The 72,089-nt window shown below is 37.5% G+C and overlaps 2 protein-coding genes and 1 long non-coding RNA gene across 3 annotated transcripts; 2 read left to right on the plus strand and 1 right to left on the minus strand.

The window, feature by feature from the left end:
* Positions 1–24,158: 24,158 nt before the first annotated feature.
* Positions 24,159–42,397, plus strand: LOC130467783 (uncharacterized). The gene is made up of 2 exons (XM_056836600.1): positions 24,159–25,168; positions 41,599–42,397. The coding sequence occupies exons 1-2, from the start codon at positions 25,031–25,033 to the stop codon at positions 42,217–42,219; spliced, it is 759 nt and encodes a 252-aa protein (XP_056692578.1). The 5' UTR covers positions 24,159–25,030; the 3' UTR covers positions 42,220–42,397.
* A 17,788-nt stretch (positions 42,398–60,185) lies between these two features.
* Positions 60,186–62,404, plus strand: LOC130467785 (uncharacterized). The gene is made up of 2 exons (XR_008927588.1): positions 60,186–60,513; positions 61,284–62,404. It is a non-coding gene; the product is annotated as an uncharacterized lncRNA (long non-coding RNA).
* A 1,938-nt stretch (positions 62,405–64,342) lies between these two features.
* On the minus strand, positions 64,343–69,472 carry LOC130467784 (uncharacterized). The gene is made up of 2 exons (XM_056836601.1): positions 66,626–69,472; positions 64,343–65,247 (listed from the first exon to the last, which is right to left on the minus strand). Exon 1 carries the CDS (start codon positions 69,249–69,251, stop codon positions 68,046–68,048), a length of 1,206 nt encoding a protein of 401 aa, XP_056692579.1. The 5' UTR covers positions 69,252–69,472; the 3' UTR covers positions 64,343–65,247; positions 66,626–68,045.
* Between the last annotated feature and the right edge of the window lie 2,617 nt (positions 69,473–72,089).

The raw sequence follows: 72,089 nt of genomic DNA on the forward strand, positions 1-72,089 counted from the left end.
ACAAGTCTTTTAGGACTCCAAGTGTCGTCCCTCCGTAGAAAGTCCACAGCACGTCCGGATCCGCTTTAAGATTGACCAACTAGAATCGCCCTTAAGGTACTCAGAAAATTCGGCACTTTTGGGGCAAGATGGGTGTTTGAATTTTCTCTCAAAAAACTCACTTTTGAATACTTTGAAACTTGTGTATAAATTATGACCCCTAGGCCTTTATTTATAGAGTTATGGAAAAGGAATCGTAATCCTAGTAGGATGCGAATTAATTGGAATTAGAATTCTATATGAATTCTACTTAATCAATTTATCCAATAGGAATAGACATTTAATCATACACTGACTCTTGCAGATTCAGGAATCTCGCATGAGCTCAAACTCACACACACACGGCAGCCACAAGGGCTGCCCACGCATGCGAGCAGCAGCCCACGCAGCGCGGCCCACGCATGCGTGGCCTTGTGCGCGCTGGGCTGTGGCGTGCGTGCTTGCTGGGCGACGGCCTGGCTTCGTGCTGGGTCTTCGTCCGGCAGGCCTCGTCCGATGCTAATTCGTACGATACGCTTCCGATTAAATTTCCATTTCCGGAATCTATTTCCGATACGAACAATATTCAATATTTCCGATTCCGGAATTAATTTCCGTTTCGAACAAATATTTAATATTTCCGTTTCCGGAATTATTTTCCGATTCCGGTAATATTTCCGATTCTGACAATATTTCCGTTTCCGGCAATATTTCCGATTCTGGTAATATTTCCATTTCCAATAATATTTTCCGATACGTACCATGTTTCCGTTTCCGGCAACATCTACGACTTGGATAATATTCATATTTCCGATACGATCCATATTTCCGTTTCCGGCAATATCATCGTTTCCGGAGTATTCATTTCTTGCCTGTGACGATCTTAGCTCCCACTGAAACCAAGATCCGTCGGTTCCGAATATTCATAGATGGAGTATTTAATGCCATTAAATACTTGATCCGTTTACGTACTATTTGTGTGACCCTACGGGTTCAGTCAAGAGTAAGCTGTGGATTAATATCATTAATTCCACTTGAACTGAAGCGGCCTCTAGCTAGGCATTCAGCTCACTTGATCTCACTGAATTTATTAACTTGTTAATTAATACTGAACCGCATTTATTAGACTTATCATAGAATGCATACTTGGACCAAGGGCATTATTTCCTTCAGTCTCCCACTTGTCCTTAGGGACAAGTGTGCATTTCCTAATTCCTTTGTCGCTCGATGCTTGCTCTTGAACATAAGGTAAGAGTTGTCATCCTTATTATGTCCAGAGGTGTTCCTCGGTTTCAGAGTTCAACTGATCAAATAAACAGATAATCATAGCCTATGATTCATCCGAGCACGGCCATGCATTTCACAGTTTCTAGCTCTCCGAGTGGCCTTGTACAACTTTTAAGCATCTCATCCCGATTTATGGGAGGACAATCCCAATCTTGCGATCTTGAGATTAGACTTCGTTTGATAGGTGATTACCTGAGCGTTGCCTTTATAGCCTCCTTTTACGGTGCGACGGTTGGTCAACGTCAAAGCAACCAGTTCTCAAACAAGTAATCTCAAATCACTCAGGTATTGAGGATTTAGTGTCTAATAATTTAATGAAATTTACTTATGACAGACTTTCATCTCTTACAGTAAAGTTTCATAGGTCTTGTCCGATACTAGTCTTCCCAAAGTAAGTATCTATGCAAATGATTATGACATTGCCATGTCCACATAGTTCAAGAAACAGAACTACTAGTCATCTTGCATTCTAATCGTCTAACGTTTTCTATGCGTCCAATTTTATAGAAAACTCCGATTAGGGACCATTTTCAACCTTTGACATTCAAGTTCACTTGATAGACATTTCTTAGTCACAGGACTGGTCCTGACAGTCTATCTTGAATATATCGTCAAATTTGAAGGGACTCATCATTTAATACTAAACCAAGATTAAATGGAATATGAAAATACATTTCATATATGATAAATGTTCAACCCCAATGTTTTATAACCATGGGCCTCAAACCCATCTTCTAAAACAATTCATGGAATTCAAAGCTATGCTTGATTTCCAGTGCTACAATGTGAGTGTTGCTTCTCACTTGTTGCATAGGTTTAGTTATCACGCTTTGCCAATCTTAACAACCTTTTCATCGAATGTTCTTTGAGATATGATGATAAGATCTTTTCGAGTTTGTTTATTATGTGATCTAGTCTTTCTTACTTCGATGGTGGTTTTACTCATTTTGCAATGAAGAACCATCAAGATAGCAGACGTTTTTCTTGCTTCAAGAGTGGTTCTACGCATTTTTCAATGAAGAACCATCAAGCCAGCAGATAGGTGATCTACCCAAGTTCAGTGAAGAACTTTAAACAACCCTGTTTTATTGCTTCTTAGGCAATAATTACTTTTACTTCAACTGTATAGGTTGCTAGTGATGCTTTGTTTGGATTTACCTATCCAGGCAGTTCATAGATATGTGGAAGATTCTCCAACTATATCTTGGAACATAGAAATTATTATTTTAATTTCCCACGCAACAACTCATGGTCTCCAACCCATGTTGCCATTTCAAAACACGATGCTCTATAGCTCGTCCTTATCAATGGTTAACTCCAAAGGGTCTTGCTTGATCCTTTGCCAGTGTTTATGCGTGTAGCATCAATATTTAGCATATCTTTATTTCCTTGAATCAAGAACTATTCCTATGTACCTTTTCAAGTACCATAAGTATTCTTGATCTTGATCTAGTTGATCTTCACTTAGATCAATAGAGATTGGTATATGTTCGTCATGGCTAAAGTCATACGATACGTTTTTGGCGATCCTCATATTATATCATACATGATAAATTCTTTTGCAGAATAATTCCCAATTGAATTCTATTCATGTAACTTTAGCTTATTCAATTTCAGCAGATACTGAATCCAGCTAAATTCTTCGACATATAATATAGGTTAAGAATCTCATTTAGACTCTTTGATGTTTAACTTAGTAAATGCTTATACATAGTTCAAACATTCTTTACTTAGATTTATTCACATGGGTCGAATATCTCCAATGGAGACTTTCGTGTTTGATTTAGTAAATGCCATTACTTAATCCAAAACAATATCATAAGATTTTTGTAAATAGATCTTAATACCCAGTATGTACTAAGTTTCGCCATGGTCCATCATTGATGAATAATTTCAAAATCTAAGTCATTAGCATTTGAATGTTATTTCACAATAGAGAGATATGTGTGTAATACACATAGGACCAATTAAGTTTTAAGTACTCCCACTAAACTTCTTATATATCTATAAGAATCATGTATATTTTATGAAACTAAAATACTTATTAGCTTCACTAAAATACAGTTCTAATTCCCAATTGCTTGCTTAAATCTGGACTTAGATTTCATAAGCTAGCTTTCCTTTTCAAGCATTTATTTGGATCCACAAATCCTATGACATACCATGTACATAGTTTATTCCAACATTTGATTGAGGAATACGTTTTGTCATCCAATTGCCATATGTACCAATATGCAATCATTGCTTGAATTATAGACTTAAGCATTACGATTTTGCATGAGGTTTCAACACAATCCATGCCATGAATTTGCTTGTAACCTTTAGCAACTAATCTAGCTTTGTGTGTGAACACAATTCCATGTTTGATGGTTTTTATCCTTAAAACAAACTTGCAACCAATAGGTGTGAAACTATTCTTGCAAATCAACAAAATTTCAATTTTGTCATCAAAACATTGAGTATGTTTTATGGCCTCTAACCATTTAAAACATTTGAGTCTATATATGGCCTCTAACCATTTTAGGGAATCTAGGTTTCGTCATAGCTTTCTTACAAGTCATAAACTCATTAATCTACATGATAATAGTTTGACTGCAAGTTGTAGGTTTCTTCACTATCGAATAGAAGAATCTCATAGTTTCATTGACCAGAACTCTATGTTTCCTTACTATCTAATAGAAGAATCTCATAGTTCCAGTGACTTGAACTCTATGCCTACTTGGGTATAGAACATCAAACAATAGAATATCAACAGGCACTTTGAGAGTCCTTTGAATATTCTATTCTCCTTGAAGCACTTGTAAAGTCTTCTAAGAGATGTCTATTCTTTAAAACCACTTCTAAAGTCCTTAAAGAATAAGTTCGGATTTTCTGAAGCACTTCGAAAAACCTCCGGAATGTCCGTTTATGTTTGTTGTTCGCCTCGAAAACTTTCGAGGTCTATTTTCTCCCACTTGTCATTTTGGAAACGAATCTCCAAAAGGACATTATTTCGAGCAAACAAACATTATGTTCTCAAAAATTCGTGGTAGAAACAATACCCTTGTGTCTCATTTGAATAAATCACAATGAAACATATATCTATACTTGGACCTTAGTTTGTTGAATAACAAACACTAAGCTCCCACTGAGTTTAGCAACTCTTTAGATATATATAATTGAAAAGATATCCTGAAATTACTTTTCAATAACTTTGACGAATTTGGTTTAGTTTGGTGGTAGTAGAGCATTTTGTTTTAGAAATTATAGGAAAAGTCTTTATGATTCATCATTGATCGAATCAAGTACTAATTGACTTCGATCATTCCAACGTAGATATGCCATATCTTATGGAGCTAGATTGTGAAATTACAACACACAATCATTGATGATCATATTTGGTCTCAAGTAATCATCAACATAATCTAACCTAGATCTTTATGATTTCTTACCAAGTGGGTTTTTATACTTCTGAATCTTTGAACTAGCCAAACAGATTCAACTTATATCACATTTGAGTAAATAAACCTATATTCACTCAAATCCATGTGAAATAATAAAGTCATAAAATCTTTCTTTAGCTTTTAACTCCATTGTCTAGGCGTTCTAACAATAGTTCATATCTTTTGTTACTTTCAACAAGTAAGACTAGTTGTCTTAAAATGATCTAGAAATCAATCAACTTTCAGAAGTCCATCAAAATAGAGCTTATGAATGTTAACTTGTTGATATGGTCTAAGCAACAATGCCAAAGATTTGTGGAACTCAAATCAAGGGGTTGATTTGAACCTAGTAAAGTTCTTTAAAGAGTTGTTTGTTTTAATCAAGCATATTGACTCAACCTGTAATTGACCATTTCATTCAAATAAACAAACAAACATTGTTTTTGTTTTTCTTTGAATGTGAGTCTTTCTGTGTTTGAAGCAGAAATTTAGGTATGCTGATTATGGAACAAAATAGCCATTAAGTTCCAGCCTTTGAAAGGACTTAAAACAAACTTAGATGACCCTACAATTAATGTAGCATTGCCATGCTTCATTTCCCACTTGTAGGTCATTAGTGTATCCTAGCTTCCATTGTTTGAGTTATTACCGAAGTAAGAACCTCAAGCGGTATATGATACCAAGGAAGTTTGATTGCTAGGTCACTTCTCTTTAAACATAAATTTATAGGTAGAAACGGAATCGTAAATTCCTTTCATTTGTTCCTCGTTTTCCTATTTCTTGTACCCTTTCTTATAGTCTTAAGAATCGAATTCTTTAGTGTTGACTTTTATACTTTGTTAGACATGTCCAATGTCACCAACAAGGTTCTTTACCATTTTAATTTATGTTGAATATTTTGTTTCAACTAGATGATCTTACCAGAAGCTTCTAAAGTTCTCTAAGCATCGATCTATTCGAATGTCTAGGGACTAGACTCATTCGAGAATTAAATGGACAAAGATAATAGGTTGTTAACCATTGGTAAAGCTGAGCGTTTAAGCTCAATGCTTTATGATCTCAAAACTACATTGTATTTTGAATTCACAAGCACCAATTGGTTTGCCATTCGATTTTGATATTCGAAAACAACCATAAAAGTCGCTATAAGAAACGTACATTTTAAATTGCTCATTTTCTCTCATTTCCGTGAATCGTTTTGGATTCACTACCAATCGAGGAAATTTACTGTTACCTTTCTAAAAGGATTTATTGCAGTGCAAGATATTTAATTATAAACAATAATTAAAACATACATTGAAGCATGCAAAGTCTAAACATTTATCATGAATAATAACTTGAAATTAAAGCAACCATGCAATTCAAACAAGTTATTAGCATTTTATTCGAATTTATTGTTCCGGCAGGTGTGAATAAAATGATTCCAAGACCCTAAAACCATTGAAGAATTAAGCACAGTTTGTCGACTCAATTCTAAAACATTTTAGGTAAGCAAAAGCCTTTTGCTAATAGTCTAGAAACTACTCTTGGTTGATAGGTACGTCTAAGAACTTATTAGGTAAACCTATCGATTTTGCCACGACATAAAAGGACTCCTTACTTATATCGTTGAGTTTCACCAAAACTAACATGTACTCACAATTATTTGTGTACCTTGCCCCTTTAGGACCAATAAGTAACACCTCGCTGAGCGAAAACTATTACTAGATTGATGTAAAGGATATCCAAGCAAGTGTATATTTTGGCATGGCACCTTTTAACTCAATTTTTAAGTTTGGAACTTAAGGCTCTTACTATGTTGGTTAGATTTTAAGTGAACTAAAATCCTTAATCATGCAACATAATCAAGCTTTTGATCTCATGCATTTTAAGACATATTTAAAGCAATAAATAACTTAAAACATGCATAAGATATTTGTGATCTAGTATGGCCCGACTTCATCTTGAAGCTTTGACTTCAAAGTCCGTCTTGAAAATCTCCGTGGGAGGCACCATTTTCTTCAAATAGGATAAGTTATAACTAATTACAACTATTTGATGGTACGCAGACCATATTTGAATTGAAAAACAACTTTGGTACTTTAGACCAATTACATTCAAATTAATGGTACGCAGACCATATTTTCTATCCTATTTGGGCCATACTAGTCACTTCATAACCTGCAAAACAGTACATATACAATATATACCATTCACCCATTCATTATCATGAATGGCCCACATAGCTGGTTAGTTAAACACATTATGCATCACGTAAACATTTGCAGCAATTAATCAAGGGCACCAATAATCTACCAATTATTCAGTCCTTATTAATTCTAATCGAGTTGTTTTAACCTTAAGGATTTGTAGACCTAATCAAGAGTTTATGACTAAAAGCACTCCCACTCAAACCAATAAATTCATATGCTTTACTTATTTTAAACATAAAATTGTATTTCTAGTCTAACCGGAAACATACAAATTTAATTAAAATTTAAAGCTCATATAAATTTATAATTGAATCCAAAAATTTAATTTTAATTTCAGTCACATTTAAATTAATTTATGATTTTAATTTTAGTAAAATAATTAGAATAAATGCCATTTATTATAATTATAATATTCAAAATTAAAATCCAAGAAATTAATTCAAATTATTAATTTTAAAATCAATTAAAAATTACGTGAACTGAAATTTTCAAATTAAACATTCAAAACGATCTAATCGTAACGCAAACACCCTACGCGTTGCACGCCCATGGGCCGTACGCACACAGCCATTGCTGGCCATGTGCGCGCAGCCCATGCGCTCGTCGCATAGCTGCTGCTGTCCTATCGCAAGCCTCCGCACAGCGCCCCATCGCACGCGAGCTATCGCTCGCAGTGCGCGCGCGCGAGATCGCTCGCTGGGCGCGCTGGCTCGCTCGCTGTGCGCGCGAGCCATCGCTCGCTGGGGCGCGACATCGCTCGCTGGGCGAGCGACATCGCGCGCTGCGCGCGCGAGCAGTGCTGGGCGCAGCGCTCGTGGCACGCGAGCTTGCGCTCGCTGCGCGCGAGGCTGCGCGCACTTGTGCGAGGCAGCGCGCGTTGTGGCGCAGCTCGCTTGCTGCCCACACGCGACTGCCTTGGCTCGCCCTTCGCCCATGCCCATTCGTTCATTGCTCGTGGCACACGACACAAGGCAGGGCTGCTGCCTTGTGCTCGTGCACTACGCCCTTGCTCATTGCATTCGTGCCGCACGGGCGACGAGCTCCCTTGCTCGTCGTCGCATGCCCGCATTATACAACACCCCTTAAGGGTAACACGAAGCGTCCATTGCTTCGTGCGTGCAAGTTATTTGAACGAATCGCATAAAAATTCAAAATTTATATTTAAAATTAATGACAAATTAATAAATAATATTAATTTCATAATTTTAGGGCGAAAAATCGAAAATTTATTATCCAATTGATTTCCGATTTATATGGATTCAAGTCTAGGTCATAAAAATTTAAAATTTATCGTAAATTTACAATTTTTATGGTGGTTTTTAATCATAGGTTTCTAATTAAATTACAATTAATTATGAAAATCAAATTAATTCTAAATTATTCTAATTTTCAACAAATTAATCATAATTACAAATTAGATTGCATAATTAACAAGACTAGGCATTCAAACTTGTTAAACATATGCAGTAGGTCAATCAAAAATTCAAGATTTATCAACAGGAATCGCAAATATTTAATTTAACATCTTAAATTTACGAAATTTTGCATCCGAAAAACTAAAACCTTCGAAAAGTCATAGTTAGGCTTCGAATTTGAGAATTCTGGGTTCGGCAGAAAAATTTTAGAATGCCTTTTACATTCGGAATTGACACAAAAATCACTCAATTCGGATGAGTAATGAAGAAACTGCCGAAAAACTGCGTACATATAATTAAATAAACGCAATTTGCAATTAATTAACAATTACGAAAATTAATCACCCCTTTTAATTCTTGCAAATTTGTAATATTTAACCATGTTCATGCAATTTAGATTATGAAAATAATAAGGGGCTCGTGATACCACTGTTAGGTTATGATTCATATGACATTACATAAATCATGCGGAAACAACCATTAACCCAGGAAACATATTATTTACACATAATCATTTAGCATAGTTTAGATGCATACTCTTTGTTGCGTGCCTTCCCTAGCTGCGCCCGAACCGAACAAGAACAAGTCTTTTAGGACTCCAAGTGTCGTCCCTCCGTAGAAAGTCCACAGCACGTCCGGATCCGCTTTAAGATTGACCAACTAGAATCGCCCTTAAGGTACTCAGAAAATTCGGCACTTTTGGGGCAAGATGGGTGTTTGAATTTTCTCTCAAAAAACTCACTTTTGAATACTTTGAAACTTGTGTATAAATTATGACCCCTAGGCCTTTAATTTCGTCCCAAGAGGCCAATCACGATGTAAGCCAAGGGGGCATGCACCAATGAGAGGGACCTAGTGGGCGAGCGATTGGGTTTGGGACAGGTGTACTACTAGCGAAAGTGCCGAGTGGACAACATTCGAAGCGTATGCACCTCCCGGGTGGCGATGGGTATCCTTAGAGCAACTTCAATGGTGGGCTACAAGGTGATGCAGCTAAGTTTGCCACATCATATTTCTATGTACAATTAATTTAAGCTACAAATTTTCACATTGGTGGGCTACAATCCCTTGTAGCTCCCTATATTATTTAATTTATATCTTTCCCTTTTATTTTTTGAGCTACCTGCCCAAAATAGCTACAATGTTTTAGTAGCTGCTGATGTCATTACTGCAACAATGGTGGGCTACCTGCTCACATGTTCTTTTTTTTCATAAGCAGATCCATTTTCCAACCGTTGGAGTTGCTCTTAGTCCCAACTCCCGAGATGAAACACACCAAGGGAGCCAAGATTCGTTATACAGTTCTATCCGTTCAAATTAATATGCTGATTTTCAGGTCGTCCCAACTTGATAAGGAAATAAACGCGGAGTAGGATCGTTTCACCCTTCGGCTATTTTTATTACCTACGAGCACGAGTATTGAAGGAAATAATGCCCTTGGTCCAAGTATGCATTCTATGTTAAGTCTAATAAATGCGGTTCAGTATTAATTAACAAGTTAATAATTCAGTGAGATCAAGTGAGCTGAATGCCTAGCTAGAGGCCGCTTCAGTTCAAGTGGAATTAATGATATTAATCCACAGCTTACTCTTGACTGAACCCGTAGGGTCACACAAATAGTACGTAAACGGATCAAGTATTTAATTGCATTAAATACTCCATCTATGAATATTCGGAACCGACGGATCTTGGTTTCAGTGGGAGCTAAGATCGTCACAGGCAAGAAATGAATACTCCGGAAACGATGATATGGCCGGAAACGGAAATATGGATCGTATCGGAAATATGAATATTATCCAAGTCGTAGATGTTGCCGGAAACGGAAACATGGTACGTATCGGAAAATATTATTGGAAATGGAAATATTACCAGAATCGGAAATATTGCCGGAAACGCAAATATTGTCAGAATCGGAAATATTACCGGAATCGGAAAATAATTCCGGAAACGGAAATATTAAATATTTGTTCGAAACGGAAATTAATTCCGGAATCGGAAATATTAAATATTGTTCGTATCGGAAATAAATTCCGGAACTGGAAATTTAATCGGAAGCGTATCGTACGAATTAGCATCGGACGAGGCCTGCCGGACGAAGGCCCAGCACGAAGCCGGGCCATCGCCCAGCAAGCACGCGCGCGCCACAAGCCCAGCCAAGGCAGCGCCCAGGCCTACCACAAGGCAGGCCCAGCGCGCGCCAAGGCCACCGTTGCGTGGGCCGCGCTGCGTGGGCTGCTGCTCGCACGCGCATGGGCAGCCCTTGTGGCTGCCGTGTGTGTGTGAGTTTGTGCTCATGCGTGATTCCTAAATCTACAAGAGTCAGTGTATGATTAAATTTCTATTCCTAATTGGATAAATTAATTAAATAGAATTCATGTAGGATTCTAATTTCAATTAATTCGTATCCTACTAGGATTACGATTCCTTTTCCATAACTCTATAAATAAAGGCCTAGGGGTCATAATTTATACACAAGTTTCAAAGTATTCAAAAGTGAGTTTTTTGAGAGAAAATTAAAACACACATCTTGCTCATAAAGTGCCGAAATTTTCTAGTACCTTAAGGGCGATTCTAGTTGGTCAATCTTAAGGCGGATCCGGACGTGCTGTGGACTATCTACGGAGGGACGACACTTGGAGTCCTAAAGACTTGTTCTTGTTCGGTTCGGGCGCAGCTAGGGAGGGCACGCAACAAAGAGTATGCATCTAAATTATGCTATATGATTATGTGTAAATAATATGTTGTCCTGGGTTAATGGTTGTTTCCGCATGATCTATGTAATGTCATATGTATCATAACCTAACAGTGGTATCAGAGCCCCTTATTATTTTCATAATCTAAATTGCATGAACATGGTTAAATATTACAAATTTGCAAGAATTAAAAAGGGTGATTAATTTTCGTAATTGTTAATTAATTGCAAATTGCGTTTATTTAATTATACATACGCAGTTTTTCGGCAGTTTCTTCGTTACTCATCCGAATTGAGTGATTTTTGTGTCAATTCCGCATGTAAAAGGCATTCTAAAATTTTGACAAAAATAATATTTTTCTGCCGAACCCAGAATTCTCAAATTCGAAGCCTAACTATGACTTTTCGAAGGTTTTAGTTTTTCGAATGCAAAATTTCGTAAATTTAAGATGTTAAATTAAATATTTGCGATTCTTGTTGATAAATCTTGAATTTTTGATTGACCTACTGCATATGTTTAACAAGTTTGAATGCCTAGTCCTGTTAATTATGCAATCTAATTTGTAATTATGATTAATTTGTTGAAAATTAGAATAATTTAGAATTAATTTGATTTTCATAATTAATTGTAATTTAATTAGAAACCTATGATTAAAAACCACCATAAAAATTGTAAATTTACGATAAATTTTAAATTTTTATGACCTAGACTTGAATCCATAACAATCGGAAATCAATTGGATAATAAATTTTCGATTTTTCGCCCTAAAATTATGAAATTAATAATATTTATTAATTTGTCATTAATTTTAAATATAAATTTTAAATTTTTATGCGATTCGTTCATATAACTTGCACGCACGAAGCAATGGACGCTTCGTGTTACCCTTAAGGGGTGTTGTATAATGCGGGCATGCGACGACGAGCAAGGGAGCTCGTCGCCCGTGCGGCACGAATGCAATGAGCAAGGGCGTAGTGCACGAGCACAAGGCAGCAGCCCTGCCTTGTGTCGTGTGCCACGAGCAATGAACGAATGGGCATGGGCGAAGGGCGAGCCAAGGCAGTCGCGTGTGGGCAGCAAGCGAGCTGCGCCACAGCGCGCGCTGCCTCGCACAAGAGCGCGCAGCCTCGCGCGCAGCGAGCGCAAGCTCGCGTGCCACGAGCGCTGCGCCCAGCATCACTCGCGCGCACAGCGCGCGATGTCGCGCGCCCAGCGAGCGATGTCGCGCGCCCAGCGAGCGATGTCGCGCGCCAGCGAGCGATGGCGCGCGCCCAGCGAGCGATGGCGCGCGCCCAGCGAGCGATGGCTCGCGCGCCCAGCGAGCGATGTCGCGCGCCCAGCGAGCGATGTCGCGCGCGCGCACTGCGAGCGATAGCTCGCGTGCGATGAGCGCTGGCGCGCGCAGCGAGCACAATGTGTGCGGAGGCTTGCGATAGGGAAGCAGCAGCTATGCGACGAGCGCATGGGCTGCGCGCACATGGCCAGCAATGGCTGTATGCGTACGGTCCATGGGCGTGCAACGCGTAGGGTGTTTGCGTTACGATTAGATCGTTTTGAATGTTTAATTTGAAAATTTCAGTTCACGTAATTTTAATTAATTTTAAAATTAATAATTTGAATTATTTTCTTGGATTTTAATTTTGAATATTATAATTAAAATAAATGTTATTTATTCTAATTATTTTACTAAAATTAAAATCATGAATTAATTTAAATACGACTGAAATTAAATTAAATTTTTGGATTCAATTATAAATTGATATGAGCTTTAAATTTTAATTAAATTTGTATGTTTCCGGTTGGACTAGAAATACATTTTTATGTTTAAAATTGGTAAAGCATATGAATTTATTGGTTTAAGTGGGAGCGCTTTTTAGTCATAAACTCTTGATTAGGTCTACAAATCCTTAAGGTTAAAACAACTTGATTAGAATTAATAAGGACTGAATAATTGGTAGATTATTGGTGCCCTTGATTAATTGCTGCAAATGTTTACGTGATGCATAATGTGTTTTACTAACCAGCTATGTGGGCCATTCATGATAATGAATGGGTGAATGGTATATATTGTATATGTACTGTTTTGCAGGTTATGAAGTGACTAGTATGACCCAAATAGGATAGAAAATATGGTCTGCGTACCATTAATTTGAATGTAATTGGTCTAAAGTACCAAAGTTATTTTTCAATTCAAATATGGTCTGCGAACCATCAAATAGTTGTAATTAGTTATAGCTTATCCTATTTGAAGAAAATGGTGCCTCCCACGGAGATTTTCAAGACGGACTTTGAAGTCAAAGCTTCAAGATGAAGTCGGGCCATACTAGATCACAAATATCTTATGCATGTTTTAAGTTATTTATTGCTTTAAATATGTCTTAAAATGCATGAGATCAAAAGCTTGATTATGTTGCATGATTAAGGATTTTAGTTCACTTAAAATCTAACCAACATAGTAAGAGCCTTAAGTTCCAAACTTAAAAATTGAGTTAAAAGGTGCCATGCCAAAATATACACTTGCTTGGATATCCTTTACATCAATCTAGTAATAGTTTTCGCTCAGCGAGGTGTTACTTATTGGTCCTAAAGGGGCAAGGTACACAAATAATTGTGAGTACATGTTAGTTTTGGTGAAACTCAACGATATAAGTAAGGAGTCCTTTTATGTCGTGGCAAATTCGATAGGTTTACCTAATAAGTTCTTAGACGTACCTATCAACCAAGAATAGTTTCTAGACTATTAGCAAAAGGCTTTTGCTTACCTAAGATGTTCTAGGATTAAGTCGACAAACTGTGCTTAGTTCTTCAATGATTTTAGGATCTTGGAATCATTTTATTCACACCTGCCGGAACACATAACTTGAATAAAATGCTTAATAAACATTGAATTATGCATGTATGCTAGAATTTAAGTTTATTAAGAGAAACTGTGAATGGTTATTTATTTGTTTATTCTTTTCAATTGTAGTTTTAATATGGCAAACAACAATCAAAACATCATCATGGGTTCTGAGCTTATGGTCAAGCTGAACCTGACAAATTTTCTTGAATGGGAAGCTAAGCTAGTTGAAATAGTCAAACTCAATGGACTTGAGTATGTACTATCACATCCCATGCCAAGCTACTATGCCAGAGACATGACCCCTGAGAGATTTTACGCCTGGGATGCGGATCTCAAAAAGGTTATGAGTCTCATGCTGAACAATATCCCTGATGATTGGGCTAGAAGGTTTGTAGCCTATGAACCTTTTACGCTCATCAAGAATCTGAGGGATATCTGTCGTGGAAGTACGGAGGACAGGGACCTGAACGTCCATGAGTTGATTGAATCAATGTCTGGGCTAAAGGTTAGTTCTCCCAACAGGTGTTATAGGATGGAGGTCCAAGAAACACATGTTCAGCTCCTTCGCACTAAACAGAGGGTAGGCGTCCCACTGAGGTTCCATGTGGATCTTATGTGTTCATATTTTGATCGCCTAAGTCTACTAGGAACACCAATAAGCGAAAGGATGGCAGTCTCTGTCTTGCTCAATTCACTACACAGTGGGTTTGGTCGCTTCAAGCAACAATACCTAAGTGAACCAAGAGAAGAAACAGTTGCAGAATTTATTCACCTTGTCAGAAAGGCTGAAATAGTACTGGACTGTGAAGCCAAAGATTTACTCAAGGCTAGAAAGAGACCATTCAAGAAAGGTGGAAAGTCCAAGGGCAATGCTAAATCAAAGCAGGACAACTCCACATCAAGCTGTCTTTATTGTGATGGAATAGGCCATTACAAAAGAGAATGTCCAAAGCTAAAGGAAGATCAGAAGAACGGAACAGTCGTTCCATCTTCAGGTATTTTCGTTATAGACTGTATACTTGCTAATTCAACTTCTTGGGTATTAGATACAGGTTGTGGCTCACACTTATGTTCCAATCCACAGGGACTAAGAAGAAGTAGAAAGTTAAGCAAGGGTGAAGTCGACCTACGAGTGGGAAATGGAGCACGGATTGCTGCATTAGCCGTAGGAACTTACTATTTGTCGTTGCCCTCCGGGCTAGTTTTGGAACTGGAAGAATGTTTCCATGTTCCAAGTCTTACTAAAAACATCATTTCAGTTTCTTGCTTAGATGCTAAGGGATTTTCCTTTATAATAAGAGACAATAGTTGTTCATTTTATTTTAAAGAGATGTTTTATGGATCTGCTAGATTAGTCAATGGACTTTATTTATTAGATCACGACAAACAAGTATATAACATAAATACCAAAAAGGCCAAAAAGGATGATTCAGATCTCACCTATCTGTGGCATTGTCGATTAGGCCATATAAACTTAAAACGCTTAGAAAGACTTCAAAGGGAAGGAATTCTAGAACCATTTGACTTAGAGGATTATGGTAAATGCGAATCATGTTTACTTGGCAAAATGACAAAGCAACCTTTCTCTAAAGTTGGAGAAAGAGCAAATGAACTATTGGGTTTAATCCATACAGATGTATGTGGACCAATGAGTACAAATGCTAGAGGTGGTTTCAGCTACTTTATCACTTTCACTGATGACTTCAGTAGGTATGGTTATGTCTACCTAATGAAGCATAAGTCTGAATCCTTTGACAAATTCAAGGAATTTCAGAGTGAAGTAGAGAATCAATTAGGCAAGAAGATTAAGGCACTGCGGTCTGATAGAGGCGGTGAATATCTGAGCTATGAATTTGATGACCATCTGAAAGAATGTGGAATTCTATCAGAATTGACTTCTCCTGGAACACCACAATGGAACGGTGTGTCAGAACGGAGGAACAGAACCTTGCTAGACATGGTCAGGTCAATGATGGGTCAGGCCGAACTTCCATTAGAATTTTGGGGACATGCACTAAATACAGCTGCACTCACTATAAATAGAGCTCCGTCTAAAGCTGTCGAAAAGACTCCATACGAATTATGGTTTGGAAAGCCTCCAAATGTGTCTTTTCTTAAGATTTGGGGATGTGAAGTATACGTCAAACGATTAATTTCAGACAAACTTCATCCAAAATCTGACAAATGTATCCTTGTGGGCTATCCAAAGGAAACAAAGGGGTATTACTTCTACAATACATCTGAGAACAAAGTGTTTGTTGCTCGAGATGGTGTCTTTTTGGAGAAGGATCACATTTCCAAAATGACAAGTGGGAGAAAAGTAGACCTCGAAGAAATTCGAGTCGAACAACAAACTCTAGAGAATACTCAAGATGACATTCAAGATGAAACTCAGAGATCTTTAGAAGAATCTGGTGAGAATCATGGTCAATCTAGAAATGTTACCCCGCGTAGATCGCAAAGATATAGATCTCAACCGGAAAGGTACTTAGGTATTTTGACGAACGAGAGCTATGACGTTCTATTACTTGAAAGTGATGAACCTGCGACTTACAAGCAAGCTATGACGAGCCCTAGCTCCAAGCAATGGCAAGAAGCCATGCAATCTGATTTAGACTCCATGTCTGAAAACCAAGTATGGGATTTGGTCGATTTGCCAGATGGCTACCAAGCCATTGGAAGCAAATGGGTTTTCAAACTGAAAAAGGACAAGGATGGGAAACTTGAAGTTTTCAAAGCTAGATTGGTTGCAAAAGGTTACAGGCAAGTCCACGGTGTGGATTACGATGAAACCTTTTCACCAGTTGCAATGCTAAAGTCTATTCGAATAATGTTAGCAATCGCTGCATATTACGATTACGAAATATGGCAGATGGATGTCAAAACTGCTTTCTTAAACGGCGTTTTAACAGAAACTGTGTTTATGACACAGCCTGAAGGTTTTGAGGATCCAAAGAATGCTAAAAAGGTATGCAAGCTAAAGAAGTCAATCTACGGGTTGAAGCAGGCATCCAGGAGCTGGAATATACGTTTTGATGAAGCAGTCAGTGACTTTGGTTTCATCAAGAACGCGGACGAATCTTGTGTATACAAGAAGGTCAGTGGGAGCAAAATTGCTTTCCTAGTATTATATGTCGACGACATATTGCTTATCGGAATGACATTCCTATGTTGAACTCTGTCAAGATTTGGCTTGGGAAATGTTTTTCGATGAAGGATCTAGGAGAAGCACAGTACATATTGGGCATCAAGATTTACAGAGATAGATCTAAAAAGATGATTGGACTTAGTCAAAGCACTTATATCAATAAGGTGCTTGATAGGTTCAAGATGGCGGACTCCAAGCGAGGCTACCTACCCATGTCTCATGGAATGACTCTAAGCAAGACTCAGTGCCCAAAAACACTTGATGAGCGTAGACGAATGAATGGGATTCCATATGCATCATTGATTGGTTCAATAATGTATGCTATGATATGTACACGCCCGGATGTTGCGTACGCACTCAGTGCTACGAGCAGATACCAGTCAGACCCAGGAGAGGCGCATTGGACTGCTGCCAAGAACATTCTGAAGTACCTGAAAAGGCACAAAGATGACTTCCTGGTCTATGGTGGAGATGATGAATTAATTGTTAAAGGCTATACGGACGCAAGTTTCCAAACCGACAAAGATGATTTCAGATCACAGTCTGGGTTTGTCTTCTGCCTCAACGGAGGAGCAGTAAGCTGGAAAAGTGCTAAGCAAAGCACCATTGCGGATTCTACAACTGAAGCGGAGTACATTGCTGCACATGAAGCAGCAAAGGAAGCTATATGGCTAAGGAAGTTCATAGGAGAACTTGGTGTAGTCCCCTCCATTAAAGGACCAATAGCCCTGTATTGTGATAATAACGGAGCTATTGCACAGGCAAAAGAGCCTAGACACCACCAGAGAGTCAAGCATGTACTTCGTAGATTTCACCTTCTACGAGAGTTCGTTGAAAGAAAAGAAGTCGAGATAAGCAAAATTGGAACTGATGACAACATATCAGATCCATTAACTAAACCTCTGCCGCAAGCGAAGCACAACTCGCACACTGCAGCTATGGGAATCAAGCATATTGGAGAATGGCTTTGATGTCTCTGTTTAATGTTTTAAAGTTTTAGAGTTTAAATCTTTGTAAAACATTATTGGTTAATCATTCACAATAAATGAAAGGAATTCATTTTTCCATTTAATTTGTGGTTTATTAAATGATGAGTCCCTTCAACTTGACGATATATTCAAGATAGACTGTCAGGACCAGTCCTGTGACTAAGAAATGTCTATCAAGTGAACTTGAATGTCAAAGGTTGAAAATGGTCCCTAATCGGAGTTTTCTATAAAATTGGACGCATAGAAAACGTTAGACGATTAGAATGCAAGATGACTAGTAGTTCTGTTTCTTGAACTATGTGGACATGGCAATGTCATAATCATTTGCATAAATACTTACTTTGGGAAGACTAGTATCGGACAAGACCTATGAAACTTTACTGTAAGAGATGAAAGTCTGTCATAAGTAAATTTCATTAAATTATTAGACACTAAATCCTCAATACCTGAGTGATTTGAGATTACTTGTTTGAGAACTGGTTGCTTTGACGTTGACCAACCGTCGCACCGTAAAAGGAGGCTATAAAGGCAACGTAATCTCAAGATCGCAAGATTGGGATTGTCCTCCCATAAATCGGGATGAGATGCTTAAAAGTTGTACAAGGCCACTCGGAGAGCTAGAAACTGTGAAATGCATGGCCGTGCTCGGATGAATCATAGGCTATGATTATCTGTTTATTTGATCAGTTGAACTCTGAAACCGAGGAACACCTCTGGACATAATAAGGATGACAACTCTTACCTTATGTTCAAGAGCAAGCATCGAGCGACAAAGGAATTAGGAAATGCACACTTGTCCCTAAGGACAAGTGGGAGACTGAAGGAAATAATGCCCTTGGTCCAAGTATGCATTCTATGTTAAGTCTAATAAATGCGGTTCAGTATTAATTAACAAGTTAATAATTCAGTGAGATCAAGTGAGCTGAATGCCTAGCTAGAGGCCGCTTCAGTTCAAGTGGAATTAATGATATTAATCCACAGCTTACTCTTGACTGAACCCGTAGGGTCACACAAATAGTACGTAAACGGATCAAGTATTTAATGGCATTAAATACTCCATCTATGAATATTCGGAACCGACGGATCTTGGTTTCAGTGGGAGCTAAGATCGTCACAGGCAAGAAATGAATACTCCGGAAACGATGATATGGCCGGAAACGGAAATATGGATCGTATCGGAAATATGAATATTATCCAAGTCGTAGATGTTGCCGGAAACGGAAACATGGTACGTATCGGAAAATATTATTGGAAATGGAAATATTACCAGAATCGGAAATATTGCCGGAAACGGAAATATTGTCAGAATCGGAAATATTACCGGAATCGGAAAATAATTCCGGAAACGGAAATATTAAATATTTGTTCGAAACGGAAATTAATTCCGGAATCGGAAATATTAAATATTGTTCGTATCGGAAATAAATTCCGGAACTGGAAATTTAATCGGAAGCGTATCGTACGAATTAGCATCGGACGAGGCCTGCCGGACGAAGGCCCAGCACGAAGCCGGGCCATCGCCCAGCAAGCACGCGCGCGCCACAAGCCCAGCCAAGGCAGCGCCCAGGCCTACCACAAGGCAGGCCCAGCGCGCGCCAAGGCCACCGTTGCGTGGGCCGCGCTGCGTGGGCTGCTGCTCGCACGCGCATGGGCAGCCCTTGTGGCTGCCGTGTGTGTGTGAGTTTGTGCTCATGCGTGATTCCTAAATCTACAAGAGTCAGTGTATGATTAAATTTCTATTCCTAATTGGATAAATTAATTAAATAGAATTCATGTAGGATTCTAATTTCAATTAATTCGTATCCTACTAGGATTACGATTCCTTTTCCATAACTCTATAAATAAAGGCCTAGGGGTCATAATTTATACACAAGTTTCAAAGTATTCAAAAGTGAGTTTTTTGAGAGAAAATTAAAACACACATCTTGCTCAAAAAGTGCCGAAATTTTCTAGTACCTTAAGGGCGATTCTAGTTGGTCAATCTTAAGGCGGATCCGGACGTGCTGTGGACTATCTACGGAGGGACGACACTTGGAGTCCTAAAGACTTGTTCTTGTTCGGTTCGGGCGCAGCTAGGGAGGGCACGCAACAAAGAGTATGCATCTAAATTATGCTATATGATTATGTGTAAATAATATGTTGTCCTGGGTTAATGGTTGTTTCCGCATGATCTATGTAATGTCATATGTATCATAACCTAACAAGTATTTCATTAACGAAGATTTCGGCGCCCAGATCCAGGTGTTGAAAATGGGATCCGGGCCGAGTTTTTTGTCAGATCTGGACTCTTAGAACGCGGAGCTTTTGAGACTTATCTGAGTTTTTTAGTGCGTATTAACTTTATGACGGAATGCGTCTGGGCCCGTTACGAACTCTAGGTTCGTTAGGATTTTAATTAATACGTAACTCTTACTTTTGAATTATACCAGGAATAGAATTCCTTTTGCAAATTCTATCTCTTTTAGGATTTATGTTGGAGTGCAACACCTCATTCTGACAGGTTTCTATCTTTTATGACTTTGCCACTTTTAACAACTACCTTTTATGGCAGTTACCATTCTTAGCAGGTTTCCATAAATAGCAGTTTTGGCTGAAATGAAAAGGTGATTGAGATTCGTTATTTTATATGAGATGCGTTGCCAAGTGGAGATTTATGTTCTCATCATCGAACCTTCCCTTTCGGGAATGGGGATAAAAGTAGATGTCTATAGCTACCTTCTGGATATACTGTAGATCCTAAGAAACCGATTGCTGGGTAGTTCACCCTTTGAAGCTCTTCCTCTGGTATGTGCAATTGCTTGAATGCCTCCCAGAATATGATGTTTGCTGAGCTACCTCCGTCTACCAGTACTCGGTTCACATCGGCATTTGCTATATCAATTGTTAGAACTAATGGGTCATCATGTGGGAAAATGATGCCTCTACAATCCGATTCCGAGAAGGTCATCACTGGTATGCTGGGTGGGCTCGGCCACGCCCTTGTGTTGTGATAGTTTACCATGTGCCTGTGTTCCTCCAAACTCCTACTGGCGCCGCTTATCGTCCCTCCGTGGACTGGGCCGCCAGAGATCACATATACGGGTGGTTTTTTTCCGTTATCCCTTTGTTCTGCTTTGGCACTGGTTTCCGGTGGTCTTTGCTCAATTCTAGGAGGCTGATATTGTTGTTCGATTCTGGGATATTGTTGTTGATTTTGCTGTTGTTGTGGCCGGTATGAATTGGCAGGGTTTCCTCCTGCCGAGTTGTTGTTACCGTTTCCTTGTCTTGCCCTATACTGCGAAAAATACCCCTTTCTAACCATGTCCTCAATGTTATCTTTGAGGTCTCTGCAGTCCTCTGTGAGGTGGCCGTGCTCATTATGGAAGTCGCAAATTTTTTTGACATTTCTTTCCCTACTCTGCATTGGTGGCGGCCTTCTCCAACCGTCCATCTTGTTGTTTATGTTGTAAATTGTCGTCCGTGGTGTGTTCAACGGAGTGTAATTATCAAAGAGTCCTCGGGACTCCCTTCTATCTTGCCTGGGTCTCTGCCCCTGGGGATTGACATTTCTATTGTTCTGGTTTTTCTGGCTTCCCCCTTGTTGATTATTATTCTGGTGAAAGTTGTTTCCTCCTCTTCCCGCCTGAGAGTTGTTATAGTTTGGATTGTATCCGGAATTTCCGCCGGTTGCCATGGCTACATTGGAGATCTTCATCATCTCATCCCCCCTGATGTACTCATTTGCCTTGTGTAGGACATCGCCCAGATTAGTGTATGATTTCCGGCTGAGGTACTTCTTGAACTCACACTCTTGCATTCCCCTCATCAAAGCCAGAACCGCAACCTCCTGCTGTAGGTTGGGGATAGTGATTGACTCATTATTGAAGCGGGTGAGATAGTCTCTTAACGGCTCTCTATCTCTTTGAGCAAACGACATTAATTCTCCTGACGATTTCTTTCTCTTTTGCTTGCTCACAAAGCGTGACAAAAATGCCGCCTGCAGTTGTCTAAAGCTGTAAATGGACTGAGCCTCTATGCCCTTGTACCAGCTCGCTGCGACTCCTAAGAGTGTGGACGGGAACACTTTGCACCACATGGCGTCAGAATCTGTGTACAGCATCATGTGTTGTTCAAAGGTGGTGCAGTGATCCTCCGGATCCGTCCTTCCATCGTATTTCCCTGACGGGATTTTTATCTTTTCCATCCTTTCTTCCAGGATTTCTCAGCACAGGGGAGAGTCTTTTGGCTGGATTTTCTGCCGCCTGGGTATCTGTAGTACCGACGCTCTACGCTCATACTCTGAGATGGTGTGTTTTTCTATTTCAGGCCGTTCGTTTTCTTGTGGGTCCGGGCGTTTTCTTTTTTCTGTTGTGTTTTCTTGGTTGAGGGAGGATAAGAGATCTCTAACAGGCAGGTGGGGATTTGCCGACTTGGTCTTTCTAAGACTGCCGACTGAACCTGGTTGCTGGGTGGCGGGTAATTCTGATAAAGCGGTCATTACTGCCGACAATGTTTTTAACTGTTCTCCCGTGAATATCTCCGACAGGGGAGACAGGCGCTCCTACAGCGTCTGCTCTAGGGGTGTTGCTGGTTGCTCCCTGATAGGGCATTCCATTTCTAATTTGTCATCATCTTCTACTGTGAAATCCTTTTTGTGCCGGTATAGGTATGTTTCTTATCACTGGGTTTATGATTGGTTGTGCTTGTAAAGGGTTCACTAGGCTTACTGGTGATAGCTGAGATTTGGTGATTCCCGCTGACTGAGAAGTTGTCGCTTTTTCCTGATTTTTCTTTGATTTTTTACTATCTTTGAGTGAGAGATCCATGCTAACTGTTTTACCGTTGCTAGGGATGAGGTCCCCTCCTTCTAGCGCCAATTGTTCCGGGTGTGGGTTGAGAACAACTGACTGTGGGATGTTGGATTCCTGTTGAGAGTGCCGGTTGGTATCTGCACAACAGAATGGATTAACTAGCCTCGGGGGTGGTTCGAGGATCCCCCCTCCGATGCCTAAGTAAGATTACAGAGGGATTAAGAAGTGATTAAGAGATAATCAAAGAGTAAGAAAGAAGTGTGTTTAAGTGTTTGTGTACCTCATAGCAATAAATGAGGTGCTCCTTATATAGACCAATCCAAGGGTACGGTCAAGTGGGTCCCTTGTGGTGGGATAGCGACCTGTTGATAGTGACCCTTGGTTGATCGTTGGTTGGCCGTCCTCTTGATAATGCCGGTAAGGTATTTCAAATATGCCGGTAGGTGTTGTTTACCTAAGACAACTAGATTACCTGCAGGTTAAACTTTACCTACGGGGAGTTCTGCCGGTATCCAGTGGTGCCGGTTGGACACCCCGTACAGTTAGTACATGTGAAAATTGTAGCAATACTATTGTATGAATAACATGAAATTTTGAGGATCACTCATAATTGTGTTGTTCTAACAAATTTATTTTAGAAAAAACTCAAAGACAATAACATAAAGTTTGCGATTAACGAACGAAGTAACTGGAAAGGAAAAACTATTTTACATTTGAAATACTACAAAAGGGTTAAATGGAGATATATTTAACCAAAGTTTGAAGCTGGTAAGTATAAGAGCAAGATTAGCGGTAGTCTGAGCAATAGTCTGAGCAATAGTCTTATTGAGTATTAACTTAAGATCTCCCATTTAAGTGGAAGAGTATGACAAAAGTCTGAGCAAGAGTCTTAGAATTCCAAAACTCTACTTAAGACGTTTATACAGTACATTTAATCTTAACTATTATTATTTATTTATTTTTATTTTATTATTTTCACAAGTTTGATGAGTCTTGAATGAGTATGAGGGGTGAAGTGGAAAAATTAAGTAAGTCTGAAAGGGTCTCAACAAGAATCTGATTAATTAAAAATAAATAAAAATAATTAAAAAGATGACGTGAAAGTCTTAGCTTATACTAGCGCTAATCTTGCTCTAATAGTCGTTATACATTATCAAGTTGTAGTTTCAAAATCATTAGGAATTTAGGATTGTAATTTACTTATCTATACCTATATTAAAAAGCCCCAACAAGCTTTTTTTGCGTAGCTTTTTTTGCGTAACTTTTTATTCCCAATTTACCCCTTACATCCGTTACTTATTACTGTCATCATACCTTCCGAATTCTTTTACTTTTTGGTTTTTGACAGTTGTAAGAAAAAAACCACGTGTATCTCTTCCAAATTAACACCCTCTTCATTTCTTCAGAACTCAATGAGTCTCGTTGCACTCTTTTCCTCTCTTCTATCATGTGTACTATCACTTAGAAATCCTCGCAGTTTCTGGAAATATCATTCCATTAGGTACCTTAATTTATTTATTTTCCTTATTTTCTTTCAATTTCAGTTCAGGTTGTTATGATTATGTTTTCCGAAAAAATTGAAATGCAAAGAAAATTTGAACTTATCTTGTTTAGACATCAATTTGAGTTTGATTTTGCCAGTTTCAAAAAAAAAAAAATTGAGTTTGATTTCCAAGAACGACTTATTTTTGTAATATTGCAGAATTTTAATTTTTTTGGGATTTTTTTTCGTATATATTGTTCCGTTTCAAACTCGTTTCTCATAGAAAGTAAAAGGAGACAGATCTCATTATTTAAAATTGTTAATGTGTTACTGCTATAATATTCTATCACCCCAATATCACATAGACATAGAGGAAGTCCAAATACATGCCTGGCATATATTTGCAAAAACATGTCAACCCCAAATAAAAAGATAAATGTAATTGTGAAATAATTTTGGGGGGAAATGTAAAACGGAATAGTAAAATTGTATAACGGGTGATGATTTGGCATTATTGAGTTGGCAATCATTTAACCCCTATCCCTTAGTTCTTCTTTCTTACTGAGTGTTGGGTTCCAAATCTTCCTCCACCATTTTCGAACACCACCAAATCTTCGAACTCCAATTTCTAACACCACCATATTCATCCAAAAAAAAAAAATTCAAACTCATTTTTATCTTCTTGTTCTCCTCTTCTTCTTCATCCACGTTTGTTGAGATATTATTTTGGGGTTAGTTTAGTTGCTCCATAATGTTAATTTCGGAAATGGAGGGCAGTGGGGCTGAAATTGGTGACGAAAATGGTGAAGGTAGTCGCGAGGTTGAAGGAGAAGAGGAAGAAGAAGACTTCATATGGAAGTACGAACCACAATCCTCCTCCGACGAAGAGGTATGAATCTAGATCTGTTCTATTAATTAACCAATTGATTTTTCTTGGAAATGGCACTCATATGTTTCTGGAAATGGCATTCAATGGCACTTCACTCCAATTTTTGATGTTTTATGGATTTTGTAGCAATCATGTTTTAGGGATTTGTAAAATCTGGTTGTTTTTCGTTATTTGAAATCTCGATTGATTGAGATTGGTGAATTAAGTGATTTGTTAATGTGTTGATTGGTATTAATCTATTGGTTTGTTGGTATGAATTTATTGATTTACTGAATTTGTTGATTGGTGAATTAATCATTAAAATGAATGATTGAATGCATTAATTAATCATTAAAATTAATACTGAACTTGGAAATGATGCTAATTAAAGATGTAAGATTATAAATTTGATGGTGATTAATAATAATGTAAGATTATGAAAAAGATTATAAAGGATGATTTTTTTTAGCATGATATTGGTGTGTGTTCTGGTTTGGAATTGTTTGGAATTGGTTGAGATTGGTAATTGTGATGGGGTTGGCTTTGAATGTAATTGTAGGAGGGTGGTGAGGATTGTTTCACAACCTTAAAAAAGCGAATGGCTTGACTGCCTACGGGGAAGAAGAGGAAGTTCTTGAATTGAAGGTTGGTATGGTGTTTCCTTGTTGGGAGGAGATTGAAGAACAGTTTAGGGGGTATGCCAAACAAAAGGGTTTTGGTATTTCCCGTCGTTGTGATACGGTGAAATCTTCGGTTGGTTCTGATAAAGAGAAAGGAATCGGGAAAGAGAAGCGTAATTGTTTGTGGACTTGTGAGTGCTATGGTGTGCCGGAAAGAAGGCGCAAGGCATTGAAGGAAATAATGCCCTTGGTCCAAGTATGCATTCTATGTTAAGTCTAATAAGTGCGGTTCATTATTAATTAACAAGTTAATAATTCAGTGAGATCAACTGAGCTGAATGCCTAGCTAGAGGCCGCTTCAGTTCAAGTGGAATTAATGATATTAATCCACAGCTTACTCTTGACTGAACCCGTAGGGTCACACAAATAGTACGTAAACGGATCAAGTATTTAATGGCATTAAATACTCTATCTATGGATATTCGGAATCGACGGATCTTGGTTTCAGTGGGAGCTGAGATCGTCACAAGCAAGAAATGAATACTCCGGAAACGATGATATTGCCGGAAACGGAAATATGGATCGTATCGGAAATATAAATATTATCCAAGTCGTAGATGTTGCCGGAAACGGAAACATGGTACGTATCGGAAAATATTATCGGAAATGGAAATATTGCCGGAATCGGAAATATTGCCGGAAACGGAAATATTGTCAGAATCGGAAATATTATCGGAATCGGAAAATAATTCCGGAAACGGAAGTATTAAATATTTGTTCGAAACGGAAATTAATTCCGGAATCGGAAATATAAAATATTGTTCGTATCGGAAATGAATTCCGGAACCGGGAATTTAATCGGAAGCGTATCGTACGAATAAGCATCGGACGAGGCCTGCCGGACGAGGGCCCAGCACGAAGCCAGGCCATCGCCCAGCAAGCCAAGTGCGCCACACGAATAGCCAAGGCCACGCCAGGCCCAGCGCAAGGCCAGTCCCAGCAGACCATGGCAGCGCGCGCAGCGCGCGCAGCAATGGGCTGCGAGCTGTGCTGCTGCTCGCGTGGGCTTGCGGCTCGCGTGGGCCGAGCAGCCGTGTGGGCTGTGCGCGGGCATGGCCTGCACGCTCGTGGGTCATGCTCGTGTAGAGTTTGTGTTCACATACAAAACCTAAATTGTATAGGATTTGTTTGATGATTAAATTCCTAATCCTAAAAGGATAAAATTAATTAGTTAGAGTCCTACTAGGATTCTAGTTTAACTAATTAGTATCCTAATAGGATTCCAGTTCCTTTTCCATACCTCTATAAATAAGGGCCTAGGGTCATTATTTGCAGGTACGATTGAAGTATTCAAAGGGTAAGTTTTTGAAAGAAAAATCAGCCATACACTTGCAAACACATAGCCGAAATTCCTAGTAACCTTAAGGGCGATTCTAGTTGGTCTAACTTGAGGCGGATCCGGGCGTACTGGGGACTATCTACGGAGGGACGACATTTGGAGTCCTAAAGACTTGTTCTTGTTCGGTTCGGGCGCAGCTAGGGAAGGCACGCTACAACATGTATGCATCAATTCTATGCTAAATGATTATGTGTAAATGCTTTCCTGGCTTTATGGTTTTTCCGCATGATTTATGAACTGTCATATGTATCATAACCTAACAGTGGTATCACGAGCCTCTTATTATTTTCATAATCTAAATTGCATGAACATGGTTAAATATTACAAATTTGCAAGAATTAAAAGGGGTGATTAATTTTCGTAATTGTTAATTAATTGCAAATTGCGTTTATTTAATTATACGTACGCAGTTTTTCGGCAGTTTCTTCGTTACTCATCCAAATCGAGTGATTTTTGTGTCAATTCCGCATGTAAAAGGCATTCTAAAATTTTGACAAAACGAGTATTTTTTGGCCGAACCCAGAATTCTCAAATTCGAAGCTTAACTATGACTTTTCGGAGGTTTTAGTTTTTCGAATGCAAAATTTCGTAAATTTAAGATGTTAAATTAAATATTTGCGATTCTTGTTGATAAATCTTGAATTTTTGATTGACCTACTGTATATGTTTAACAAGTTTGAATGCCTAGCCTTGTTAATTATGCAATCTAATTTGTAATTATGATTAATTTGTTGAAAATTGGAATAATTTAGAATTAATTTGATTTTCATAATTAGTTATAATTTAATTAGATACCTATGATTAAAAACCACCATAAAAATTGTAAATTTATGATAAATTTTAAATTTTTATGACCTAGACTTGAATCCATGTTAAGCGAAAATCAATTAAATAATAAATTTTCGATTTTTCGCCCTAAAATTATTAAATTAATATTATTTATTAATTTGTCATTAATTTTGAATATAAATTTTTAATTTTATGCGATTCGCTCATATAACTTGCACGCACAAAGCAATGGACGCTACGTGTTACCCTTAAGGGGTGTTGTATAGTGCGGGCATGCGACGACGAGCAAGGGAGCTCGTCGCCCATGCGGTACGAATGCAGCGAGCAAGGGCATGGTGCACGAGCACAAGGCAGCATCCCTGCCTTGTGTCGTGGGCTGTGAGCAATGGGCGCATGGGCAAGGGCGAGAGCAAGGAGCGAGCAGTCGCGTGTGGGCAGCAAGCGTTCTGCGCCACAGCGCGCACTGCCTCGCGCAAGCGTGCGGAGCCTCGCGCGCAGCGAGCGCTAGTGTGCGTGCGACGAGCGCTGCGCCCAGCGATGGCGAGCAGCGTGCTTGTTGCGACGTGGGACGAGCGCTGCGCCCAGCGATGGTCAGCAGCATGCTTGTTGCGACGAGCGCTGGCGCACACCTTGCGATGGGGAGCAGCAGCGATGCGACGCAGCGCATGGGCTGCGCGCACATGGCCAGCGATGGCTGTGTGCGTGTGGCCCATGGGCGTGCGTTGCGTGGGGTTGTTGCGATGCGATTAGATCGTTTTGAAATTTTAATTTGAAATTTCAGTTTACGTAGTTTTAATTAATTTTAAAATTAATAATTTAAATTATTTTCTTGGATTTATTTTTGAATATTGTAATTATAATAAATTTTATTTATTCTAATTATTTTACCAAAAATTAAAATCATGAATTAATTTAAATACGACTGAAATTAAATTAAATTTATGGATTCAATTATAAATTTATATGAGCTTTAAATTTTAATTAAATTTGTATGTTTCCGGTTAGACTAGAAATACATTTTTATGTTTAAAATTAGTAAAGCATATGAATTTATTGGTTTAAGTGGGAGCCCTTTTAGTCATATACTCTTGATTAGGTCTACAAATCCTTAAGGTTAAAACAACTTGATTAGAATTAATAAGGACTGAATAATTTGTAGATTATTGGTGCCCTTGATTAATTGCTGCAAATGTTTATGTGATGCATAATGTGTTTTACTAACCAGCTATGTGGGCCATTCATGATAATGAATGGGTGAATGGTATATATTGTATATGTACTGTTTTGCAGGTTATGAAGTGACTAGTATGGCCCAAATAGGATAGAAAATATGGTCTGCGTACCATTAATTTGAATGTAATTGGTCTAAAGTACCAAAGTTGTTTTTCAATTCAAATATGGTCTGCGTACCATCAAATAGTTGTAATTAGTTTTAATTACAACTATTTGAAGAAAATGGTGCCTCCCACGGAGATTTTCAAGACGGACTTTGAAGTTAAAGCTTCAAGATGAAGTCGGGCCATACTAGATCACATTTATCTTATGCATGTTTTAAGTTATTTATTGCTTTTAAATATGTCTTAAAATGCATGAGATCAAAGCTTGATTATGTTGCATGATTAAGGATTTTAGTTCACTTAAAATCTAACCAACATAGTAAGAGCCTTAAGTTCCAAACTTAAAAATTGAGTTAAAAGGTGTCATGCCAAAATATACACTTGCTTGGATATCCTTTACATCAATCTAGTAATAGTTTTCGCTCAGCGAGGTGTTACTTATTGGTCCTAAAGGGGCAAGGTACACAAATAATTGTGAGTACATGTTAGTTTTGGTGAAACTCAACGATATAAGTAAGGAGTCCTTTTATGTCGTGGCAAAATCGATAGGTTTACCTAATAAGTTCTTAGACGTACCTATCAACCAAGAATAGTTTCTAGACTATTAGCAAAAGGCTTTTGCTTACCTAAGATGTTTTAGGATTAAGTCGACAAACTATGCTTAGTTCTTCAATGATTTTAGGATCTTGGAATCATTTTATTCACACCTGCCGGAACACACAACTTGAATAAAATGCTTAATGAACATTGAATTATGCATGTATGCTGGAATTTAAAGTTTATTAAGAGAAACTATGAATGGTTATTTATTTGTTTATTCTTTTCAATTGTAGTTTTAACTATGGCAAACAACAATTCATTCAACATTCGATCAATTCTCGAAAAGGAGAAGTTGAACGGGAAAAACTTCCTTGACTGGCAAAGGAACTTGCAAATAGTTCTTATGCAGGAAGAAAAGGAGTATGTCCTGGAAGAGGCGACGCCCGAAGTTGCAGGCGACGGGGTCACTCAGGCAGCCCTCAATCGTTGGATTGATGCCAACAAGGATGTGAAATGTCTAATGCTCGCCACCATGAGTGCAGATCTGCAGAAAACGTTCATCAACTCAGATGCTTTCACAATCATCAGTGAGTTGAAGAACATGTTCCAAGATCTGGCTCGAGTCGAAAGATTCGAGACTCATAGGCAAATTCTTGAGACCAAGCTTAAGAAAGGCGAGCCCGTAAGTCCACATGTTCTCAAAATGATTGGACTCATTGAGAATATGAGTCGGCTGGATCAGCAATTCTCTCAAGAAATGGCTGTAGACACCATCCTCCATTCTCTTCATAGCGGGTATGATCAGTTCAAACTGAACTACAGTATGAATAGTCTGGACAAAACGCTCACTGAGCTTCACGGTATGCTGAAAACCGCTGAAAAGACGCTCAAAAGTGATAAGCAAGATGTGCTTATGGTGCGTGGCGGCAAGTTCAAGAAATCTGGAAAGAAGAGGAATGCTAAGAAAGGTGGCAACAAGGCCAGCCCAACTAAGAAAACTGGCGCCAAATCTGTAAAGAGGAAGGTCAGTCAACCCACTTCTGAATCTAAATGCTTCTACTGCAAGAAAAAGGGGCATTGGAAGAGAGATTGCTTGAAGCTAAAGGAAGATCAGAAGAACGGAACAGTCGTTCCATCTTCAAGTATTTTCGTTATAGACTGTATACTTGCTAATTCAACTTCTTGGGTATTAGATACAGGTTGTGGCTCACACTTATGTTCCAATCCACAGGGACTAAGAAGAAGTAGAAAGTTAAGCAAGGGTGAAGTCGACCTACGAGTGGGAAATGGAGCACGGATTGCTGCATTAGCTGTAGGAACTTATTATTTGTCGTTGCCCTCTGGACTAGTTTTGGAACTGGAAGAATGTTTCCATGTTCCAAGTCTTACTAAAAACATCATTTCAGTTTCTTGCTTAGATGCTAAGGGATTTTCCTTTTTAATAAAAGACAATAGTTGTTCGTTTTATTTTAAAGAGATGTTTTATGGATCTGCTAGATTAGTCAATGGACTTTATTTATTAGATCACGACAAACAAGTTTATAACATAAATACCAAAAGGGCCAAAAAGGATGATTCAGATCTCACCTATCTGTGGCATTGTCGATTAGGCCATATAAACTTGAAACGCTTAGAAAGACTTCAAAAGGAAGGAATTCTAGAACCATTTGACTTAGAGGATTATGGTAAATGCGAATCATGTTTACTTGGCAAAATGACAAAGCAACCTTTCTCTAAAGTTGGAGAAAGAGAAAATGAACTATTGGGTTTAATCCATACAGATGTATGTGGACCAATGAGTACAAATGCTAGAGGTGGTTTCAGCTACTTTATCACTTTCACTAATAACTTCAGTAGATATGGTTATGTCTACCTAATGAAGCATAAGTCTGAATCCTTTGACAAATTCAAGGAATTTCAGAGTGAAGTAGAGAATCAATTAGGCAAGAAGATCAAGGCACTGCGGTCTGATCGAGGCGGTGAATATCTGAGCTATGAATTTGATGACCATCTGAAAGAATGTGGAATTCTATCAGAATTGACTCCTCCTGGAACACCACAATGGAACAGTGTGTCGGAACGGAGGAACAGAACCTTGCTAGACATGGTCAGGTCAATGATGGGTCAGGCCGAACTTCCATTAGAATTTTGGGGACATGCACTAAATACAGCTGCACTCACTATAAATAGAGCTCCGTCTAAAGCTGTCGAAAAGACTCCATATGAGTTATGGTTTGGAAAGCCTCCAAAAAGTGTCTTTTCTTAAGATTTGGGGATGTGAAGTATACGTCAAACGATTAATTTTAGACAAACTTCATCCAAAATCTGACAAATGTATCCTTGTGGGCTATCCAAAGGAAACAAAGGGGTATTACTTCTACAATACATCTGAGAACTAGGTGTTTGTTGCTCGAGATGGTGTCTTTTTGGAGAAAGATCACATTTCCAAAATGACAAGTGGGAGAAAAGTAGACCTCGAAGAAATTCGAGTCGAACAACTAACTCTAGAGAATGCTCAAGATGACATTCAGGATGAAACTCAGAGATCTTTAGAAGAATCTGGTGAGAATCATGGTCAATCTAGAAATGTTACCCCGCGTAGATCGCAAAGATATAGATCTCAACCGGAAAGGTACTTAGGTATTTTGACGAACGAGAGCTATGACGTTCTATTACTTGAAAGTGATGAACCTGCGACTTACAAACAAGCTATGACGAGCCCTAGCTCCAAGCAATGGCAAGAAGCCATGCAATCTGAATTAGACTCCATGTCTGAAAACCAAGTATGGGATTTGGTCGATTTGCCGGATGGCTACCAAGCCATTGGAAGCAAATGGGTTTCCAAACTGAAAAAGGACAAGGATGGGAAACTTGAAGTTTTCAAAGCTAGATTGGTTGCAAAAGGTTACAGGCAAGTCCACGGCGTGGATTACGATGAAACTTTTTCACCAGTTGCAATGCTAAAGTCTATTCGGATAATGTTGGCAATCGCTGCATATTACGATTACGAAATATGGCAGATGGATGTCAAAACTGCTTTCTTAAACGGCGTTTTAACAGAAACTGTGTTTATGACACAGCCTGAAGGTTTTGAGGATCCAAAGAATGCTAAAAAGGTATGCAAGCTAAAGAAATCAATCTACAGATTGAAGCAGGCATCCAGGAGCTGGAATATACATTTTGATGAAGCAGTCAGTGATTTTGGTTTCATCAAGAACACAGACGAATCTTGTGTATACAAGAAGGTCAGTGGGAGCAAAATTGCTTTCCTAGTATTATATGTCGACGACATATTACTTATCGGAAATGACATTCCTATGTTGAACTCTGTCAAGATTTGGCTTGGGAAATGTTTTTCGATGAAGGATCTAGGAGAAGCACAGTACATATTGGGCATCAAGATTTACAGAGATAGATCTAAAAAGATGATTGGACTTAGTCAAAGCACTTATATCAATAAGGTGCTTGATAGGTTCAAAATGGCAGACTCCAAGCGAGGCTACCTACCCATGTCTCATGGAATAACTCTAAGCAAGACTCAGTGCCCAAAAACACTTGATGAGAGTAGACGAATGAATGGGATTCCATATGCATCATTGATTGGTTCAATAATGTATGCTATGATATGTACACGCCCGGATGTTGCGTACGCACTCAGTGCTACGAGCAGATACCAGTCAGATCCAGGAGAGGCGGATTGGACTGCTGCCAAGAATATTCTGAAGTACCTGAAAAGGCACAAAGATGACTTCCTGGTCTATGGTGGAGATGATGAATTAATTGTTAAAGGCTATACGGACGCAAGTTTCCAAACCGACAAAGATGATTTCAGATCACAGTCTGGGTTTGTCTTCTGCCTCAACGGAGGAGCAGTAAGCTGGAAAAGTGCTAAGCAAAGCACCATTGCGGATTCTACAACTGAAGCGGAGTACATTGCTGCACATGAAGCAGCAAAGGAAGCTATATGGCTAAGGAAGTTGATAGGTGAACTTGGTGTAGTCCCCTCCATTAAAGGACCAATAGCCCTGTATTGTGATAATAACGGAGCTATTGCACAGGCAAAGGAGCCTAGACACCACCAGAGATTCAAGCATGTACTTCGTAGATTTCACCTTCTACGAGAGTTCGTTGAAAGAAAAGAAGTCGAGATAAGCAAGATTGGAACTGATGACAACATATCAGATCCATTGACTAAACCTCTGCCGCAGGCGAAGCACAACTCGCACACTGCAGCTATGGGAATCAAGCATATTGGAGAATGGCTTTGATATCCTTGTTTAATGTTTTAAAGTTTTAGAGTTTAAATCTTTGTAAAACATTATTGGTTAATCATTCACAATAAATGAAGAGAATTCGTTTTTCCATTTAATTTGTGGTTTATTAAATGATGAGTCCCTTCAATTTGACGATATATTCAAGATAGACTGTCAGGACCAGTCCTGTGACTAAGAAATGTCTATCAAGTGAACTTGAATGTCAAAGGTTGAAAATGGTCCCTAGTCGGAGTTTTCTATAAAATTGGACGCATAGAAAACGTTAGACGATTAGAATGCAAGATGACTAGTAGTTCTGTTTCTTGAACTATGTGGACATGGCAATGTCATAATCATTTGCATAGATACTTACTTTGGGAAGACTAGTATCGGACAAGACCTATGAAACTTTACTGTAAGAGATGAAAATCTGTCATAAGTAAATTTCATTAAAATTATTAGACACTAAATCCTCAATACCTAAGTGATTTGAGATTACTTGTTTGAGAACTGGTTGCTTTGACGTTGACCAACCGTCGCACCGTAAAAGGAGGCTATAAAGGCAACGCTCAGGTAATCACCTATCAAACGAAGTCTAATCTCAAGATCGTAAGATTGGGATTGTCCTCCCATAAATCGGGATGAGATGCTTAAAAGTTGTACAAGGCCACTCGGAGAGCTAGAAACTGTGAAATGCATGGCCGTGCTCGGATGAATCATAGGCTATGATTATCTGTTTATTTGATCAGTTGAACTCTGAAACCGAGAAACACCTCTGGACATAATAAGGATGACAACTCTTACCTTATGTTCAAGAGCAAGCATCGAGCAACTAAGGAATTAGGAAATGCAAACTTGTCCTTAAGGACAAGTGGGAGACTGAAGGTAATAATGCCCTTGGTCCAAATATGCATTCTATGTTAAGTCTAATAAGTGCGGTTCAGTATTAATTAACAAGTTAATAATTCAGTGAGATCAAGTGAGCTGAATGCCTAGCTAGAGGCCGCTTCAGTTCAAGTGGAATTAATGATATTAATCCACAGCTTACTCTTGACTGAACCCGTAGGGTCACACAAATAGTACGTAAACGGATCAAGTATTTAATGGCATTAAATACTCTATCTATGGATATTCGGAATCGACGGATCTTGGTTTCAGTGGGAGCTGAGATCGTCACAAGCAAGAAATGAATACTCCGGAAACCATGATATTGCCGGAAACGGAAATATGGATCGTATCGGAAATATAAATATTATCCAAGTCGTAGATGTTGCCGGAAACGGAAACATGGTACGTATCGGAAAATATTATCGGAAATGGAAATATTGCCGGAATCGGAAATATTGCCGGAAACGGAAATATTGTCAGAATCGGAAATATTATCGGAATCGGAAAATAATTCCGGAAACGGAAGTATTAAATATTTGTTCGAAACGGAAATTAATTCCGGAATCGGAAATATTAAATATTGTTCGTATCGGAAATGAATTCCGGAACCGGGAATTTAATCGGAAGCGTATCGTACGAATAAGCATCGGACGAGGCCTGCCGGACGAGGGCCCAGCACGAAGCCAGGCCATCGCCCAGCAAGCCAAGCGCGCCACACAAACAGCCAAGGCCACGCCAGGCCCAGCGCAAGGCCAGGCCCAGCAGACCATGGCAGCGCGCGCAGCGCGCGCAGCAATGGGCTGCGAGCTGTGCTGCTGCTCGCGTGGGCTTGCGGCTCGCGTGGGCCGAGCAGCAGTGTGGGCTGTGCGCGGGCATGGCCTGCACGCTCGTGGGTCATGCTCGTGTAGAGTTTGTGTTCACATACGAAACCTGAATTGTATAGGATTTGTTTGATGATTAAATTCCTAATCCTAAAAGGATAAAATTAATTAGTTAGAGTCCTACTAGGATTCTAGTTTAACTAATTAGTATCCTAATAGGATTCCAGTTCCTTTTCCATACCTCTATAAATAAGGGCCTAGGGTCATTATTTGCAGGTACGATTGAAGTATTCAAAGGGTAAGTTTTTGAAAGAAAAATCAGCCATACACTTGCAAACACATAGCCGAAATTCCTAGTAACCTTAAGGGCGATTCTAGTTGGTCTAACTTGAGGCGGATCCGGACGTACTGTGGACTATCTACGGAGGGACGACATTTGGAGTCCTAAAGACTTGTTCTTGTTCGGTTCGGGCGCAGCTAGGGAAGGCACGCTACAACATGTATGCATCAATTCTATGCTAAATGATTATGTGTAAATAATATGCTTTCCTGGCTTTATGGTTTTTCCGCATGATTTATGAACTGTCATATGTATCATAACCTAACAGGCATCCGATTCACTCCATGAAGTAATTGGGAGTGGGGTACGCAAGTCTAAGAAATGTCAATGTCCCGTACATGTATTTGCTAGTGTAAATAAGTTAGGAGAGTGGGTGATACGTAGAGCAGTAATGGTTCATGAAAATCATCACCCCAGCCCTAGTAAGTCTAGGATTATTGCTTATAACCGGAAGAATTTTTTAAGGGAAAATCCTCATTTGTTGCAACAAGCGAAAGTATGTTCGCAATCTGGTATGTCCGTGGCTCAAACTTAGAACTTAATGGTGGTGCAACGGAATGGTAGAGGTAGAATGCCTTTCCTACGGAAGGATCTTAATGAAGTGGTTGCGAAGGAGAGGAAGGCTAGGACTGGTGGCGGTGATGCGAAGGCAATGTTTGACTATTTTATGAAGATGAAAGCAGATAATTCTGATTTTTTTTCACGTGTACCGGCAAGGTGCAAAAGGGATGTTGCAGGATGTTTTATGGGTTGATGCTCGTAGTAGAGCTGCTTATGAGGAGTTTGGTGATGTTGTCTGCTTTGATAGTACGTACTTGACCAATAAATATAAAATGTCGTTTGCGAACTTTGTTGGTGTAAATCATCATGGTCAGAACATATTACTTGGTTGTGCGCTTGTTTCGCATGAAAATAGTGACACATTCGAGTGGATTTTCGGTAATTGGTTAAAATGTATGGGTGGTAAAGCCCCAATTGGGATCTTGACTGATCAAGATCCCGCGATGAGGAGGGCTTTGAGAACAACCATGAGCAATACATGTCATAGGTGGTGCATATGGCACATCCTTCAGAAGTTTAGTAGGAAGCTTGGAACGCATTTAGAGTACCCCGATTTAAAGGTAGACTTGGAGCGGGCAATATATGATAGTCTAACATGTGATGAGTTCGAATTAAATTGGGCAACATTTATGGAGAGGTACCAGGTTGATGATGATTGGCTTGAAGGTACATTCTCCGTCTTTGTATTGTTTATTTATTTTGGAGATATTTAAATGTGAACGAGTGAAAAAAATAATCTAGAAAAAAAAAGGATGTACATGTGCATGATTTTTTATCAGTGCACCAGATCAGTGCACCTGATCTGTGCAAACCAGCAGAATAATGCACATTTAACCTGAGTGCACCTGATTTGTTCACACCAGCAGATCAGTGCACCTGATTTGTGCACAACACCACCAGCAGATCAGTGTACCTGATCAGTGCAACTGATCATTGCACCTGATCAGTGCACCAGATCAGTGCACCTGATCTGTGCAAACCAGCAGAATAGTGCACATTTAACCTGAGTGCACCTGATTTGTGCACCTGATCTGTTCACACCAGCAGATCAGTGCACCTGATTTGTGCACAACACCACCAGCAGATCAGTGTACCTGATCAGTCCAACTGATCAGGCACCTGATATGTGCTTTTGATCTGTGCAACTGATCATTTAACCTGAGATGTTTTTTAAATTCATCTGTTCTAGGGTTGTATGCGGAAAGGAACATGTGGGTTCCTGCGTATGTGAAGCATTTATTTTGGGCTGGCATGAAGACGACCCAACGAGTTGAAAGTATAAACAGCTTTTTTGATCAATTTGTACACAAGCATACTCATTTGTATGAGTTTGTTGAGGGTTACTGTGAAGCAATGGAGGCAAGGGCAAATGAAGAAAGTATGGCAGATACGAGTACTGCAAGAAATTTGAGGCAAATTGTCACCTGTTTCCCAACCGAGGAAATTTTCCAGAAAATATACACGGACGCCAAATTTCATGAGGTCCAGAGAGAGTGTAGTAGAGTACTGTATGTGTGGTGTTTGAGTAAGAAAATGTTGGATGAGTCTGTTGAAGAGTACGAGCTTTAGGATAGGGTTTGGATGAAGCCTAAACACGCAAGGAAGGAGATTGTTACGAAGCATAAGACGAAGTTTGTTGCAACGTATAATTACGTTACCAAGGAAACATCGTGTGATTGTAAGCACTTTGAATGTCACGGTATAATGTGTAGGCATATGATATTGGTTATGACTTGAATAACCAGACTGAAGTTCCTGGCAAGTACATACTTCGTCGTTGGCGGAAAGATGTGGTACATCACCTTGATCCCGCGATGAGGTGATGTACCACGACCCGTTGAAGACAGAAGTTGTTTGTAGGTAAGAATGCATATTATATTAAACTGATTTACCTTATAAATGTGTACATGTTGTCAATGTGTATATGTTGTTCACATATAATGTTAAATATTGATATGTACGATAAGCTAATGGTGTTGTTTGAGCTTCTACTTTCAAGGGCAGCTACCTACAAAGAGTCAATGGATGTTGTTGTTGAAATATCTCACTTGTTGGCAATGCGTTTGGATGAGAAGATTGCGATGCTTGACAGGCAAAGGCAAAATGAGGATATTGGAGTTGGTACCCCGTCATCTGTGTGTTTGGAGAAATGTGGTACGGAATTGACCCCCTCGTCCGTTGGCCAGTTACAACCTATTGGGGTACGACGTACGATGGTGTTTGATTCCCCACAAACAAATGAACATGAAGGAAGTTGTGCCGATGGTGGTGGTGGTGTATCGGGAAGCGTTGGGGGTTTATCTGGCAGCTTTGCTCGGGGTTTATCAGGAAGCTTAAATGATAGAATAAGTGCAATGGATGCAATTGCAGCTGGTTTAACAAGTAGCTTTGATGATGTTGATGATGATGTTGGTGGCAGTGAAAGCATAGATGTGGGCCTAGATGGGGTCCAAGAAAATGGCAATGAGGTTATTCCTTTGTTAGATCCTCCAATACCTCCAAGACCGGCCCACAAGACTACTAGTTACCGGTATAGGTCATGTACCGAGCGTCTGAAGCGGCCAATTACCCAAGAACAACTAATGAACAGAGAGACTCTAACTCCTAGCTCAACCAATGATGTTGGTCCTTCTTCTCCTTGTCCTCCATGCCCTCCTCCTTGTCCTCCTCCATGTCCCCCTCCTTGTCCTCCATGTCCTCCTCCTTGTCCTCCAGCTCAACCAAAGGCTGCACCGAGGAAGGCAGCGGCAGCGAGGAAGACAGCGGCGCCAAGGAAGCCTGCGGCACCGAGGAAGCCAGCAGCACCGAGGAAGCCACGGAAGAGCAAGAAGGTTGATGAGCAACAACTTATAGTGCATCCGCAGCAACAACAACTGCAACAAAACATCGTGCATCCCCAGCCACCGCAACAGGTAATTTACAAAGCGGTTTTTTCATGAAATGCCCCTGAGGTTTGCAATAATGCACCAAATACCCCTGCGCGTTTCAAAATTCATAGAATACCCCTATTTAAACTTAAAGTGCACCAAATACCCTTGGATTTAACGGCCGTTAGTACTCCGTTAGCGTTAATTTACGTTTATGCCCTTATTCACCCAATATTCTACATTTTAACTTTTAAAAAAAATCTAATGTCTTCTCTCTCATCTCATCTCCTCTGTTCTTCTTAATTACTCGCCCCTCTTCTTCTTCTTCTTCTTCTTCTTCTTCTTCTTCTTCTTCTTCTTCTTCTTCATCGTTTCTCTTCTCTCGCCACCGTCTTCTCCTTCCTTTGCTGCTGCCGCGCTTAGTCCTCTCCTTTCGTCGCCAACCTTCAACCTTCGTCGGCGGAAATGGCAAAAATGGTGGATTCGCAGAACTACCGAGCTTGTATTTCTGAGTAATTTGAGGTGAATTAATGCCAATCCTAATTAACACTTAATGAACCCTAATTAACTCTAAATCCCCTCTCTCCTCTCACCCTCCTCTCTCCTCTCAATCTCACATCTCTTTTTCCTGGGTATCAAAATGGTGAACCCAACCACAATTTTCCCTTCTCAAACCATCTTCATCAAAAATCAATTGCTAACTCAAATCCAAATAATCGAACCCAAATTTTCTAGTGAATTGAAATCGTGAATTGAAGTTTGATGAACAAGGGGAGGTTTCTGTTAGGTATGGTGATGATGAATATTATGAACAAAGATGAAATTGAAGATGAAATTGTGGATATGTGGGTTAGGCATGTGCCCATGAACATGAATTCAGTTAGGGTAAGGTGATGATGAAGACAGCAGGACATGAATTCATATTTCTGTTGAAATTGAAGATGCTGAATTCAGATTTCATGTTGCCCCTATTTTCTGGGCTGATTTTTTTTGGAATTTGGGGGTTGGATTCGAAGGACGGAGAACAAAAATTGATAGTGTAGAGAGAACAGAGGGTAGCGCAATAATTAAGAGAGAATACAGAACTAGATTTTCGTTTTTTTTTTTTTTTTTTGCAGATTTTCGTTCTCGAATTCGTTCTTCAGCATTTATGTTCTTCTCTTTGGTTCGAGGGAGCATATGAAATTAGAGGAGATTTTGGAGCAACATTTGTTTGTGTTTTTCAGATTTTTTGATTTTCGTTGGTTTTCCAATTTTAGATTTTGGAGCTGAGTTCTTCGTGAGCATAGAATAGCAGCGGCAGCAGCAAGGGGCGAAAAACAACAGAATTTAGGTAGATTAGAGAGAGATTATAGACACTGGAATTCGAATTTGTAGTTTAGATTTTCGATTTTAGGAATTAAACTCTCAAAATTTAATATTCTCTTCTTCAATATTATGGGTTTTGTTCTTCAATTTTCAGATGTATTGTTCTTCAAATTCAATTATTAATGGTATAAGTTGTTTGGGTATTTGGTGCAAAAAACATTGTAAATAGGTGTATACTATGCAAAAAGTTTATAAATAGGTGTGTTTGGTGAATTATAAACATGACTTAACGGAGGACTAACGGAAAGTCATAATAGGGGTATTTGGTGAACAATACGGAAAAAATAGGGGTATTCAATGAATTTTGAAACGCGCAGGGGTATTTGGTGCATTATTGCAAACCTCAGGGGTATTTCATGAAAAAACCGTTTACAAAGCTTTCATTATACAAGTTTATCTTTCGTCTATCTTTTTGCACTATATGTGACTGAATTATACTGAGTGAGTGAGATAGAGTTTAAGGGGAAGAAGAAGAATAAGAAATAGAAATAGAACCAGAAGAATTAAACAATTAAGCTAGTGAATTAAGTAAAATAGAACCAGTTGCAAAATATTTCAACAACACCATTAGTCTGACTCATTTCATTGGAAAATAAGCTTTCTGAATTGGTTTTGGCAGTTGGATTATAATTGGACAAGTTGGATTTTATTTTCACTGTTTTTTTCAGGAATTTGTACAAAGTGTTGGTGGTATACAAATGTTGGATGGTTCCTTTAGGTACTATGCCCGGCCTGTTTCAGCTTCCGGATGTGTATATCAACAACAACGAGCATATGTTGGCGATGGATATATTGATGGCTACATAGACCCGTCTGGGGGCCATGTCACGTTTGCATCTCCTCAAATGGGGCATCCTCAAATGGGGTATGCTCCTCAAATGGGCCATCCTTGTCAAATGGGCCATCCTACTCAAATAGTCCATCCCTCTGAAATGGGCCATCCTACTCAAATAGGCCATCCTTCTGAAATGGGCCATCCTACTCAAATAGTCCATCCTTCTGAAATGGTCCATCCTACTCAAATGGGCCATCCGATCCCTGTTATGAACTCGTACCATCATGGGTCGTCATCTTGTCATCAAGGGTGTTCTTCTGTAGGTCAGTTTCGTCCACTAAACAACATCAACAACAACACTGCTATTGTTTATAATAACCATTTTCCTTCGTTTACGCAAAATGGTAGTGTTTCTATGCAACCTGTTTCAGGCAACGATGGTGGTTCAACGGCAACGATGGTGGTTCCTAGATTTATACAAAATATCTTGTTGGGAGGAAATGGCGAAGGTTAAGACTTGTAAATTATTCGATTGGAATAGTAGTTGTCTTTGTGATTTACTTTTCCTTTGGTTTGTTTGTTTGTGGAGTGAAAATAGTTCAAACTAGTACTGGACTGTAAACATTTGATTTGGTAACATTTTTGCATTATCCTAGTGCATAGGCCCATATTCAAAATAGGCCCATATTCAAAATTGCCATATTATCCTAGTGCATATTCAAAAATTTACAAGTCCTAGTGCATATCCAAAAATTTACAAGTCCTAGTGCATATTCAAAAATTGGCTCTCATTGTAAACATTTACTTTGATACTCAGTTTTCCAAATTGGCTCTCATTTATCCAAAAAGTCCATTCAATATTTTCAATTTTATGTATATTTAAGTACTTAACCAATATGGCACTCTATTATCCAAAATGGCACTCCATTTTGGAGAAATGGCACTCCATTTATATTAAAATGGTATTCATTTAGCCAACATTGCAATTATTTAGACAAAATGGTACTATTTTATCCAAAATGGCACTCATTTATATTAAAAGGTATTCGTAAATATATCAAAGGGGACTTAGTCACCCAAATTTGGCTCTCATTTATCCAAAAAGTCCATTCAATATTTTCAATTTTTTAAGTACCTTAAATTTTAACCAAAATGGTACTCTATTATCTAAAATGGCACTCCATTTTAACCAAATGGTACTCTTTTAGTCAAAAATGGTTCATAATTAAATCAAAATGGCACTCATTTTGCCAAAATGATGGCACTCATTATTTGATTCTATAACCTTAAATGGCTAATGTGGGCCAACCATTAATTTAAAAAGTATTAAATATTGTTTTCACTAGAACACTTGAACTAATGGGCCTATCAATTGAACTAAAAAATTAAAAATATAAAACAAACAAAAAAGGAATAAACCCTAACCCTAAACCCTAACCCCAAACCCCAAACCCTAAACCCTAAGCCCTATACAAAGATTAACCATGATTGTTATGTCGAATCATAAATCATATCAATCAAATGAATCAATAAAATCAGTAACCATATTTGATTGATTAAACTATGATTCCTAAGTCCAATTGTTCCATCAAATCGAGTATCGAATCGTATATCGAATCATCATAAGGAATCGTTAGAATGATTCGTAAGCCGAATATTCTTAAGTGGAATCATAAATCGAATAATCAATCATCCTTATTCAAATGATTAACCATGAAACTTATGTGAATCATAATCTAATGTTAAATCGAATCATTAAATCGAATCATTAACCATGATATAACTATCACCTATAATTACACACCCTAAATTTAAAATTAACCATATATCACTCTTAAGCATTTTCCAAAATGGTATTCAATATATAATTATTGGCACTTTGTTGTCCAAAATGACGTTAAGTTTATTAAAAGTGGTAGTTACTATAATAATATTGGTACTAAATTATCTAAAATGGTATTAATTTTACAATAAGTGGTGTTCAGTTTTTCAATATGGTATTATTTAATACTCTTTGAAAAGTTAGGTTTGTTATCATGATTAAAATCATAATCCAATTACAATTTGTAATTGGATTGATTATTATATCATTAACCATATGTTATTGATTAACCTATGATTCCTAATTAAGTCCAATTATTCCATCAAATCGAGTCATTAATCATGTTTGATTGACTAACCATGATTCTTAAGTCGATTCATCAAATGGAATCATATGCCGAATCATAAATTGAATCACCCTTATTGAAATGATTTAAAGGGACCATGTTCGCTTGAGTAACCATGAGTCTAATGTGAATCTTAAATTGAATCGATAAAACGTATCGTGAAATTGAACACTTAACCCTAGTTCGTTGTTGAATCGAAAGATGAATCATTCACCTTAATTCACCATTAAATTGAATCATTAACTCCAATTCGTCGTAGAATCGATTCATAATCGAATCATGAATTTGAATCGAACCATAATGGTATCATAACCATTTTCAAAAATGCTATCATAAATCGAATCATGAAACTTTTGTGAATCATAAATCGAATCATGGAATGGAATCATATATCGAATCATGGAATGGAATCATAAGAATGATTAACCCATCCAAGATTATAAGACGAATAGTAAATCGAATCATCATCCTTATTCAAATAAGTGACCATGAATCATAAATCGAATCGTTATATCATATCCTTAATTTCAACCAATATTTACACTCAAAGTTAAACCATACTTCACTCTAACCATTTTCTAAAATATTTCATATGACATTGGTATTTATAAATGGTATTGTTTTATGAAAAATGGTCTCCCTAACTATAAAAATGGCACCCGATTATTTTGAAACTGGTGTTGGTTAAATAAAAATGGAATTAATATATAAATAGAATGGCACTATTTACGCAAAAATGGTACATAGTCATCCAAAAATGGCATTAATAAAATATGATTCCTAAGTCCAATTGTTCCATGTATCATATTTGAATAAACCCCTAAACCCTAAACCTTAGATCAATTCATTTACCATATTTGATTGATTAAACTATGATTCCTAAGTCCAATTGTTCCATCAAATCGAGTCATTAACTAACATATTTGGTTAACCATGATTCTTAAGTTGAATTGTGTATCGAATCATCAAATCGAATCACTACAATATTTACTCGAATCGTTAAATCTTATGTGAATCATAAATCGAATCGTTAAATATTCTATGGCGAATCATAAATCGAATCGAATCATCCTTATTCAAATGATTATCTTTGAATCATTAATTTCAATTCATCGTAGAATCGAATGGTTATACATTCTAGCATTCTAGTGAATCATTCACCTTATTTCAATCTAACTTTGAATCATTAATTTCAATTCATCGTAGAATCGAATCATAAATCATAATTCATCGAATGGATTTTGTTCAAATCGAATCGTGAATCATTCAACTTATTTCAATCTTAATTTGATCATTAAATGCTCGAATCATGAATCATAATCCATCTAACCATTATTTACTCTTAATTATAATTATACTTTGTATTTTAGCCAAAATGGTATTCAAAATTATCAAATGGTAATATTTGTTAGAACAATGGTGTTGTTTGTATGAATATGACAAAAATGGTGTTGTTTGTGACAAAAATGATACTCAATTTTATGGAAATGCAACTCATTTTCATTGAATGGTACTCAATATTTAAAAGTGGTATTCGTGTTATATAAATTGGTATTTAAATCACAAAAATGTTGCTAAGTGTATGATTATGGTGTTAAGGGTACCAAATTGGTACTGTTTTTTGATAAAAATGGTGTGAATATGGTCAAATCTTGCATATAATTTGGGGCATATTTTGCATATAATTTGCGTCCTATAATTTAACATAAACTTGGAAATATTCATCCTGCAAAATATATACATCCTGGAAATATTCAACAAGCCTGGAAATATTCATCCTGCAATATTCAACTAAGTCTTCCAACATACATCCTAAATATTCAGCAACTACCAAATTCATCCTGCAATATTCAACAAAGTCTTCCAACTACCAAATTATCAGCAACTAACCAAATCTATCCAACACCCAAATTATAAATACTTATCCTGCAAATTATAAATACTTTATCCTGCAAATACCTATCCAACTACCAAATTATCCAACACCCAAATTATCCAAGAACCAGTTTAGGGCAACCCACTACTACCCCCCCCCCCCCCCCCCTTGTCCTCACTCTTCCTTGAGGCAGCATGGCTTCAAGCATGGCATAACTGACGTCATTGTATTTCGACAGCAAGTCATCAATCATTAACGTCGTTCTTAATTTCACCAAATCAGTCTACATAAATCAAATCAGGAAAAATGTTAGTCCTACTACTATGTTGGACACATACTCTTGAAGTTGAAGTTGAGAAAATTATACTTACCCCTTCATAATGTGACACGAACCGAGCCGCACATGCCTTCATGCAGCACAACATTATAACCCCGCACGCCTTACTACAAAACATTTTTAAGTCAAACAAATAATACTATTTACGGGGACGATTAAGAATAAAAAAAAGTTCCACACATATACTTACTTGTCCACATTGCCTACTATGTTGATGACCTCAGTACGCCAAGTACTTAATGTCCCTGGCTGGTATCCAGCAACATTCACCTCTAACATGGTGTCTACTGCATTTACCTGGTACGAGTATACCACTACAAGTCAAGTCTCGAACATTTACCAGATTTATGAAAATCACTACAAGTCAAGTCCCGAACATTTACCAGATCATTAAGGGTATCAACATGTTTTTCCGCTGGGTTTTTGAAAATCGAATCAATCAATCTAATTGCCTTCCCCTTAATATCAAAACAAACACCACGCCAATGTTCTTTGACCAGTACAGGGACAAAAATCTGTTAAAGGTGTCCCGTTAGTTTTGAAATAACTGCATCACTTTTTTTGTAGCACTACCACTCGCTAACCATTCCCTCTCGGACACAGCATTCACAATCATACGCTCCAACTCGGATTTGAACAACTGAAGTACCCGCACAAACATGGTGCACCAAAACAACTCAACATTGCACACATCCAAAACAATCATACGCTCCAAAACAACTCGGCTTTGCACATAAATTTCAACCACCAACACCAAACAACAATGATAAAATTAAGCTAACCCTAACCAACAATAACAAAAAAATTCAAGCTAAGTAGAAATACCTGATGCGCCAGTTCTTGTACCGCGGCACTATCAATATTTAAATTTGCTAAGGGGGAAACAACAGTGTTTCCCCCTATGTTGCCAACATCTGCCCTAGGCACGAGGTTAAGATCAGTTTCCGTGCCCTTGCCGGTCAACGGCTCATCTACAATATCAATCCTCCGGTCACTTTCCTTGTTTGTCATCCCACTGACACTGTTTCTCACTTCACCATCATACACCACTTTCTTTGACTGCAAAGACATAAATACCTTGTTAATTAAACAACGTAACTAAATATTTTTCAATCAAACACCATCAATTTTGTATTACCTTGGATCTACCGTAGTCGTATCCTTTTCTCCTGTCTCTCTTGATTGCTTTTTTCACTTCCAGGTTCCCCCAAACCTTCACTCTAGGCAAAGGTTCTACATCAACGGGGGTTCCCGCCAAGCGATCAAGGTAAAAAATCTGCATATTTCAAACAAGTATTAGAACTAGATTTGAAGTTATATAAAATCAAATAAATAAATGAAAATGTGACACAAATCTTACCATTAAGGCCACAACACAGCCTCCGCATCCACCGGCATAACCATTTTCGTAAAAACTCTTCAAAAACACTTCCACACGTTCCATCAGCCTATTATAAGTCCACGTGCACCAATCGTACTCCTCTGCCGCACCACCCAAAGAAACAACAGCCATTAATTTGTGTGACAGGTTGGTGCACATGGCTGTAGGGCAAAGTAAGTGGCCCACTACCACAGCCAAGAACGCATTCCTAAATGCTAGCTTCTCACCAGGGGTACTTAGAGGTATAACCTCCCCCGCTGAATCTTTCTCCCCCTCCACAACTTTGGCTACCTTCGCCAACAACACCATATCCTTCGAAGGATCACCAACTCCAGTACCGTACATCTTAAACAGCTCAATTGCAGGACCTACCATTTGCTGATCCTTCCAATCAATTGCCACAGGTGCAGGAACATCCTTCGTTCCCATTGGCATCCCAAAAATCCTTTCAACATGTTGCGGGGTAAACCGGAACACATTCCCATCCCCAAACTCTACATGCCCCTCAGCATCTACCCTGGTCATCAACCAGTAACAGAATCTCCTGTCCAACTTCCCCAACTTCATTTCCAACAACCCCCCGAAACCCATTTTCCCTACTTCTTCCCGTCTTGAATCATCCAGTTTCTTGATTAACTTGACAAACGACTCGACCCGGCAAATAATTTTAGGGGCCTGATTAAGAAATATTTATAAAAAAATACATTATAAATTTTATAATATAATACTAAAGAAAACATTCAAAATTTAATAATATAATACTAATAAAAACATTCAAAATAAATACTATAAAATTCTAATACTCAAATGTTAAATCTAACATAAATAACACAATTTACCTTTTCACAACTTCGTAAGTGCGTCAAGACAACACGATTACGTGCCTTGACAATCTCCCCGGCACTCTTGCTCTTTTTCTTCGAAACCTGATAATATATTACACAAACCTGTTAAAACTTATTTAACATAATACTAAATTGATTTAAATTTATATTTTATTGCAAATAATACTTATTTAATTTAAAACAAAAATTTATCTTGAATACTTTAAATACTAAAATTTACCTTCTTCTTGCCCTTCTTCGAGGCCTTCTTCGAGGACTTCTTCCTCTTTCTCTTTCTTCGCTCTTCCTCCTCCTCCGAAGAAGATGAAGACGAGGATTCACCTTCTGACCCTTCCGTGGATGACGCAGAAGATGAAGCAGAAAACTCCTCAGGGGAGGACTCCTTGAAGGAGGACTCCTCTTCACTACTTTCCTCCTCATTGCATTGTACGCCATCTAGATCTTCACATGCCTCCTCGTACACCAGCTTCTGCCTCTTCAACCCCTTCTTCTTCCTACTACCACTTGCACTAGGTTTCACAGCTTGCTTCTTCGGAGGGGTTCTCCCATCTTTCTTTGAACCACCCCCTTTCTTCGTCATCTTTAATTTCCCCATACTAACTTCTACACAAAATAAAACCAGGAATGAATGTCAAACTACACAACTAAAACCAGGATAGTCAAACTACACAAACTCGATTAACATCGATTAACCTTCAACTAACAACATACAACTGACAAACAAGAAGCGGGGGTAGAGGTCCCTAACACTTTCACAACAACGCCAACAAGCCTTACAAGCCTTACAAGCTTGTTGCAAATACCATGCATTCAATCAACATACTACTCTTTTTATAGAACCGATTTCCGACTACCCAAACACCAATCAAAAAACAATATAAAAAGCCATGAATTGCAAATACCATACATCGATACCATACATCACAACTAGCAGACCCATCCACCACCACCACCACCACCACCACCACCTCCATCATCACAACAAGGCATGCCACCACCACAATCAAAATTTCATTATAAACAAAATTATGACCAATATCTATTTCTATGAATTGCAAATACCAATTCCAAATTATTGGACAAAAAACCTAACACTATTTCCCATTTAACCAAGAAATTGAAACTACTTCAACCATTTAAACAGAATTATGAAACCAACTCAAACAATTAATTTAATCAAGGGTAATTAATTTAAGATAGGGGGGGTTTATCCAGCAATTTATCACATTCACTTTATCATCATTATCACATGAAAGCAATTCACAGCTGAAATAAACAATTCCATTCTCGCATGAAATACGGAAAATTAGTGCGAATTTATGCAAACATTTGCTCAAGGATTTATGCAAAAATCGTATCATGTCCAAATCTATAAACAATTGACAATAATTTTAAATTTATAAACAAAAACCCTAATTAATTTCAATTTTAGGGTTTATACCTCGAAAATTTGGGGCTTTTTCACGAACAGAATTTCGTCCAACTTCTGAGTGCTTCTTGCGAGAACTTGAGTGACTAGAACTTCAGTGCTACTTGCGAGAAAAAACCCAACAAATCTTGAGTGATTGTTTTTGGAAATTCGAATTTGATTTTTTGGTTTACCACAAAACTCGACCAAGGAGAGAGAGAGAGAGTGAGATTGGAAGATGAGAGGAAACAAGTGAGGAGTGAGGAGTCAGCAGTTGAAGCCCGTTACGGAGTCCACGCAGGCAAACGGATTTAATTTCAAATGGCGCGCGAAAGTACCAAATTGCCCCTAGCATGTATTTGCAAATACATGCACGGCTGCGATTTTGACACCCTCCAGAGACATGCCCCTCCATTGGTAAATTGACACAAGCACTTGATGTTTTCCTCATTTGTGTCATCCGATAAAATTTAAAACGTCCAATTGTGTTGTCTCCTTGTTTGTTTTATGGATAGCATGGGGGTGAGAACTTAATATCATTTACTTGTGATTTGTGGCTAGCAGTCTAAATTGTTTGTGGGTTGTTACTATTTATAATGCCAAATTTAACTCATAATTTTACTATCAAGTTGAATGTGGAATATATAAGTTGCTTTTTCGTACCTGCAAATGCTACAATTTGGTTTATACACTTTTTCAGTATAATTGTGTAATTTCATCATTCTTCAATTATCTTTGGCTAGAGACTGACATTTAATGAGTTTTTTTTACTACGGATTTGGTGGCACCTTAGGTTTTGAGTGAATTGGGCTACTTAAATCATAGTTGTCGTTTTTGTAATCATAGTTGTCGTATTTTGTAAGTCGTATGTTTATCCTAATTTTCCGACTGTTATATTTATCGGTTCAAAATTGATCACCTATATGTGAGCTAATTAGCAAAGACAACTTCTTCCAATTTTTAAAATAATATTTTTAATTCTATTTTTTTCCAGGTCACTTTTAATAGCACTGTCTTTAGAAAAAATGCATAGGAGATATTGAAGATAACTACCACTATTATGTAACAATTGTAAATGGTAAAATCCATTACCGGCATACCATGGCACTTAGGCATTTTTTGTACTAGAATGTGCCCGTGCAAAAGCACGGGATATATAAGTGTTGCAAATAAAAAAAGAACATATTTAGTCAAATTTATTTAAACAATAACACAGTTATTGATTAGAACAACAAATCAATTTTAAACAAAACACGTGATTTATAGAATGTTGGAAATAAAAAAAGTAATATACAGAATAGTCAATTTTGAAAAGATAATAATTACAAATAAAACCTCATAAAACCATATACTTTTATTTCAATAATTCAACATTTTTGTCGTTTTGTTTCCTTAAATAGTAGAATTCTTCTTCCCATCTTACTCGCAAAACCGATGCAACTACGATATTACCACTGTTTAGCTTGGGAACATGTAGTATGAAAGTGAAGGAGTTCATCACCCACTCTTTCAAGTGGTCCTACAAAATGATATCTCCAAATTTTTAATTATGAATAAATATTTCGGTTGGTATTTGTTGTAATCCAAATACAATGTATTTGTAGAAATTTATAATTGTACTTACATGATTTTCAAATTCTTTAATATCTGAAACTTTAAGATCAATGATCATCTCGACATGTTTTCCTAAAAAGAAGTGTAACGCGTTTTGCACTTGTATGCTCAATAATTATTATGTTTACTCTTAATATGTTATTATGAATATAATATACATATTACATTGTTTGTAATTTCTTACAAAGTTTATGTGGAAAAAAGTATAATTACCTTGGCTTACTAAAGGAGGGGTCATATTGTGAGCATAGACCGACTCTCTTTTAGTGTCTAGCACATGATTCATACCAAAGAAGCTCTGAAGAATCAATATCTAGTATCTTTGCTAGTACTCGAAAGTATTTCACCTGATAAGAAATGTAATTTTTAAATTCTAAACAGTAACCATTTATTTTCTTAAAAGGATATATGTAGTAGCATACATTGCTGCTTCGGGTAAGAAACGAAAAACAAATTAATTTAATTCACTTTTAGGAGTCACTTTACTACCATGATCCCATCTTATAATAATTTAAACAAACATATGTTTTGTTTATCATTTTCTCAATTAAGGAACAATCTTGTAGGCCTTCATCTTATCAATCCAAGAAACGAAAGAGTTGTTGGTATTCCTAAACCCCAAAAAGCCATGCTCCTTGCTCTTATTCATAGTATCCAAATACCATTTCACAACAAAAGCTTTATCCAAAAACCACCAAGTGACCACCTCCTCCAACTTTGTAGGCACCAAACTGTTCTCCCTCATAATCCCCTCCCACACGTACCCCTTCGGCCCTTCCTTCCCTTTCATCCTCTCTTGAATACTAAACCTCTCTCCATCCTCATCAAAATCCGCGACCTCCACATGGAACGCCACCTCTAATGCATGGGACTCATAAAGTATTAGAAGGTTAAATAATTATGTTTTAAAAAATTCAAACTAATCATAAAAGAAAATTGGATTATCTTAATGTAAAATAAAAGAAATACGGAGTATTGTATTAAGATAATGAACGAAAATTGCATTATTGATGATTTTAATTAGGAGCTCCAAAGTATACAATTTCATATAAAAAACCCACAAATTGAGAAAGTGGATGGAAAGTCAAAACAATTACTCCCTCCGTCTCGGAATACTTGACCTGTTTTCCTTATCGGGCCATCCCTTAATACTTGACCTGTTTCTAAAAATGGAAATATTCTAACAATATTATATTATTTCTCACTCCACCCCTATTAACCCACCTACCCCTACTCCATACAAAAAATAATTAAAAATTCAATCCCTACTCTCCCTCAACCCCACCCCTTTACACATTTCCCACTAATTACATTAAAATAATACCCCACTATCAACTACTACCTATTAAATTAAATAAGTCAATTCAAGTCCCTTAAACTCTGTGCCGATCAAACCGGGTCGAGTATTCCGGGACGGAGGGAGTATTGTTTATCTCTAAGGAGATGTTTGGTATGGCTTTTTTCTGGACCGGAAACGGATTCAAGTAACCATTACCGTTACTGAATGTTTGGTCAGAGTTATGGAGTAACGATTACCGTTATTTAGGGGTAACCTATTCCTCCCCTTTGTTACTGGTCCAACCCTAGAGGTAACAGTTTCCATTCCTTTCTCTTAACAACACAGCCGCTCAACTCCTCTCTCTCTTCTCTCCTTCCCTTCTCCTTCCCCTCTCCATCTCTTACTATTTTGGTTTGAATATCTGACGTCTCTTCAGTGGTGTTCTTCTTCGTCTTCTTAGGCAATGATTGCAGCCTCCTTCTGTATCTTTGGTCCGATTTCTCGTCATCTCTTTGGTTCGAATTTCCTCCGTCATCTTTTTGCTAACTCCTTCTCCTCGTCGTCGTCGAATTTTATTTTGTCTATGTCACACTCATTCAATCACTCTTTTCCGACCATTGTTTTCTTGAAATTGGAACAATGAATTTTAATTGAGCATGTAATCAATTAAATTTATATGTTAATTTTTTTAGAATTTAATTGTTTATGAGTTGTTGGGAAATTGAAATTATTGATTACAAATTGGTAATCCAAAAATTGGCAGGCTTTTGATTGGTGATTATTTGGGAAAATGCATTTTTATGTAAACTACTGATTCCAATTGGAAAAATGAAATTACTGATAATTAAAAATTAGTAGTTTGATTAGTGTTCTGTTCTAAGTTGGGTGTTTTTATTCGTTAGTGTCAAATTCCGCTGTTGATGTTTGGCAGGCTGATTAAAAATTGGCAGGCTGATGCTTGCTTCCTGTACTTCTGCTGTTTGTCTACAAGTGAGAGAAACATAAATAAGTGATTCCTTTCCTAGAATATACCAAACAACCAATAACAGTAATAGTTAACATTACCTTTTCCCCTGCTTATTCGTTTCCATTCCACTCCCTTTCCAACATTCATACCAAACACCCCCTAAATATTTATATGAAATGAGGATGGTTTATCCATGACTGCAAGTATGCAACTCCTCTACTTCCTACGTGATTAATTAGCTAGCCTAATGAGGAATTCATTATTATTTTTTGAGTAGTTTTAACTAAAACATACTAAGTATGCATCATTAATTCATGCAGTAGTCTTTAACAATTCTCTAGAAAAACCATCGGTGAAACAAAATATATCATGCAAGCTAAACTTATGGAAATTAGAAACAATAGAAAATGCTTTAGACTTTATGATCAATTTTTAAATTGTTATAACACTACTAAATTAGGAAATAGCCCCCTCAAAAAAAACTCTGGAAATAGGCCAAGAAATTTTAGCAATCGCGTGCAATTTGAACTGGAATGTCACTGTTAAATAATAATTGAATATTTGATCAGTTTAACGATAAAATTCATTTACTTGAGGCAGAATACTAATACAAAGTACGTTGTAAGATTTATTAGTGTAATTTAACTAATTATCAGGGTTAGAAATAACCATAGGACACCCATTATGGTGAGCAAACCACTATTGCATTTCATTGGTGTGAAATAAACACCAATAGGCAAATATCTTCAACAACTAAAAACAACCACTCTTATTCTAACTATCACAATGAATATGAAATTACCTAAGATACTAAGATGATACACAATATAATTTTTTTACATAGATATAGAACGAGGATGATAGAGAAATTAATTAAGATAGTAGAAGGATGATTAGTGGAGTATGTTCAACAACATCAAAAATGAGCAACATACGAATATACGATACCATGGTGGATGATAGGCAATAAATCTGATTGTCTAGGTCAAAATGCATCTCCATTCTCCAGCAAAGTCCCTTCTCTTGTAAGATCAAGGAATCTGATTTAACGAAGATAGTGTTAGCATAATGAACTAATACATTATAGAAAAGTTTTAAAAGAACAAAATAAACTATAGGAGGGAGTTTGATGACTTTCCTTTTTCAAACATACAAAGGAACTAAACTACTTGTAACATGATTCTCAACCGGAAGACTATAACATTGATGGTGATTAAAGGATGATGATGTTGGTGTTGGGCTTCATTGTTGGCGTTGGGCTTCATTGTTGTTTGGCGATCGTCATTTTTGCCTTGAATGAAAACAGCAGCATACAATGGATAATTTAAGTTAGATTTATTTCATTAGAAATTTTGATTGAGCAAGATATCTATATAAAGCATAGAAAATTAGAACAAATTGCAAAAAATGACGTACTTAATAGATGATAGATGCAAAAAATCTGAAAAATGTAGTGGACAGAGGTTTTTTTTTTTCTCTTGATGGGGTGGTTTTAAGGATCCCGTAGGATTAGGGGTACGGTGGTGGAGGTTAATTTATCAATTTTATGGAATGTGTGTTTTTTTCTTTTTTTTTTTGTTTTTCTTACGTAGGTTTTTTTTTGGGAGTTAACCTATGGGTTTTGGGAGTTAACAAATGGGTGTTTTTTAGTGCAATGAAGGAGAGGATAGCTAGGAATAGCATTGATATCTTATATGATGATTCTGGAAAGAAGCTAAGCACTACTCAGGAAATTCAGGAGGAAGTTAGCTCTTTCTATAACACGATTGCTATACGTAACCTTCAATTACTTTGGCGCACCCCTGTAAAAAACCAGAAATACCCTTTTTAATTCTTTGGTTTCTGTATGAAATAGTTAACTATATTTTGTTCAACCTGTATGAAATAGTTAACTCTATTTTGTTCAATCTGTACGAAATAGTTAGTTCCACTATGTTCAATTTATACGAAATATCTAATTCTGTTTTGTTCAATCTGTACAAAATGGAAGTGTATATTTCATATAAGTTACATGAAGTGACTCGAAAAAAACAGAAAAAAACGGATATTACCTCAATTCCAAGGTCTTCCAAGTCAAAAAAATCGTCCATGTCAATCCAAATACGTATTCTAATTTTATCACGTACACGTTACACTAAAAAAAATCAAGTTTACGTGAACAAAAATAATAGGGGAAAAGGTTAAGAGAAAACAATAAAAGTGGGGGTTAGGTTTTTTTTCAGAATGAAACAAATGAAAGAAAAAAGGGTTGCGTCAAGTAAAATCATGCTGCATTTAGCAACCCCCTTCTATAAGCAATTGATTGGTACTGCAGCTAGTTCCTTGATGGGTGTGGATGTTGGGGTGGTTAGGAAAGGGAAACAGCTTTCTGCTGCTGATGCAGAAATGTTGGTGGTTCCTATCTCAGATGCAGAAATTGATGTAGCTATCAAAGGTATTGATATTAATAAAGCTCCTGGGCTTGATGGTTTCAATAGTCTGTTTTTCCTTAAAGCTTGGGGGATTGTGAAAGCAGATGTTTATGAAGCAGTGAAAGAGTTTTTCAGAACTGGAGTGATGTTGAAGCAAGTGAACAACACTTCAGTCACTCTTGTGCCTAAGATACAGAATGCTTCATGTGTGAAGGATTTTAGGCCAATAGCTTGCTGTTCAGTTGTTTACAAAATTATCTCCAAAATACTTACTGCTAGAATGCAAAGTGTTATTGGGACTGTTGTAAGTTGTTCTCAATCTGGCTTCATTCCTGGTAGATCTATTTATGATATTTTGCTAGCTTGTGAGTTGGTGAAGTGCTATTCTAGAAAACATATTTCTCCTAGGTGTATGATTAAGGTGGATCTGAAAAAAGCTTATGATTCCTTGGAGTGGCCTTTCTTGAAAACCATGCTGTCAGAGTTAGGATTCCCTGTGAAGTTTGTGAATTGGGTGATGCAGTGTCTTTATTCTGTTTCTTATTCTATTTTGATAAATGGTTGCCCCACAAAACCAATTCCTGCAAAGAAGGGTTTGAGACAAGGTGATCCTATCTCACCTTACTTGTTTGCTTTGGGTATATCTGTCAAGGTGTCTTGCTGCACTTGCTGATAATGCTGAGTTCTCTTATCACCCTAGATGCAAAAAGCTGGATCTCACCCATATGATGTTTGCTGATGATTTATTGATGTTCTCAAGAGCGGATGAGAGTGCTGTGAAAGCTCTTTTTGATGCTTTTACCAAGTTTTCCTTGGCTTCTGGATTGGAGGCTAATTTGCATAAAAGTGAAGTTTACTTGGCTGGAGTTTCTGACCATGTTGCTTCCAATATTGTTAGCTCAATTGGGGTTCCTTAGGGGTCTTTTCCATTCAGATACTTGGGTGTACCTCTCACAACTAGGAAGCTATCCTTTACAGACTGCAAGCCTCTCATTGATAGAACTGTTGCTAGAATCAAGAGCTGGACTTCTAAATTTCTATCCTATGCAGGCAGATTACAACTGGTGAAATATGTTCTTTTTGGTATCCAACTTTACTGGTGCCAGATTTTTGTTATGCCTAAAAAGGTGATGAAAGAAATTCAGAGAATTTGTAGATATTTCTTGTGGTCAGGTACTGATGCAGAATCTAGGAAAGCTTCAATCTCTTGGGAGCAATTATGTTTTCCTAAGAGTTGTGGAGGGTGGAATCTTAAAGACCTAACTGCATGTGTGGAATAAAGCAGCAGTTTTGAAGCACTGTTGGGCTTTAGCTTTGAAGCAGGATAGGCTATGGGTGAGGTGGATCCATGCTTATTACATTCAGCATAGAGACTTCTGGACTATGCCAATTCCTAATGGCTTAACTTGGTCTTTAAGGAAAATTTGGCATAATAGAGAAGTGTTTCTGCATGCTAATGGAGTTGATCAGTTTGTGCAGGCTGGGAAATTTAGAATTCAGAAAATGTATAAGTTTCTTCATCCAGTTGGAGCTCAGGTGGGATGGAAGAGATTGATTTGTAATAGCCATGCTAGTCCAAAGAGTACTTTCATTATGTGGCTAGCAGTGCAGAACATGCTAGCTACAAAAGACAGATTGATAAGATGGCAGCTGAATATTGATGGTACTTGTGGCCTATGTCAGTTGGAAAGTGAAATCTTGGAGCATTTGTTCTTCTCTTGTTCTTATTCTAAGGAGATTTGGAGACAGGTTGTGCTTTATCTAGGTGTGATTAGAGCTGTGTTGCCTTGACATGAAGAAGTACAGATTGCAGTGAAGAGAAGCAGAAGTAAACAGAAGAAGGCTTGCAAGTATAGTATAGCTTTCATTGAGTAAATTTACTATATCTGGTTGCAAAGGAATTCTAAGGTGTTTAGGGATCATGTTGATCCAGTCAAAACTGTTGTTAGCAACATTATGTTTAATGTTGAGTGTAGATGTCAGTAGTGGCTGTTGTTAGCCTTAGCTAGCTTGTGTTGGTTAGCTTGTTGCTGCTGTTGTGTCTGGTGGACAGTTGGTGTTTTCAGAGTTTGTTAATACTCTGATTACTTGGTAAATAAATCTTGTTATTATTTGCCAAAAAAAATAAAAATGGGTGTTTGTTTCTTCAATTTTCAAATACTTTGTGATTGTATTTTGGCGGGAGTGAACATAATTGCTACATTGGGGATTTGGAGGCCTCACGTAAGCCAATGATTTTTTTATTATTGTATAGGATAGAATAGGATAGGATAGGATAGGATATGCATGTAGAAATTATCAAATATGCCATTCGATTCAGTAAATTATAATACTTCTCCTTTTGTAAGTGATGACATACATGTTAAGAAATTGTGACAAACAATTTCATAAATATGTGCTATTACGATTACGTGCAACGCACGTACCTCTGGCTAGTATCTCATAAACTAGCTTAAAGACTAGAATGGTAGAATAATACAAACTTAACACAATTATATCCTACGTGGTATGCGAGTAATGTAGCTACATTCCAATTTGTTGAAAGGATCACAAAAGATCTCTTAAAATTGCAAATTGCGTCTAGCTAATTAACGGTTGATACCATATGATTTATTTTTGACTTTTATCATATTGGTAATTGTATTAATTAATTATAAACTTTTATATAAGGCAGTATTACACAAACGACCACCTTGGTGTGATATAAGTTAAGCAATTAAACCAATTATAAGTTAAGCAATTAAACTAATTAGTTAAACATTATAACTAAGTAGTTAAGCAATGTAACCAATTAGTTAAGAAATGAAACCAATTAGTTAAGCAATGGAACCAATTAGTTAAGAAATCAAAATGGTTTTTTCGGTAAGGCGGTCTTACACAAAAGTTGTCATTAATTAATATATACTTCGTAATGATTATAATACACAGTATGAGAATAATTTAAGATGTAGATTATACACTTTATATATAAAGTTTTCAATTAATCTGATAAATATTTAATTCTTTATGGACCGAATGACTGAAGAAAAAGTAGATATAAATTCATTAATCAAATATTATTGACAGAATATTAACTTTGATCTGTATATCATACGGGCTTTAACTCTAGTCAACAATAATGAAAAATTCTATTGATTACGTATTAATCTTCCTATTGAATAATAAGATATGACAAGTTTAAAACTCAAGTTGAACTTCTTAGACAACTTATCAAAATAAAAGGTACATGTGCTTATTACAAAATTAATTGATGATAATCTTATCACAAAAAAAGTGAATGATAATGTTGTACACATTTTAAAACCTACCCTTAATAAGGATATATTGTAGGTCAAAGGCCCTAAAATAATAAAGGGTCAATGGTTAAGTCAAGCCCAGTCAAGATCCAAGTCCAAGAGAAAGAGACAGAGCAGCCTAACAAAGGATAAGCCTAAATAGGAACTTGAAGCCCAGAATGATCAAATTTCCAGCGCCAGTTACAAGGAAGTTAGGAAATACGGAATAAGTCAAGGATGACGTGGCCACGATCACCCGATTTCTCTCTCTCGTCCAAGCAGTTATAGGACCAAACTAGTTAGTGACCCGTGCGATGCCCCGGATTTTATTATTTTTGTTATTTCTTCTTTGTCTGGTAATCATTGTGTACCTTGCAAAACCTTATGTATTTGTTTTATTTAACTTGTTGTCATATTACGTACATAATGTCCTATGAAATATGAGGATTTTCAGAATAGTTCCTAAGTTCAGACACTTTATTTTATCAAGTCCTAATTGATTTGTACTCCATATAAAACTCTATTTTTCTAATTCACTTATAAACATAAGAAATTTCTTAAAATATCAATTATTATAATTTGCATAACAAAAAATATATATTTTTGAAAAAACACACAATTGATTAGCTAAAGAAGTTGTGCAACAGTTAACTTTTTTTTTACGTATGATCTGAATAATTAAGAAAGATTAAATAAAAAATTATAATAAGTTATTATTCAAATATATGTTGCACACTAAAATTTTAATATTTTTAAGAATAACTTTTTTCTTTTTTCATTACTTTGGAAATATACATTACTCCCTCTGTATTTATTTAGGGGGTTTTTATTCGACGTCCTATTCCGCTAAAAACGCCCTCATTCCTAAAGTGAAAGTACACTACTACCCCTATACCCAATCACCCCCCTCCCTCCCTATACCCAATCACCCCCCTCCCTCCCTATTTCCCAACTGTAAATCACCACCACAGCCACGAGTCACCGCACCAAACCACAACCACCACACGAAACCGCAGCACACCACCACCACCACCGCAAACCGCACTACACCACCACCACTCTCACCGCACACACTGCACTTAAACCCACGAGGACCGCGCCGCTGCTCTGCTCGAGTTCTTGGTGTTGCGTCCCAAATCAATTCACCACCCACCACGTCGGTTTCTTGCTGCCTCCCGGAGTTGCCGCCAAAGAGAGGTACAATGGGCCCGCCGTGCAATCCTCCGCCTTCTTCGCGGCCGCGACTGGTTAGTTTTCAATTTTTTTTTTTATTTTTCCCCTGTGCCGCCCAGAAAAGGCGGCCGGAGCCATGGTTGTACCGGCCCGGAATAGCGGCCACGACCATGGTATAAACGCAGATCTAGGGCGGATGTACCATGGTCGGAACCGCTAATCCATGGCGGCACAACCATGATTTCATCCGCCATTTTTGGGCGGCCCTCTGTGTTTTATTTAAAAAAAAATTGAAATATTTATTGGAATTATTATTTTCAACTACCAATGTTGAATTTAAAAAAAAAAAAATGATTTATTTTAGCATATTCGAATTACAATTAATAATTTTTTTTGATATTTCTAAATTTATGAATATGTATTTGAATTTTTTTTGTTACTTGTAATTATTTTGTAATGTTATTTAATAAAATGTTAGATTAATGTTATAACAAATTTTTTCTAACAGATTTTTACAAAAAAAATTTAACAGAATTTCAGAATTATATAAAATGGAATTTAAATTTTTAAGAAATAATTTCCTAAAATGAGAAATCAGATTTTTTAAAAAAAAAAAAAATTGAAAATGCCGCCCGGAAATGGCGGTTGGCTACCTTGGTAGCTCGCCCAGAAATGGCGGAAGCAACCATGGTTTAGCCGCCCCAGATCTGCGACTGAGCCATGGTTGGTTCCGCCATTTCTGGGCGAGCCACCATGGTACTCTACCGCCAAATCTGGGCGGCATTAAGGTTAAAGTTTAATTAAAAAAAAAATCTGAATGGGTCCATGTGGTGGTTCGTTCAAGGCAGTGGTGGTTCGTTCAAGGCAGTGGTGGAGGTGCGTTGGTGAAGGAGCGTGAGTGAGTGATTGAGTGAAGATGATGGTGGTACGGTGGTGAAGGACCGTGAGAGGGTGAAGATGATGGTGGTGTTGACGAAGATGATGGTGGTGTTGACGGGAAGGGTGGCGGTTGTGGGGATGGTGGTGACAGGGAGGGTGGTAGAGATGTTTGGGGGCTGTCGGCTACTCAACAGTGGTGGTGGAGAGGGTGGGGGCTGTCGGAATATAGTTAGGGGCACAATTGTCCTTTCATGTAAAATACGCGGGCGTTTTTAACGAACGAGGACGTCGAATAGCGATACACTTTATTTAAGGGATACACTTGCCTTTTCCGGCCGTATTTATTTAAGAGATACACTTGCCATTTTTAGTAACTTATCAACCCCACCATCTAATTAAATAATACATCTAATGTACTCTGTGACCCACTATCCTAATAAACAAATAATTTCATAAACTCACCCCACCTTCCACCCCCTAAAATGGCATGGTCCCCACTTATTTACTTATTAAAATATCTACCTAACCCCACTTGCTTTATTATTTTATTTAATTCAATTATTTTTCTTAATACCCGTGTCCGCCCAAGTGTATCTCTTAAATAAATACGGAGGTAGTATATCATTGTAGAGATGGTTAGAACCTTCATTGTGATTAAGAGGTCATGGGTTCGAATATTAATACCAACATTTTTTGTGATAAAAATTGAGTAATGCATGTGTGCGCGCCCATGACATAACACATCTTCATTTCACTTGCCAAATCACAGTGACACATGGCAACGTAACATTCATTGCATTGGAGATTTAATAATAGTATAGATTCCACTCTCCTGCAAACCGCTCTTCAACCGTCTTTCACTAGGAGTATATATACATTCAGAACCGACATGCAGAAGGACATATCCACACACAAACAAAGCATTTCTTATTTTCGGAGTTTTAGCCCTAGCGCTTAGTGTAGTTCTACGCTTAGAGTCTATCAGTGGCGTAGCAATAGTTCGTAGCGTTTCCCTCATGTATTGAAGCACTTCCGGCAGTTTATGTTGCAAAAGTGATTAATAAATTAATAATTCTTCGTGTTCAACTTTTGGGAGTTGATTTAAAATCAGTACTACTGTTATATTCAGCTGAAGATTGTACTTCAACTAACGAAGGCAATAGTAGAAAAACAAAAATCACAAAATAATTCCAATCAATAAACAAAAATCACTTAAAGAAATTCAATTACTGACAATCTAACAAACGAACAACTCTTGTATTCTTGATATCTAACAACATTAATTATTCTTGATATCTAACAACATTAATTGTGTAGTCAAGGCGGCTGCAATAAATTTGTATCGATCATTCAAAGGAGTTGCTTAAGAATATACTTCGTAGTTAAGAGTAATATGAGTAATTATTGATATTCTTCCGGTTAATTTGTTACTTCTAAAGTGGGATGTCATTAAAATTCTCTTTATATTAGGCGTCCACTTAAGCTTACACCTGTTCTTTCCTTGCTTAGAGAAACCTAGTTGAGTCAACACATCCTTGAGCTCCTTGATTCTAAAATATTACAATTTCTCCTACAAAATATTAAAGATACAGATGACTTATCCAAATCATACTAAGAGAAAGATATGTAAGGTTCTTATGCCAAAAACACTGAATAATGAACACATTTGAGTAAGAGCCTAAGAGGTGATCCAGACTTGGAATGTCAGATCGTAGTAAAAAGTCAATCTTCTAGTCCAAACGCTGGTCAACCAGATTCTGAAATTTGTTGGGGCACTTGTAATGGATTTGGGACTTCCGATCTTCTTCCAAGTGCAACACAAAAATCAAATCCAGCGGACTTGAAGGGCCTTAATTTGGAGATTCATGTCGCATCAGATGTTTCGAGAGACTTTGATGCTACTTGAACAACATCTAGTCCAACCAAGGCAGATAATAAACAAAAAATTGGTTGCTAATTCAGCTGGCTATGAGCAGGAATCGGGTACAGGTACAGGTACAGATGCAGATGCAGTTTCTGGCGGAATTTGTCTCTCTATGCTGCCAACAAGTGCTGCTGTAAAAGTGGAGAAAAATGACGGCCTAAAACCACAAACTATAGAAAATAGGCAATCCATCTCGTTAAATGTTCCTGGCCGAGATAAAGAAGCAATCTGGAGTACTATTTCTTCTGAAACTGACCTCTCTTTACTGGCAAAAAATCATTTAAACACAGAGTTCATGAAAGCACATGCTATTGAAAATAACAAACATTATAATAACACTTCTAGTGTTCCTGAGCTAGATTCTGATACCAGTTGGAATCCAATTTCTGGTCCTTCAAAGTTGGAGAGCAACACTGCTGCAGAATATAAAGTTTATGCAGGTCCGAATATTCCCGGGCATGATTCAGGAACTACCTGAACTTCTTCTATATCAGGTGGAATGAGATTTCCTGATCTTCCTACTACCTCACTGAGACTGGGAAATAAAAGTTCTGCAATCACGGATATCCATGAACAAGATTCATGTAATAATTGGAGCACTTCTTCAAGCCTAGTAGGTGAGGAAGTACACCTCCCTGATGATGTTGCACAATTACTATATGACACGCTAGAATGTTCCCAATAATGAACACATTTATGAGTAAGAGCCTAAGAGGTGACAGATAAGAAATAGAGAAGATACATATCAACTTACAGGAGATGGTCACATGAATTTCTCTAAAAGTTAATCACCTTGTTTACTCTCCTTCTCACCTCTTCAAGTTTAAAATCCATTATTAGATATAAGAACTGATCAACTAGATACTAGCAAAGGCAGGAATGAAGAAAGACTAAATAGCAACTATGATCTTTACTGAGATCAATATGAGCAAAGTTAAAATGCATACCTCTTTAAGGCAACCAGGGGAACGACTTTCTGCTGGTAAAGGCTTCTTAATCCCCCAGCGAGTTATCTCAGCCTGCATTAAGTCAATTTTATCCCTAATCTCCTTCAATACTCTCAATTCTTCTTCTTCAGCTTTTTCAGAGTTTCATGGCCTCTTGTTACAAACCTCTGATCCTCAAGTTGCTTAAGTCTTCTATTAAACTGCTGAAGTTCAAAATCAGCAACGCCGCCTAGTGTTGGGTGTTCGAAAAGCAATGGTTTATCTGTCTTGCGATCTTTTAATTTAGGGGATTCATTACTGCTACCTGGTGACAGCAATGGCTTCTTTTCCCAATCAATTTTATCTTTAGAATCGTTTGTCTTAGAACTTTTGGCACTCTCTGGGGATATCAACAGTTCCTTCACATCAGACTTCCAAATCTCACCCCAAGCCAAATCTAGTTTACCATTCCTAGTTTCACAAATTTACATACAAATTCATTCCAATTGACATTATTTATGGTCGGCTACCAAACGGTCTGTTAACACTTTTGTTCTTGCAACCAACAAAAAGTTGGATAAATTTTTAGGAAAATGAAGTTAAGATATGTTGTTTTCTCTGGTGAAAGGAGCGAAATCGAACTGTCACAAATACAAGATTATAGGGCTAAATCCTCTCCAAAATCGAACTGTCACAAATACAAGATTATAGTGTTGTTACAAACTTACAATCATTAACACATGTATATCCAAATCTGTTTGAGATGGAAAAACAATACCAAGGAGCGGGCTATATATGTGGTCGTACGCACAAAAGAAACACGCCTGAATGGGGGAACTATACATAATATATGTACTTAGGAACTCGATCAACTCATCACACATTCACTCTACAGAAATTATGCAGCCTCATCTTAGGAAGAAAACAGAAGACTGAAGACACCTTTCATTAATCTTCTATGACTTGTTTTGCATTCTGTTCCCGGTACCAATTCTATAGAAGAAGAAAAAATGGAACAGAAATAACTGTACCATGATTGTCTGAGGATTTCTTTATGAAGGCCAGAAGCACAGGGTCACCTGTTAGAAGGAAAAAGAAACTGTCATAAAACGCCTCTTTCGATGCCTAATAACATTGGGGAAACACTGTCAGGAATATAGTCTGTATTACAAATAGGAAAATCAATCATTCATATCACCATCTTGTAAGAAAGATGATGTGCAATATTCTAAAGAAATAACAGCATTTGGATTTATGGTTTAGTACTGTTTTCATCTTAAACAATACACAAGTGAAACTCGCTTTACCACCCAAAGCATACTACTACAAAGTATTTGATTTACCAACAAGGCCAGCAGTATTATCCGTAGACCAACAACATATAAACGAAGACAGAACGAGTTTAATCAATATATTTTGATGCAAATTCTAAACATCACTTAGAGCACATATGCTATAAATAATTTTTACTAATTCAAAGCCATATTCCATCTTTGATGTCAGGAATATGCCTAATTACAAACTTACAAATAGTCAAGAACTGAACTGTCTAAAAGTTTGGCTTGATTTAAGCTGGTGATCCTGCCAGGATTTGCTTATAAATTTTCCAACCAGGAGAAGATAGGCATAATTAGGTCGTGGTTACTATAAGGTCATCTCCTAAGGTACGGTCCCCAAAAGAATTCCAATTATTTAGTCCTATAAAAATAGATTATAAAGCAAAAGAACATAGAAGGGGAAATTAGAGATGGTTAGGAGGAGAGAAAAGAAAGGTAAAGGATTAGAGAGGAAAACTTAGCATTCTTTCTTTTCAAAATGAAAGTTCTATTTCCCTTAAGGAAAGTTGTTTTCCACCCTTAACAAAAACAAACAAAAGAAATGGGAAAATCATTTTCTGGGAAAGTGTTTTCGGTCAATACAAACGGAGTCATAATGTCAATAATGAGAAAGTCCTATTACTCTTTCAACGAAAAAAGGGTAACTTGGTGTTTGCTTTCATCCTTCCAAATACTTGATAGCTTGATATCTTGTGTTCCATAGCCGTTCATTCATATACAAGAGTTATCATTGGTATTCGACTATTTTTATTTAATGAATGGCACAATGTTTATTTCTGATTGAAGTAAAAGCTATGCAACCCAAGCATAGGTTAGGTCTCCTTGAAATTTTGGCTAGGGACCCTTATTCTCAAACACGGACATGTAAGAAATTATACTCGATTTTACAAATACAAGAATAAGATAACAAGGATGATTAATGTGCACAGACACCCTAGAATACTTCAATCTCACACAACCAAACTCAAGCTTCAAAGAGGATACTAACAGCCAGTGGCCAGTTCTTAACAACCAATATCTATCAACTAGATACTAGCAAAGGCAGGCATGGAGAAGAACACAGCAACTATGATCTTTAGTTCTTTAGTGAGTTCAACATGAGCAAAGTTAAAATGCATACCTCTTTAAGGCAACCAGGGGAACGACTTTCTGCTGGCAAAGGCTTCTTAACCCCCCAGCGAGTTATCTCAGCCTGCATACTCTCAATTCTTCTTCTTCAGCTTTTTCAGAGTTCATTTCATGGCCTCTTGTTACAAACCTCTGATCCTCAAGTTGCTTAAGTCTTCTATTAAACTGCTGAAGTTCAAAATCAGCAACGCCGCCTAGTGTTGGGTGTTTGAAAAGCAATGGTTTATCGGTCTTGCGATCTTTTAATTTAGGTGATTCATTACTGCTACCTGGTGACAGCAATGGCTTCTTTTCCCAATCAATTTTATCTTTAGAATCGCTTTTCTTAGAACTTTTGGCACTCTCTGGTGATAGCAACGGTTCCTTGACATCAGACTTTCAAATCTCACCCCAAACCAAATCTAGTTTACCATTCCTAGTTTCACTTCCAAAGTTACATTGTAGCTTTCTTTCTTAATATTAGAACTGTCAATGTAAGAGCATATAGGGACTTCATAGATATCCTGAGCAGTATTCGAGCAAGCAGAACTTTCACATGGTTGAACACTCACTACTTTTTCAAGGGATTCAACAACATTTGTTTTTCCAGGAAAATTCTCTGGGGAGGGATGCGACATTATTGCACATTTCTTCGTAGCCTCAGTTGAAGGGGCACTATTAGAAGAGACCTTGAGACTATCCAACTCTTTCACCCGATCATCTAACTTCCTAATCTTATCCCAATATGGCAATATGAATGGAAGTCTCCATGCTCCTTTCGGACAGAAGGTTCTGCACTTTTGCTTTCCCTCCATGGAATAGGAGAAGAAGTTGAGGACCTTGTTGTTCCCTCATTAGAAGTTCTTCTGCTCAATGCACCATTATTTGGCTGAGGTGGCAGTGAACTAAGCCGTCTAAGAGAACGAGTACTTGATTCTTCTAAAACAACATTTTTTCTTGACAACATGTTATCAGGAAACTGCAACTCACCAGCACCTAAATCTTCACACCCATGCTTAAAAGTTAATCACCTTGTTTACTCTCCTCCTCACCTCTTACCATATTAAGTGGTTTGTCTCCGACAAATTTTATTATCAGTTTCTAAAATACAGTAGGACTCTGCGACAGAATTCTAATATTATATATGTTCACAATTATTATACTACGTATTTGACTAATTATGTATATTTAGATTCTCAAGTCATTGTGTCCGTTTTGCCACAAAACTTGCAATATTGATAGATTCTCTGTCTATGACTCTATGTTGTTAGTAACACGATGAAAAAGAGATATTTAGTAGACAACCATGGTTTCCATAACAATGTAAAACAAATCAAGTGTAATCGTTGTGATGATGTATAAAAATATAAAGGGAAAGTTACATTACAGTTGTGACCTAGCTAGCTATAAAAAGAAATCAACATTGTTACGTTCTAAGCAAAAAGACTTTCATAGGGAACCAAGGTAGGCAATGGCCAACGAAACGCTGGAGACATTGAGAAAGAAGTAGTTTTTGCAGTCTTAACATCCAAAACAACATACTTCCTTTCCTCCAAAGAACCAAAAATCAATAAGTTACCATGCTTGAACCATGCTAACGGTTCAACATCACAAGGTTGGCGTAGACTAGTAGCATTTTCCAAGTTAATATTGCAAAGCATGGTCCAACTCCAGGTTGCTGAGTCGTGTCGAGTAGTTTTACTGAGAGTCCACACATTAAGCTCATTCATGGTATTATGGTAATGGAGGGCAGTAAGGTGTCTCCCTTTGGGAAAAAATGGTCTTACTCCTTGACGATAGCAAGGAGGATTAGGAATCTTGTTAACCACTTGAGTCTCTAAATCAATTTCAACAAGATAATAAAGTGGCTCAAGGTTGCACATCAAAACATGTACAACCCCTGCCCCAATATTTACTATCTCATAATGAAGGACACTCCTCTCACCGCCAATTTCTAGGGGTAGTATTCGCCAAGTAGAACTGGTAAAATCATTCCCAATATCGAGTATATGGAGTATAGCAACACTATTATTATCAATTTTCTCGTACTTGTTCTGGTAGATTAATTTATACTTTCTTGACAAAGAACGAGCTAATCTCAGATCATAAGGATCACCTCCAGAATATGGTGGCGGGTGGGAATAACTTTTGTATTGATTTGTGGTGGGATAGAAAACATGGAAGTTATCTCTATATCTACTATTACTAATAAGGCCCCCGTTGTAAATAAGACATAGGCCATCATAACTGTCCCATACATCTAAGGATGATCCCCATGGAAAACTTATATTGCTTACCTTAACTGCACCAGACGTCGAGATCGGTTGCACAAAGCTGACATATGAACTACGAACATTTTGTTGGACGAATAAGAAGCCGGGACTAGTACCTTTATGTGTAGAGTGCTCAAAGTGTGCTCTCCGGAAATCAGGACTCGAGATTATATCATACCATGTTCGGCAAATATACCTCATCACATTATTAAGAACTGAAGCCGGCAGCCGAAGCAGGAGGTTAAAGATCACTTCTTCAGGTAAATAAACAACCACATCCTGATCCTCAACTTGTTGTGCTTCTTCTTCCTTGCTTTTTATCTTCCTTGCCCTTTGATACAGAGATGTAATTTTTACGGCATCCATTCAACTAATGGGAAAAAGTAAAAACCAAACGAATTTTACATGTAAAGCTCTTTGATATGTGTCGTATTTATAGCCACCAATCAATCATGTTGTCTCTAAATTGATTTGAATTAGGAAAATACCAACAAATTAATTAATCTTATATATTCCTTTTATATATTATACTAGACTTTAGCCCGTGCAATGCACGGTTTCTATTAAATTGTTACGTTAAAATAAAACTTCTACATATATCAACTGCTATATTTCATATATTAGATTAAATTAATTTTTTTTTATTTTGGATTGAATTTCATTTTAGATTTATTTTTTAATTATTATAGTGTTTGATTTTGGATGAAATTGTATATAAGAAATATTAATAATTATTTAATAAAAATATTTACGTGGCACCTAATTATTTATTTACGTGGTATTCGACTTTGTAATTCAAAAATAATTTTGAAGTCTTATTTTTCATTGGCTGAAACCATTAGATTTCCTACGTGGCGCTCTAATATTGGATTAATGTTTGATTTTGGATTGAATTTTATTTTAGATTAGTGTTTGATTTTGGATAAATTTTATTTTAGATTTATTTTTTAATTATTAGAGCGTTTGATTTTGGATGGAATTGTATATATTAGTAATTAATTAATTAATTTAAATATCTACGTGGCACCTAATTAATTATCTACGTGGCACTCGGTTTTTTTAATTCAAAAATAAATTAGAAATCTAATTTTTCATTGGCCGAAACCATTAGTAATCGTAGGTGGCGCTCTAATAGTTCAGCAAATGTGCCTCCTTTATATATGTATATTAGATTCCTAATTAATAGCTTATTACTATTAGATTTATGAATCCTAAAACGAACAATACTTGTACAAGAAGAAAATAATAAAAATAAAAACTTTCTAAAAATTATGTCTGTTTCTATATACTAAATGTGGATGGATTTTATACCTTTGCAGTTTGCAGTGCTAGAAAAAAAAAACTTACTTATTAAACCTTTAGGCCCTATTTGGTTCATTATTAGTTCATTATTAGTAAAGGAAAAGGAAGAGAAAAGAAAGGAAGGGAAAAGAAAGGAAAAGAAGGGAAGGGAAAGAGATTTTATTTTCCCGTGTTTGGTTTAAGGGAAAGAAATGAAGGGAAGAGAAAGGAAATATAAATGACAGCTTTTTAATTTTCTCTTTCCTTCCGAATTCCTCCGATTTTGGGAGGAAAGGAAAGTGAAAATTTTACAAAGGAGCTTTCCTTCCAATTCCCTTCCTTTCCTTCCACTTCCCATATAATTATTTGTACCAAATACAGGAAACATTATTTTACCTTTCCTTTCTTTTCTTTTCCTTCCAATTCCTCCCAACCAAATAAAGCCTTAGTATCACCAATAAGAAATTAGATTTCTAATTTTTTTAGAATTAAATTTTTTTTTGGTACCAAATAGATAAATAACTAGTAAAGCAATTCAAACTGACTATTAGATACAAATTCTTTTGACCTAATTTTCTTAAGTATAAACAATGATAAATATTAAGATTATTACCTGTAGTAGAATCCACTTCACCATTAGAGTAATACGAAGGATGAGGAGGATCGTCTTCGATAATTCATGATTTTGAAGGATTAATTCGTTGAATTTCTGGTTTTTCAATGACATGTATGTTAAATTCAAGCATAATTGTTCATATTTTTGCTTGAAATTGAAGATTAATATGCGTAATTAATTAATCAATACCTGAATTTAGATTTCCTCCAAGTCTCCAACAAATCGGTCGAGTTTCCAATACAGGTCTTCAATGGTGTAGTTCAAATTAATTGCAGAAAAATTATTCAGGGAAGAAGATTGAGGAGAAAATGAAGAGTTGATTGCAATTGAAGAGAAGATAACGACGATCGCAATTATGAGAGGAGATTGATGATCGCAATTGAAGAGAAGAGACTGCTGATAGCAATTGAAGAGAAGAGAAGAGATAGCAGAGAACTTTGTTGTCGATTTGGGGGAAATTTGATGAGTTGATTTGAACGAAAGTTTTATGCGAAATTGGAGAGCTAGGACCGTCCCACTCTGATAGGGAAGGAAAGAGGAGAAGGAAGGAAGAAAGGAAAGAAGATAAGTGATAGCTGTTGTGGGGTTTTTCCGGTGAGATACCTTGGAGGTTTCTTGGTAACTTTTACAGATTAAACAAGATTGTATTTTTATAGAGAGAGAAAGTAGAGAGAAGGCAGAGCAGCAATTGCTCTAGAATGTATTGATTGTGACCCTTTTTTCTAGGGAAATGGGAATATTTATAGTACTAGGTTTTTGGGGGAATGACCTAATATTCCCCTTACATGATTGGCTGGGGAATGGGAGGAGGACACGTGTCCTTTCTCCTTACAATTCTCTGGTCTCTTTTGGCAATAGTGGGCTGTTTGGGCCTATTGTGCTTAGTCATTCACTTGGGATACATACTAATTAAGCCCCTTTCCAGGTATAGGTTTTATACATACATTTATACACACTTAAATACATACATTGTAGATACCTAGATTAATACTCATGCCTCGGAGTAGACTTCGTATGATTTCTGCTTAGGGGGCGCAATACGTGCCATGTGTCACGTCCTCATTGGTACACGAAGGCACGGTAATTTTGCCCACAACATTTGCCCCTCAAGAAGGGCATTTCTGGAAACACATTCCGGGTATCGCTTCTTGACTCTTGTTTTGCATCTTCATCTTTGGGTCAGGTGTTGAGATGGTGACACGTGTCACCTTTCTCCATTTTGCCCCTCCCTATATATAGAGGTGAGGGGGGTAAATTTCATTTTTTACATTTCGTTTTCACAGAGCTTTCATAGGCGATTTCCGGCG

Source organism: Spinacia oleracea, chromosome 2 (assembly GCF_020520425.1).
Source record: "Spinacia oleracea cultivar Varoflay chromosome 2, BTI_SOV_V1, whole genome shotgun sequence".
NCBI classification, from domain to species: domain Eukaryota; kingdom Viridiplantae; phylum Streptophyta; class Magnoliopsida; order Caryophyllales; family Amaranthaceae; genus Spinacia; species Spinacia oleracea.

Bases quoted from the DNA above. Each gene is read 5' to 3' on its own strand.
- LOC130467783 (XM_056836600.1), top strand. From the start codon at position 25,031: ATGTTAATTTCGGAAATGGAGGGCAGTGGGGCTGAAATTGGTGACGAA. The intron at 25,169-41,598 runs GTATGAATCTAG...TGTTTTTTTCAG, and splicing joins AATCCTCCTCCGACGAAGAG to GAATTTGTACAAAGTGTTGG.
- LOC130467784 (XM_056836601.1), bottom strand. From the start codon at position 69,251: ATGGATGCCGTAAAAATTACATCTCTGTATCAAAGGGCAAGGAAGATA.